Consider the following 72089-nt stretch of genomic DNA (forward strand, 5'->3'; position numbering starts at 1 on the left):
TCCATCAGAACGCAATTGGGTATCCCAATATGCGGATAATTCTTCACCAATCTTTTGAATCGCACCCAGGCGATGCTTAGGGTCTCGTTATCAATCTGCTTGAAGTTCAGCATGTCCTTTCGTCTTCTTGCGTTGACTGCTGGAAGGAAGAACTTCTTCATAAACCGTTCCACCAACTGGTCTCAGGACGTTATTTCATTTGGCTCGAACGAATGAGCCCACCTATTAGCCTCATCCTTCGAGGTGTATGGGAAGAGGTAAAGTCTGATACCTTTTGGGGTACCGCCAGGAATGGAGAAGGTACTACACATCTCGACAAAACTGGTCAGATGGGCATGCAGGTCCACACCTTGTAGACCTCCAAACTGCCCCGTGTTTTGTATCATTTGCAGAATGACCGGCTTTATCTCGAAACGTGCGTTCTCCTCAACTATTGGACGTGAAATTCCAAACGAAAAGTCATAGAGATTGGGCGCCGCATAGTTCCTCATTGGGATATTGTGGTTAGCAGCAAGAAAAACGGGGTCTTGCGCTGGCCGGTTTACCCTTTAATTTACTTTGGGTGCCTCATTATTATTGTTGTTTTCTGTCATATTGACTCTCCTTCACCTTGCTCTGTTCTGGCGTGCCCTTGCACGAAAAGTACGCTCGATCTCTGGGTTAGCTTCGAATTCTAGATCAGTTCTAGTATTCATAAACCGTCAACCTATTCTTCGCATTAAACAGACAGTACAAAGAGATCTGTCCTGCAAAATACCACAAAAGTACTCAACACTAACCGTTACCAATCCCCGACAACGGCGCCATAAAATTGGTACGATGTATTTATATCTTACAGCATGTAGACAAATATGAATATGAATGAATGAATCATACAAGCTCATGTTGCCATAAACTTGTTGACATAAAAATGGAATGTCATGCTGTGTTATCGTTTATGGACACTACTTCTAAACATGCGTTGTTAATGATATGCTTATAGTATGCGACAGAGCAATGCGTGTCACAAGTTTCCTTGCGCTGAAATCAAGTATAATTCCAATGCAAATTTCTCAGAATAATCCGAGGTCAAACATAAGGATTGTTTTCGTTAATGCGTTACTATTATGATACGTGCGACTGGTTTAACAATGAATAAAGAATTTGGTTTATACAGGAATATAAATTGCGATGAAATAAAGTTGCGTTGATAAAATAAAGTTGCATTAAAAATAAAATCCTAAACTAATATGATATAAGATACAAGATACATTATACATGATATTGAGGTTGAAACTGACTGTGAAGTTATACAAAAGATCGTGGTATGCGATGGCCAGTCTTTATAAGTGAAGTAGAAGGGGGAAGGAGTAAATAGTAAAAACAACACAAGTTTGTCAATTGCGTTAAAGATACAACTAAGGTTCCACTTTCCTTTGGCATACACCTCTCGGTGATCGGCCGCGTTCCCATATCTCTATGGTGAAATATGGATGAACGTGATGAACGCAAGGTTGTTTCCATCTCTGGAAATACTTCTTGCTTTAGTTAACGCATTATTCCAACCCTCTCTTGATAGGCGGAATAACTTCTTTACTTCTGCTCTCACAGCTGAAGATGCCGTCGAGCATGTTTTAGCTAAACTTAATTATTTCCTTAACACAAATTAACATACTCACTTAATTCTTGCTAATTACCTAGGGAATTAGGAAAACATCATGGAGAAAATGGATTATGGATGAATAGAAAGAGATAGAGAAATGATAATGGTAATGATCATAACATTTAATATTAAGATTAAGCATTCGATACATGGTGTGAATGAAAGATTAAAGAAGATGAATACAGATGATGAAATAGAGATTAGAAATGAATACAGAAAGAGTGTCAACGTCTTGACACAGATCCTGAACGAAGGTTGTGCCTTCCGGCGTGTGGAAGTAATGGAGAGGAGAGCTTCCCTCTCAGGCTCGCTCTTCTGGTAGAAATGACCTTCGCACAGAGCTTTAACTGCGGGGATTGGAAGGATTCTTTGCCCGGAGACTCACCTTTCGTCCTTGTCTCTTGATTATCCCGGATTTACTCTGGAAATCGCTTCAGACCAGTCTCTCTCTTAGATCAGTATATACACGTCTCTATGTATTCAAGTATATTTTTCAGTGAATTTTCAGAAGCTATTTATAGGTGAAGCTTGGCTCTTTGACTTTGTGGTCCCCACTTTATGGTTATGGTAGTTCCTAAAATGGTGGACTGAATATTCCTTCTGCTACGCAATCAACCCATCAAAAATGCACAACTGAAAGCTGTACATTTGTCAGAATCCTCTGCAAATGTGTTGCTTTTTACATCTTCGATCGATCGCAGCATGCGGTGTTATTTTTTATTACCGCATGTGGTTGAATTTGCATTGATCGCTAAGCTCTTGATCAATTATCGCATGCATCGTCATTGCGTTGATCATCTCTTCATTCCTGAATGATGGGCGCAATGCGACGTAGATGCGTTGTTTATTTCATCTTTGAGCCATGAACGCATACGGTGACTGATTTCTAGTAAAAGAGAAATTGAAACACTCTATTCTACCATCGCAATGGTGTTAGTCGGTGTATTGATGATATTTTATAATTTTCGCATTTTTTAGCCAATTTCTATACTATCGACGCAACTTTTCTTTCTTTTAGCCACAATATCTTAATAAAAAAAGTATAAATAACTTGTATTTCTACAAGTTATCAACAAGCACCAACAAGAAAGCAGTAGGGACGACACCATCAGTTGGAGCCCTTGGTATTCTCGAAGTGAGAATCCAAAGTGTGGTCTTTGGTGAATTTGGTAGAGATAGGAGGAAAGACAGATCGTGTAGACGATAAGCAAGTGGGAGAGAAAGGGCTATCGTATAGCAGGGATGTTTATCGTTTAGACAAAGCTACACGATCGTGTAGGTTTTACTAAGCGATCGTCTAGTAAAATGTATACAATCGTTTAGAAAACTCGACACGCTATGTGATCGTTTAGGAAAGCTAAGCGATCGTTTAGGGAAAAGCGTGCGATCGTTTAGACGCTAGTGTGCGATCGTTTAGAAGATGAGACTCTATCGTATAGGCTCTTCAGCTAGGCGATCGTTTATGATTCCACACCAATTGCCAATTTTTCGAACCTTTTTCAAACTGAAAATAATTTTCATTTTATTCATCGATTACCATAACCGAATGCGTCTGCTCCCACTAACGCACGATTGAGGAGAACAATTCGGTCAATTATCTCATAATTAACCAATTTAATAATAAATAAATATAATCATATTATATTCTTACCCTATAGTTCAATATCATATATCTACTATAGTAATTTCTCCTCCACTTGATATAAATCATATTTATATCTAATTTCCTCCAAAATAATGTATCTCATACATTTAGCCAATTATATCATATATAATTAACCAGTCCAATTATATCATATATAATCAAATTCCTTCTTGTCAATTTGAACATTTCAAACTGATCCAAATACTAATTCTCGACTTTATCCAAGCTACCTAGGGGACCTAATAGACCTGTGGCTCGAAACTCCAACGATCTGTGCATTGCTGACTAAACTCTTTAGCCATGGGATCCACCATCCATTAACTGTCAGACATTCCCAGCTGAACTCTTCTTACCACAGATATATTTCTGTGTCCATTTGATATAACCAATCACGAGTACGATGACCCTTCACAGATGCTCGTAAGTACAATTGGGCCAAATTACCTTTTTGTCCTGTAGTTACATCTCACTCCTTAAGTACCATTGATTCCTTTAACAAACAAAACAACATAGTCCAACTATATGTGAACACCTCTCGAGCAAAGAGAAGGTGTGTGGCGCCACATCGTTCAAGTCTTAGAATCAGCCCTTAAGGGAGCTGTCTATCTACTTACTCCTACTTTGAGAAATGAGTGAATTCCATTTTGTGTAGCTGAGTTCTCAGCTCCCAAATTAGACGAATTCTCAAAATGGTAGGTTTGAATTGGCGACCTGGCCACTCGCACCCATACAAATCAAAGGACCGCCCTCAATGGCAGAAGTTCCCACCTCACTCAGGATTGAGGTCATGTTACCTATGGTCATCCTACTAAAGTGAAGTCTCTGCCATGAACGGTGTTATATAACGAGACGTTAACACTACATGGTTAGGTCTTATACAAACTCTTTGTATAGGACGCCCCCGCTCGCATGTCCCCAACACGAATGATCAGGATCAAACCATCTGTGACAAGTCACAACACTTGTGACCATTCCACGAAGCGGGCCGCATCCGTAGCGTTACCAGGATAAGGTTTCCCTCCTATATCCATATACTACAGACCATTTTGGTTACACTCAGGCCATGATCCACTTGTATGTCACCACATACATGCTTGAGTTACATACAAATAACCAGAGATTTTGTGTTTATTGGTTTGTGGTAAAGCACATAAAACATGCAATTGAGCAAAAAACAATATGTGAAGTAAATATCATATATTATACAATACAAGCGTTCATACAAACTGTTTACAAACTACAAGACACGAGACTTTAGGGCATCAGCCCCAACATTAAGTAATTTAATCATGCAAACTACTATATTATAACATTTATAATATAAAGATGATACATGAATAAAATGTATAACCTATGGTGGATTTTAAAACTATATGATATACATTATGGCATATAAAATAAATATACATCACATGCACATTTAATAAAAGTTGATGGACTGGGATAACTTGTCTCAAAATCGGAAATAAAAGCTAAACTATTACAAAATAATCGAGTCAATCAATTTGAACAGGTGAACCGGGTCTTGAACTACCAGCCTTGAAGCCTCATCACTTGATCGTGTAGCAAATCCATTGATCGTTGAGTAACGCACGTCAAGTGTAAATGATTGTTTAGCAATGATCGCATGGCTAAGAACTATGTGATGAGCATGAAAGTCCACACAATCATGCAACGCACTTCAAGTAACGCATGTCATGCGATCATGCCGCTAATGACTATACGATGAGCATGATAGTCTACACGATTGAATAGCAAGCGTCGAGTATCGTATACCTTTCGATCGTGTAGCTACAAACTATGCGATGACCATGATAACCTACACAATCTAGTGTGCATGGCTAACATCAAGTATCAAATACTATTCGATCGTTTACCCCCGAGGGTCTACGCAATCATGTAGCCAATGCAACACGATCGAGTAAACTCTTTACATGATTACGTAGCATTAGCTATGTGATCCTTTAGCAAATACTACACGATCGAGTAGAACATTTCTACACGATCGCATAGCCAAATCTAAACGATCGTCTAGCTTGAGCTACACGATGCAACCATCGTTTCGTCTTTTCCCTCGAAGCAAACAACAACTCTTTGTCTCTGAAGCTTCTTCACGAACGACTCAAAAACACAAATGAATACGGACTCGAATGCAAGTTATCATGCCCAAAAACGCAGGGGCCCTTACAAATTTACTTTTGTAAAAGTAAATGAAAGCTTTAAATAGAGACAATTATCCCGAAACTTCCATCTGAAGGATTTCTTAACGAAGAGCATCCGTGAGTGCATTCGGATCTTTCCAATTTCACTGTGACCAAAATACACTATATACATTTGAACATACAGTTATGCAAACAAACAGTAATTAACAGCATGCTTCGAACAATAAAATACAAGGGAAGAGTTCTCATACCAGTTGAAGACGCTCTTCAAGCTTTGGAACTCAAACGCAGTGGAAGACCTTTACACGATCTACTATTGCCTAGCAAATGTGTCGACTGCAGCAGCATGATCAATCACGAAGAAATGAACGCAGTGGGGACGACACCACCAAAAAGGAGCCCTTGGTATTCTCGGAGTGAGAACCCAAAGTGTGGTCTTTGGTGAGTTTGGTAAAGGTAGAAAGAAGAACTAATCGTGTAGACGATAAGCAAGTGGAAAAGAAAAGGAAGCTATCGTACAGCTAAGTGCTTATTGTTTAAAAGAAGCTACACGATCGTGTAGGTTTTACTAAACGATCGTTTAGGAAAAGGTAAATGATCGTTTAGAAAACACGGCACACTATACGATCGTTCAAGAAACCTATCCGATCGTTTAGGAACTAGCGTGCGGTCATTTAGGCACAAGGTGTGCGATCGTTTAGGTGCTGAGCGACTTTCATATAGGCTATCGACTTATACGATCGTTTACGTTTCCACACCTATGCTAAGGTTTCCGAACTTTTCAAACTTTGCAAAATGAAAAAAAATCATTTTATTCTTCGATTACAATAACCGACGTGGTTTTTCCCACTCACGCACGTCCGAGAAAAATTTTAGGCCAATTATCATATAATTAACCAATTTAAATATTCAATAAATATAATCATATTATATTCTTACCCTATAGTTTGATATCACATATCTACTATAGTAATTTCTCCTCTACTTGATATAAATCATATTTATATCTAATTTCCTCCAAAATAATGTATCTCATACATTTAGCCAGTGCAATTATATCATATATAATTAACCAGTCCAATTATATCATATATAATCGAACTTCCTCTAGTCAATTTCAACAATTCAAGTTAACCCAAACACTGATTCTTGACTTTATCCAAGCTACCTAGGGGACCTAATGGACCTATGGCTCGAAGCTCCAATGGTCTGTGCATAACTGACTAAACTCTTTAGCCATGAGTTCCACCATCCATTAACTGTGAGACATTCCACTAAAGACCAATAGCTGAACTCTTCTTACCACAGATATATTTCTGTGTCCATTGGATATAACCAATCATGAGTACGATGACCCTTCACAGATGCTCGTAAGTACAATTGAGCCAAATTACCGTTTTGCCCTGTAGTTACATCTCACTCCTTAAGTACCACTGATTCCTTTAACGAACAAAACAACATAGTCCAACTATGTGTGAACACCTCTTGGGCAGAGAGAATGTGTGTGGCGCCACATCATTCAAGTTCTGGAATCAGCCCTTAAGGGAGCTATCTATCTACTTACCCCTGTTTCGGGGAAAGAGTGAATTCCATTTTGTGTAGCTGAGTTCTCAGCTCCCAAATCAGACGAATCCTCAAAATGGTAGGTTTGAATCGACGACCTGGCCACTCGCACCCATACAAATCAAAGGACCGCCCTCAATGGTAGGAGTTCCCAACTCACTCAGGATTGAGGTCATGTTACCCATGGTCATCCTAGTGAAGTTAAGTCTCTGTCATGAACGGTGTTATATAACGAGACGTTAACAATTCGTGGTCAGGTTTTATACAAACTCTTTGTATAGGACGCCCCCGCTCGCATGTCCCCAACACGAATGATCAGGATCAAACCATCTATGACAAGTCACAACACTTGTGACTATTCCACGAAGCGGGCCGCATCCGTAGCGTTACCAGGATAAAGTTTCCCTCCTATATCCATATACTACAAACCATTTTGGTTATCACTTAAGACATGATCCACTTATATGTCACCATATACATGCTTGAGTTACATACAAATAACCAGGGATTTTGTGTTTTTTGGTTTGTGGTAAAGTAAATAAAACATGCAACTGAGTAAAAAACAAGATGTGAAGTAAATATCATATATTATACAACATCAACTGTTTACAAACTATAGGAAACGAGACTCTAGGGCATCAACCCCAACACCATCAACAACATCCACAAAATACTTAACACTTAAACGCATTGTAGAATGTTAAAACCCACCAAAAATTGTAAACGAAATTCAAAACAGCAATGGAATTTTGAAATTAGAATACAACCTGACTCTGATACCAATTGAAGGAACTCTAATTACAAAGGACCTTTGAGCGATAGCCCATCGTCCAAACTCCATTTTGAATGAACACAGGCATTTACAATGATACAGAACATATTATGCATTATATCGTAAATTACAACATGCTTCGAAGTAAAAATACAAAGGATTAAGAGACTGTACCTTTGAAGAACCCTTCTTCAAGTATAATCCCTTGATCGTTCACCAATGCGTCGAACAACACGAACACAGCAAACTCGATCTCCCTCGAATAAGTAGCAACTCGATCCTCGAACAAACTGGACACTACCACAAGATTACCTTGGTATTCTCAGTGTGAGAATCAGGAGTGGTGGGCTCTAGCTTATTTTGGTTTGAGGGAATGTTTGGAGTGAAAGGAAGACGATCGAGTAAACGACAGAACTATCGTATAGAAGATGAAGTCTATCAAATAGACTAGCTACTCGATCATTTAGTCTCTGAAGCTGTCGTGTAGTAACTCGATTGCTAAACACGTCTATTTGTCACTTATTATTTGGAATAATTAAAATTATTTTATTTTATCACAATTTGCAATAAAACTATATAACTACCCACTAAGGGTGGTTAATTATAAATAAATATGATAACTAACTTATCATATTATATTTATAACCTATAGTTTTAATATTGCATCATATACAATATATAAATCATAGTTCTTTTTCTATTTTATGGCATTTAATATAAATCATATTTGTATTAATTTAAAAACTATGAATCTTATTCATAGAAATTATATTTGAATCATATTCAAATATTAGTTCCTCCAATCAAACAATAATGCATCAAATACATCATATCAATTATATCATATACAATTGTATTAATTTAAATATATCATGTATAATCAAATTCCCTCTTGTTAATTTGAACATTTCAAATTAACCCAAAAACTGATTCTCAACTTGAATCCATTGAGCTACCAAGGAGAACTATATATTTCCGTGTCCAATGGGTATAACCAATCAGTAGTACGATGACCCTTCATAAATCGCTCGTAAGTACAAGTGGATCAATTTACCATCTTGCCACTGTAGTTACATCTAACTTCTTAAGTATCATTGATCCCTCATATGATAATAGATCATAGTCCCACATGACTAAACCCCTCTCGGGCCAAGAGTGGGTATGGTGCCACATTGTTCAAGCCCCAGAATTAGCCCTTGAGGGAGCAATTTATCTACTTACCCCTACTTTGGGGAAAGAGTGAATTCCATCTTGTGTAGCTGAGTTCCCAGCTTCCCAATTAGACGAATCCCCAAAATGGTAGGCTTATTGAATCGGTGATCTGGCCACTCTCACCCATGTAAATCAAAGGATCGCCCTCATAGGCAGAAGTTACAACTCACTCAGAATTAAGGTCATGTTACCTATGGTCATCCTAGTGAAATGAAAATCTCAATTATGAACGGTGTTATATAACGAGACTAAGCATTTCATTGTCTGGTCTTATACAAACTCCTTTGTATAATATATCCTCGCTCGCATGTCTAATACATGAATGATCAGGAAAAAACCATTTGTAGCACTTTACAACATTTGTAACACCTACAAAGCGGGTCATACTCGTAGTGTCACCAGGATAAGGTATCCAGCCTTATCCATATACTACATACCATTTAAGTTGTCACTTAAAACAAGATCCACTTATATGTCTCCACATATATGTTTAAGTTACAACGATAACCATGGATCTTAGTTTATTAGTTTGTGGTTAATGCAACAAAAATATCAAATATTTTATAGACAATGTGAATAAAATATCATATATTATAAATTACCGAATGTTTGTTCATACAAGTGTTTACAAACTATAGAACCCTACGAGATTTAGGGCATCAACCCCAAAAAATACACCTCAACAAAATGGTGTATCGAAAAGGGGAAACAGAACCCTATTAGACCTAGTTTGATCCATGATGAGTTATGCTTCTCTACCTATCTCATTTTGGGGTTATACAGTGGAGACTGCAACATACATTTTGAACCAAGTTCTATGAAGAAGTATTTCTAAACACCTTTTGAATTATGGAGAGATGGTAAAAGTAGTTTATGGCATCTCAGGATTTGGGGGTGTCCAGCACATGTATTTGTAGCAAACTCAAAAAAATCGGAAGCATGTTCAAAATTATACATCTTTGTAAGCTACTCCAAAGAAACTAGAGGTGCTCACTTTTATGATCGAAAAGAGAATAAAGTGTTTATATCGAAAAATGAAACTTTCTTAGAGGAAATGCACATTAGAGAACATAGACCAAGAAGTAAAATCGTATTAAATGAACTTACCAAAGAAACTACTGAAACTTCAACAAGAGTTGTTGAAGAGGGAAGCACTTCAATAAAGGTTGTTGATATTACTTCATCCAATCAAGCACATCCTACTCAAAATCATGCTCATACTTATCACATACTTCAAATAGGATAGTTATATGTTCATATTTATTTTCTAATTAGGCATCAGATCCATACAGTCTTAGAACCATCAAAATTATCCTTAATTTTATCGCCCAACATGAAGGCAGTTCCAGTAGTAAGGTTACTACCTTGAACTTGAGCTAGATAAAACGCTACAAACAATCTACCTCCCTTATTTAACTTATAGGAATGCTTGTTGGAAAAAAAGTTGTCTTTCTCAAATAACTAAATATCTTTAGAAGCTTCTAAGATGAGTTTCTTCACCACGAAAGGGAGAGCGAGACGACTAAAAATATGTGAAAATAATAGGGATTTTTTGCTCTAATTGACCTCCCTTTGGAATAAAGTGAATGATTTGGAATGAAGTGGATGGTTGTATTTATAGAGGACAAATAATTAGTCCTAAATTATTTGGGATTTCATAATTTGAAGTAGTAGATAAATTAAAGTAGTACATAGATTAGATTTCCTTTTTGAATATGACAGTTTATCTAATTAGGAAATCTATCTTTTAAAAAATCAATATTTATAGTCATAGATAGATTAGATTTCCTTTCTTATTCTCTAATTAGGAAATCCATATTTTAATTAATTAAAAAATCCATAATCTAATTAATTTGGGAATCCATATTCTAATTGAATTAGAAATTTCACAATCTAACTAAATTAGAAATTTCATAACCTAATTAATTTAAATTAGATCCAAATTTATCTTATCAACTCAATTTAAATTAATTGTCTTCTCTAATTTGGATCTAAACTCCAAAATTAAAGAGGATAAAATTTAAAACCACAATTTCCCCTTTTCCTTCTTAAATTTCAAACTCCTTTTAATTTCCAAAATCCTATTTTTTTTCCTTTTTATTTTTTTCAAATCTTTATCCAAAATAATCCAAAAAATACAAATTCTTTATCAAATTAATCTCAAACCAATTAATTTCTCTAATTAACTTAATTTTGGCTCCAAAACCAAAATTAAAGGGAACATACAATCCAATAGTTGAGATAAATTATATCTTTTCAAATATTTAATAAATTAAAAATCACACTTTCCCCTAGTAAATTAATCTAATTTTCCATTAAATTGAATTAAAATTTCAACTATTCACAAATATTTTTAAATTAATTATCTTGCCTCTCAAATTAAATTTTTAGCCCCAATTTATCAAAAAAAATGTCCAAATATTTAAAGATAATTTAATGAAAATTACCTGAAATTTTGGGACGTCACATTCTTCTCTCCTCAAGAAACTTTCATCCTCGAAAGTTTAATCCTAAAAAAGCTCTGGATATTGTGCTCTCATCTCATTCTCTTGTTCCCATGTTGCCTCTTCAAACTGGTGATTCTGCCATAAAACTTTCACCACTACTATCATCCTGTTGCATATTGTAGTTTAAACATGTATGTAGAGACATATAAATGGACCATGTTAAGTGATAACCTAAATGGTTTGTAGTAGATGGACAAGATTGGATACCTTATCCTGGTGACACTACGAGTATGGTCCGCTTTGTAGATGTTACAATTATTGTAGAGAGTTTCATTTCACCAGGATGACCATAGGTAACATGATCTGAATCCTGAGTGAGTTGTGAACTCCTGACTATAAAGGCAGACCTTTGATTTGTATGGGTGAAAGTGACCAAATCGCCGACTCAACCAGCCTACCATTTTGGGGATTCGTCTGATTAGGGAGCTAGGAACACAGCTACATAAGAAGAAATTCATTCCATCCTCAATGTCGGGGTAAGTAGATAAATTGCTCCCTTAAGGACTAATTCTAAGGCTTGAAAAAAGTGGCGCCACACCCTCTTGTGGCTCAGAGGGGTTTGGTCATAGTTGGACTATGATTTATTGTTCATTAGAGGGATAAGTGGTATTTAAGAAGTTAGATATAACTACAAGGGTAAAACGGTAAATTTGGCCCAATTGTACTTACGAGCAATTTGTGAAAGGTCATTATACTATTGACTAGTTATATCTAGTGGACACAAAAATATATCTGTAGTGCGAAGAGTGAAGTTGTTGGTCTTAAGTGGAGTGTCCGACAGTTAACGGATGGTGAATAATTAATTAAACTCTTTTAATTAGGATGGTGAATAATTTAATTAAAAGAATTTAATTAATTATTCACGTACCGTAAGAGCTTCAAACTACAGGTCCATGAGGTCTCCTCTATAGCTCAACGAGAATTAATGAGAATCAATTTTTAGATTAATTTGAATTGTTCAAATTAATTGAGGGAATTAATTATATGTGATATAATTAATTTAATCTAATTATATATGATATAATTTCTATAATGTATTTTAATACATTATAATATAAAGTTTATTTGAGAGAAAAAAATATTTGACTATGATTCAGATATTAATTATATGAATTTGATTCACATAATTAAATTTAATATAAATTCCATTTATATTAAATGACATTGGTGAGAGAATAGAAACTATATGTTATATTGTATTTGATACAATATAGAAACTATAGGTTGTGTTATATTTGATATAACATATAGTTTAATATATATTATATGATAAGGTAGGTATTATATAGATATATAAATTAAATTGATTTATGAAAATTAATTTATTTTAATTTATTTTAAAAATCGTTTTTGGAAGGGAGTTGTAACTCCCTTCGCCTCCCCTCTCTCTTCTCTCTAAAACTTGCTAGTGGGGAAGAGGAATGGTGTTCTTCTTCTTCCTGGTGTATTTTCACAAAGAGGATAAAGATACAAATAAATGATCTGAGATTTTTTGGGAATCCATTCTCTTCCTCTCATCACTCTCACAATCCCTTTTTTCCAAAATAGTAGGAGCCCACTAAACTCCTGGATTCTCACCTAGAGAATACATAGGTAACATTCATGGTGGTGTTCTCATTGATGGTTAAAGGGTTTGAGATTGTCCGTGACAAGATTAGGAGAAAGAATCTCGTGAAGAGGAGTTCTTCAAGGATAAGCTTTCTTAAATGTTTTTTCTATTCTGTAATATTTGTTTTTAAAGCATGTTGTAATTATTTTTTAAATGCAAAATCTATTTGTTTTTGCTATAAAATTTATGTTCTGTAAATTTTGGGTATTTGCTCTGATCCCATGCTTCCGCTCAAGGACCTTCAATGGTTTCTTCATTGGTATCAGAGACAGGTTTCTGGCCCAAATTTTTCCAAAATTTCAGATTAATTTTACGTGTTTTTTGTGGGATTTTGCATTTTGTAATGTGATGAATGTTCTGTGGAATGTATGGTTTTGCGATTATTGGAAGTTTTTGGGATTGGACTGTATAGATTTATTGCTTTCTTTTTACAAATTGGTTTGTAAGGGCCCATGTTTTTGGGATGTTTAATTGTGATCGAGTCTTTATTTAAAGTTTTAAGTCGTTCGTGCTGTTCCTGGTGTATTTTCTGGAGAAACGAACTTCTTTTTGGAAGAAGAGGAAAGATCGTATGTTCATTGCTAGGCGATGCCTGTCATGCGATGGCACTTGGCGTGAGTTGCTATGCGATAGCACTATGCGATCATGGGTATGCGATAGCACTATATGATCAAGGCTATCTGATAGTACTATGCGATCAAGGCTATGTGATACCTTTGTGCTATCGTGGCTATGTGATAGCTTTGTGCTATTGTTCCTATGTGATAGCTTTGTGCTATCGTTGCTATGCGATAGCACTATGCGATCGTTGCTGTGCGATAACATTATATGATCATGGCCAGGCGTGGCATTGGGCAATCGATGCTATGCGATAGCACTACACGATCTTTACAAGATGTGGCATCGAATGATCATTGCTATGAGTTAGATGTGGGCGATCATTGTCAGGCGGTTCGGGTCGAGTGGTTCAAGACCCGGTTCACTGGTTTTGAACCAGCTCTTAATTTGTATTAGTTTGTTTTTATTTGTTTTAGGTGTCCAATCCCAATCCATTAATTGCCTTTAAATTATGCATGTGATGTATGATTATTTTATTATTATATGTCATATTGTATGCCATATAGTATAAAATCTCACCATAGGTTATGCATTTACTTTCATGCATCATTTATATTATAATCATTATAATATATGTTTAGATGCATGTCTTATTTTTATAGCATGCTCATGCATCATATAGTATAATTGTTATAATATATGCATCCATGCATTAATAACATATACATGCATCATTTATATTATAAGAGTTATAATATATAGTATGAATGTATGTTTAAAGTATGTTATTAATAATTTCATTACTTTAGTATATAATTGTTATGTATGTTAGTAATGAAATGAAATTGCATGAAGCAGGTCACCACTTTAGGGTAATTTATAATTGTTATAAAATTACCGAAGTATGCTTTACTTGTAATGTATGGTTTTAATTTATTTCATTTTCTAATTGTTATAACAAAAATGAAATTAGAAATTAAAATCAATAATTCAGAGTTGCATGCAAACCTTAGGTTAAAATCATCTTTTAAAATTATTTTAAAACATGATTTAGATAGACCTAAGAACAAAATTTCTAATGAGATGAGAAATATAAGTTTAATCTTTTAATCGGTTTCATATGATTAAATTGATTCTTAATAAAAGATTAACTATGTAACAAATGTATCTATAAGAGAACTTTTGTCTGAGGCAAGTTCTGTCTAGGCTGGGGTATTTAAGTTGACGGAAACGTAACACTCCTACCTGAGATCTTACCTAGAAAGGTGAATTAGATAGATTTGTTATATGCATGCAAGATTGATTAAATTTTGTTAAAGAGTTTAAAAAATATTAATCAAAATTGTTTAACTATCCAAAGATAAGTGTTGTTTTTAGGCAAATTAAACAATCACTTAGTTAAAATCAGCAGCCGGATTTTCCTAAGTTAATTAACACTAGGTAAAATGCCTAGTTGGAGAAAAATGGAGTATATGATACTTCATTTTATCCTCTTCATGTTTCTCCCTTAAAGTTCACACTGGGAGATCTATACACGGCCTCGAGGCACCTTGAGTGTCCCCCTATGGATGGCATTTGTATAGGTCAATATCAAGGTGAATGGAGAGAGTGTTTATAGTAAGTGGAGAGTGGGATGTGTGACAATATATCCCTCTGTTTCTCTCATTGGTTTGAAGTAATGTTTCATGTATGGCCTTGTGGCACCTTAAGTGTCCCCCTATAGGATAGCATTTTTGCATGACTCTTTATTCAAACTCCAGCAATAGATAGGGTTACTTTAGTTTCATGTCCCAATCGGTTTTTCCCTACAGTTGGCTCATTGGGATGGAACTTTAGGACATAAAATGAGAGGTTACACTTACAAGAATTGTTAAATGAGTTTAACAAATTTTGGATCGAACAATGGTGACTAATAGTGAAAATAACAAGGAGTTGTTATGTCTATTAGTTGAGATTGTTTCATTTCAGTGAAGGGGCACCTGATCACCCTACGGTGACTTTTGTCCTGCCTAACCGAAACATCATTGCAAAATAGATGTCACTTAGGATATATTAGACTATTTTGCTAAAAAAAAATGGTTGTTTTTATGGTTTAATGAAATTTATACTAATACAAATAATTTGTAAGGTTTTAGCAAATGTATTTGAATATGACTTCAACAACCTTAAAATTACTTGCCGCTGATAAACTAACGGGCAAAAATTACACTTCATGGAAAAACACAATCAACACAATCATTGTTTTTTTTCTTGTCGAGGATTGTCCTCCTATTCCAGCTCTCAATGCTACTCGAAATGTTCGAGAAGCATACGAGCAATGGACACGGGGAAACGAAAAGGCTCGAGTGTATATCTTAGCAAGCCTTTCCAAAGTCTTGGCCAAGAAACATGAGCCCATACTCACGGCACGTAAGATTTTGGAGTCCCTGAAAGGAATGTTCAGACAACCATCTGCACAACTCAGGCACGACGCTCTCAAACACATCTTCAATGCTCGTATGCAAGAAAGGGCATATGTTCGAGAACATGTTCTCAACGATGGTCCACTTAAACGTGGCGGAGATGAATGGGTCCATCATTGATGAAGCCAGTCAGGTTAGCTTCATTCAGGAATCTTTACCTGAAAGTTTTCTACAGTTCTGTAGCAATATTGTTATGAACAGGATAGACTACAACCTGACCACCTTGTTCAATAAGCTACATACCTTCCAGTCCTTGATGAAAACCAAGGGACTGAAAGGTGAACCAAATGTTGCTTCATCTTCTAAAAATTCCACAGAGGTTCGACCTTTAGAACAAAGTTTGTGTCTTCTTCTTTCAGCACCAAAAGTGGAAGAAGAAGAAGAAAGGTGGAAAGGGGAAAGTTAACCAGGAAGGACATTGGAAGAGGAACTGCCCAAAAGAAAGCCAAGATTGCAAAGGGAATCTATTTCTATTGCAACCAGGAAGGACAATGGAAGAGGAACTGTCCCAAATACTTGGTGGAAAAGAAGAACGCTAAGCAAGGTAAATATGATGTTCTTGTTTTGCAAACCTGTTTAGTGGAGAATGATAATTTAGCCTGGATAATTAATTTAGGCACTACTAACCACGTTTGTTCTTCATTTCAGGGAATTAATTCCTGGCGACAATTGTAAGCTGGGGAGATGACAATGCGGGTTAGAACTGGGCACGTCGTCTCAGTTGTGGTAGTGGAAGGTCTCCAGTTAACTTTACATAATAGATATATTTTGCTAGAAAATGTATATGTAGTTCCTGGTTTAAAAAGGAACTTAATTTCTATAAATTGTTTATTATAACAAAATATTTAATAAATTTCTCTATAAATAAAGTATTTATTTCAAAGAATGGTGTCAATATTTATTCTGCTGAAATAGAAAATAATCTTTATGTGCTAAGACCATTAGCAACTAAAACCCTCCATAACATTGAAATGTTTAAAACTGTGGTAACTCAAAATAAAAGACTTAGAATTTCTCCTAAAGAAAATGCCCAACTTTGTCACCTATGATTAGGACACATCAATCTCATGGTGAAGAATTGACTTCTAAGCGAGTTAGAAGAAAATTCTTTACCTATATGAGTCATACCTTAAAGGCAAAATGACTAAAAAACCTTTTACTGGAAAAGGTCACAGGCCAAAGAACCCTTAGAGCTAGTATACTTAAACCTCTGTGGTCCAATGAATGTAAAAGCAAGATGAGAGTTTGAATATTTCATCACCTTTATTGATGATTATTCAAGATATGGGTATGTTTATTTGATACAACATAAGTCTGAATCCTTTGAAAAGTTCAAAGAGTTCAAGGAAGAAGTTGAAAAAGCATTAAATAAAACAATTAAAACATTTCAATTTGATCCTGGTGGAGTGTTTTGGAATCTAACATTCCATAACTATTTGATAGAACATGAAATTGCATCCCAACTCTCAGCACCTAATACACCTCAACAGAATGGTGTATCAGAAAGAAAAAATTGAATCTTGTTGGACATGGTTCGGACTATGATGAGTTGCGCTTCCTTACCTGATTCGTTTTGGAGTTTTGCAGTACAAACTGCAGCGTACATTTTGAACTGTGTTCCATCCAAAAATATTACGAGAACACCTTTGGAGTTATGGAATGGTCGTAAAGTTAGTTTACGTCATTTCAGAATCTAGGGTTGCCCAACATATGTGCTTCAGGAAAATTCTAAGAAACTGGAACCACATTCAAAATTATGCCTATTTGTAAGCTACCCTAAAGGAACGAGAGGTGGTTACTTCTTTGACCCTAAGGAAAATAAAAGTATTTGCATCGAAAAATGCTAATTTTCAGGAAGAAGACCACATTAAGGAGCATAAACTTCGCAGTAAGGTTGTGTTGAATGAACTTTCCAAGGAATCTACTAAATCTTCAACAAGAGTTATTGAAGAGCCCAACACTTCAACAAGAGTTGTTGAAGTTGGATCATCCAGTAGGTTAAATCCACCTCAAATGTTGAGGGAACCTCAATGCAATGGAAGGGTTGCGAATCCACCTATCCGTTATATGGGTTTAACAGAAATCCTAGCTATGGTAGCTGACGGAGATGTTGAGGATCTATTGTCTTACAAGAAAGCAATAGAGGATGTTTACAAAGATTAATAGATCAAAGTTATGGATCTCAAAATGAAGTCAATGTACTTTAATTCAGTTTGGGATCTTGTAGATCTACCTAATGGGGTTAAACCTATAGGTTGCAAATGGATCTACAAGAAAAAATGGGTGCTGATGAGAAGGTGCAAACCTTGAAGGCTAGACTAGTGGCAAAAGGTTATACCCAAGTTAGGGGAGTCGACTATGAGGAGACTTTCTCACCTGTTGCCATACTGAAGTCTATCTAGATACTCCTATCCATTGCCTCATATTATGACTGTGAGGTTTGGCAAATGGACGTCAAGACTTTTTAAATGGCAATCTCAAGGAGACCATTTATACGGAGCAACCCGAGGGATTCATAATCCAAGGTCAAGAGCAAAAGGTTTGCAGGCCTAATCGGTCCATTTATGGACTGAAGCAAGCTTCTCGATCTTGGAATATAAGGTTTGATACTGCGATCAAATCTTATGGCTTTGATTAGAATGTTGATGAGCCTTATGTATACAAGAGGATCTTCAACAGTTCAGTAGCTTTCTTAGTGTTATATGTAGATGATATCCTACTCATTGAGAATAATGTAGGTCTACTGACTGAAGTTAAGAACTGGCTAATGACCTAATTCCAAATGAAATATTTGGGAGAGGCTCAGGTTGTTTTAGGAATTCAGATCTTTAGAGATTGAAAGAACAAAATGCTAGCTCTGTCTAAGCATCGTACATTGACAAAATGCTTGTTAAGTATTCGATGCAAAACTCTAATAGAGGTTTGCTACCTTTCAGGAATGGAGTAATATTTTCTAAGGAAAAATTTCCTAAGACACCTCAAAGGGTTAAGGAAATGAGACGGATCCCCTATGCATTGGCTGTTGGCAGCCTAATGTATGCGATGTTATGTACTCGATCTGACATCTGCTATGCAGTGGGGATAGTCAGTAGATATCAATCTAATTCAAAATATGATCACTAGACCGCCATTAAGAATATTCTCAAGTATCTACAGAGAACGAGGGACTACATGCTCATGTATGGTTCTAGGAAATCCATGGGCTCTTATTTTCAGACTGATAAGGATTTTAGGAAATCCACCTCAGGATCAGTGTTCACTTCTAATGAAAGAGCAGTAGTCTGGAGGAGCACCAAGCAAGAGTGCATTGCTTACTCCACCATAGAGATTGAGTATGTAGCGACTTGTGAAACTGCTAAGAAGTTGTTTGGCTCGGGAAGTTTCGAATTAATCTGGAAGTAGTTCAAGATATGTCAAAGCCCATCACACTTTATTGTGATAATAGTGGTGATGTGGCTAATTCCCGAGAGTCTCGGAGTTACAAATGCGAGAAGCACATAGAGCGGAAGTATCATCTCATCCGAGAGTATACATCGAGGAGACGTGATTGTCACATAGATAGCTTCAAAGCACAATGTTCCTTATCCATTTACAAAGGCCCTCACGGTTAAGGTGTTTGAAGGGCACCTGTAGAGTATGAGTCTATGGGATAGGCCACGTTTAGACTTGGGTAAATGGGAGATTTGTATTGGTCGTGTTATGCCCTAGTTTATTGATTTGTGTACTTTGTATTTTAGTTTGACTTTTACATTGTACACCCCACTAATTTTAGGTCAAGTGGGAGATTGTTGGGGTTGATGCCCTAAATCTCGTAGGGTTCTTATAGTTTGTAATTGTATTGTACAAACATTTTATTTCTGTAATAAAACATGTGATATTTTATTTTAAAATTAGTTGCATTAACCACAAACCAATAAACTAACATCCAAGATTATATTGCAGAAATGCATGTCATCTTAGGCCTTTTACTTAGAATTATGAAGGTTGTTAAGCAGAATATGGGCAATTATGCTAGGAATTCACGAGAAAGTGAGCTTGCGTCGATCAGCATGATGAATCTTGGCTAACTCGTTATTATGCGTTCAATGTTCTATTTTTGTAGCTAATGCAGGAAGTGGACGCAAACGCAGAAATCGGACCATCGCATAGACGACCACATGCGAAGAAACTCTCCATCGCAAAGGCAAACGCATTCGATCAACGCATGGATGTTGTGGTGATCAACCGCATGCGTCCATCGCATGGGAATTGCACTCGTCAAGCGATTGCGGTCATCGTGTAGAGTTGCGGTATTAAGCGAATGTAGTCATTGAATGATTGCGGCTACGCGATAACGCATACTAATGGGATCAACACAAGGTTCGTGGAATGAACGCATCAACGCATCTACCTCGAGAAAATCATAAACTGATGTTGACATTTCACCTACCACGTCGTTAGCGGCAGAGGTTCAGAAAAGGACTAACGCGCCAAATGTCAAAATTAGAACAGTCCATTAATGCTGTCGGCGATCCAAGCTCTATAAATAGAAGTCGCTGAGCAGAATTCCAACTAATTTGGGGATTATCCTTGTGGTCCGAGGATTACCCCTGCAACCCAGGGTTTTCCTTGCGATCCAGACAAAATGTGTGAGAGGGCGCTTGAGAGTTCTTCACCTCCTTTATCCATTCTGAGTGATGACCAAAGCCTTCGATGGAGCTAAATCTCGGGAGAGTCAGCTCTATCGCCCATCCATGGCACCACCGGCAGCCTTGACGCACATCCGCTAGAAGCAAGTCTTTGCTTCCAGCCGGTCATTTCATTTTCCTTTCTTTTTTTATATTGTATTGTATGAAATTTTGTGATTAAGGAATTAATACAATTTGTTTTCAATGCATTTCTCTGTCTCCTCCGACTCCATCTCCATCTTCTTTGCTTAGCATCTTTACTTTCATTGCAACACTTAGTGAGATTGCTTAGGTATCGCATACTTAGTCATGTAGATTAGGGATATGAAGCATGTAGCAACCCACTGAGAGGTGTGTGTTGCATGAGTGTGTGAGTAACCTTATTTGTTTAGTGTGAAGCTGCGGCAACGCCTGTCTATAGGCTAATGCATTGCTTGTCCATGAGTAAAGTCAGCAACAACCAACTGCCTGGGAGGATAAGTAGTTAGCCGCATTAAGTAATGTAAGTCATTGTTCACTAGAGATAGGAACAATCTTAGGTCAGCAAAGTTCATGCGGTTACCTTGTCCTATGAGCGCTTCATTCATCATTTAGGTATAATTGGGAGAGTAGTCTAAAACCCAAATCTAAGACTTGGAAGAGTGGATTGGAACGCATAGGCAAGAATGGGGAACTTAGGGATAAGCTCCGTTTGCTATCACACAGCGTATGCACCCTACAAATAGGATATTGCATGCGTCCAGGAAGTAGGATAAGGTGNAGCGTATGCACCCTACAAATAGGATATTGCATGCGTCCAGGAAGTAGGATAAGGTGTTATGCGGCAACCATGTTCATGCAGCGAGAGCTAGTGAGCGGGTTATGGAGGTCTAGGCAGGCATAAGCTTCTCGAAAATATCGCAAATACGTCGCATACGTCCTAGAGTTAGGTTCACGTGTGTGTAGCATGATTGCATGGCTTGCTTGACTAAAGTTGCCCTTGCGGTCACTCTTAAGGGTTACAATGAAAACATCTCCGCATTTTATCTATCTTTCCCATTCATTTGTTTCATGTCAATAGTTGTCGTGTCTCTACCTCTCATGCATATTCTCATTGTGTTGTCTGTTAGATAAGAGTAGGAGTAGGGTTAACTTAGCAACCTCCCTTCCATTCTTTTATTTAAACCGCCGCATGCACATTACCGCATTCATTTTGCTACAAGTCCCTGAGTTCGACCTCGAATCACCCGAGAAACTTGCGTTCACGTTATACTTGGTGTGAACACAAGAAAACTTGTAACAGAACGCATGGTCATCGCATACATTTGTTAACGCATAATCATTCCAACGCATGACCATCGACACATGACTATCAACGCATATCTTAAGAACATGCATCACATATTGCATCTAAGGGATTTTGGTTGTTGAATAATTTGACTTCTAATTTCCCGTCACCACTTATCTCCCAATGTGTGCAAGAAGAAGATAGAATAAAAGAGAAAGGACAGAAAATGCTCACTTCGAAACTGGCTCACATGATAAGAAGACAAGGAAATCTACGGGTGCTACAGAGGGAACATCTCAGTAGAATATGAACAAGAAGCAGACTATTGAAAACCCCCCATTTTTCCTACAACATGGAGGGTCACGTTAAGAAAGACTCCCAAATACACCACCGGGCATGTGAAGAATAGTAAACTTCTCATTTTAATTTGTTCTGAAGTTAATTTAGCTTCTGTACCAAGAGATACTTGGTGGATAGATTATGGTGCTACTACTCCCATAAGTATGTCAATGCAAGGTTGCCTATGGAGCCAATCGACAAGTCACTACAAGAATTTTTATCTCTGTCGATGCAGAAAAATGTTAGAAAATCTTTAAAAAAAAAAAAAAAAAAAAAAAAAGTGTGGGCAAAGTCTCTGTCAACGTTTTTTTTGTGTGGGCAAAAAACTTTGGCAGAAGTCCGTCGAAAAAGCTTCTATCCATGCATTTTGTCATTTCGTCGGCAAAAATGCCCACGCAAGTTATGTGTGGGTAGAAAAGTCTTTCTGCTCATGCAACTAGCATCGGCAAAAAAGACTTTTTGCCCCCGCAAAAATTTTCGTGAGCTAAATCATATTTCTGCCCATGCATTATGCATCAACAAAAACTCTTTCTGACCACGCATTATGTGTCGATAAAACTAAATTTCTACCACGCATGATCCGTCGGCTAAAATGATGATCTACCCACGTAAGAGCCTTCATTAACATAAATGTATTTTTGCCCATGCATAATATATCTGTTGGGATGTATGCCCTAAAGCCTCGTAGTTAATGAGTTACTTAAAATAATGATTGATTATTTTATATATGAAATTATCCATTAAGAAAAGATCCAAGGTTATTTTATGTAACTTAAATAGTATACATTAGACATTTAGGTGGATCATGTTCAAATAATAACCTGAATGATTTTTAGTATAAGGATAAGATTGAGTGTCTTATTCTGGTGACAGTACGAATAGGACTCACTTTATAAATGTTAAAAGAGTTGTAAGTATTCTAAACGATTTGATCCAAATCGTTTATGTGAGAACATGTGAGTGGGGGTATCCTATACAAAGAGTTTGTATAAGATCAAATCCCAATCCTGAGTGAGCTATGAACTCTTGTCTATGAGGAAAATCCTTTGATTTGTATGAGTGAGAGTAGCCCGACTCACTGACTCAATAAGCTTACCATTTTGGATATTTGTCCGATTAGGGAGCTAGGAACATAGCTATACAAGATGAAATTCACTTCTTCTCGTCTTTAGGTTCCCTTAAGTGCTAACTTCGAGTCTTAAACAATGGGGCTCCTCCCTCTCATTAGCCTGAGAGGGTTTTTTTTTATGGTAGAACCATAAACAGGTTGTTCATTAGAGGATCAGTGGAACTTAAGGAGTAACAGGTAATTACAGAGGTAAAACGATAGTTTGACCCAACTGTAGTTACAAGCAATTCGTGAAGGGTTGACTTACTGATAATTGGTTATATCCATGGACACAAAAATACTCTACAGTACGAAGAGTGCACCTATGGGTCTTTAGTGGAGTGATCCACAATTAATGAATATTGATTAATTTAATTAAAGAGTTTAATTAATTAATATTGATTCATTGAAGCTTCTAATTTGATTAGGTCCCCCTCTAGCTTACTAAGGATAAAACAAGGAATATTTCGTTTTGGAAGAATTTGAATTGCTCAAATTATAAAGGAATTTATGTTAATTGTATATGATACAATTCATATAATGTATATAAATACATTAAAGTTGATTTTGAATGAGATTCAAAATTGAATTATATAGTATAAGAGAATTATATATTTGAATAAGATTCAAATATTAAATAATATGAAAGATATTCATATTATAACTATAAATTAAATTTAATATGAATGAAATTCATATTAAAACTATATGTTAAATTAATATAAATGAGATTCATATTAAAATTATACGTTAAATTAATATATATGAGATTCATATTAAAATTATACATTAAATTTAATGGGAATGAGATTCATATTAAAACTCTAGTTTATGAGAAGAAAATGCATTTGAATATGATTCAAATGTAATATTAGTTAAATATATGATATTTAATTAACTAACATTAATTAAATGGATTAGTTAATATTTATTTAATTTAATTAGATATGATTTAATTCAATTAAATGTTAACTCCCTTGCAATTAGAAGGGAGTTAACATGAGAGTGTGTGGAGTTATCTCCCTTCTCACTTGATTTGTAGAGGGGTTCCCTAATATTTATGGATACAAAGAAGAATTGTTCTTCTTGAATCTCAACTTTCACACTCAATGCTCTCTCGACTTTCTCTCAATATTTCATCACTCAAAATCACAAAGAAAATGTTTCTCTGTAAACTTCTTCCCAAACTTCCAAAAAGGTACCCATAAACCTCTTTCTTGTTGGAGAATAGCGGAAAAAATCTTGGTGGTGGTGTCTTGTTCGAGATTGAAGAAAAGTTATTGAAATCATGATCACAACGACGATTTGGAGAAGATATTAAAGAAAGTCTTCAAAGGTAAACCCTTCTCTGAAAATCTTCTCTATATAAAGCATGCTTAGTTAAATATGTTTAAAGTTCTCTGTATATTCCAAACATAAATTAGAAGCACATGCGTTCACGTGCTTCTGCTGCGGGATTCGATCCCTTCAATTGGTAATTTACCTAAGTAATGAACTCCTATTTTTAAAATACTTATTGGGGGAAAATATATATATATATAATATATATCATTTTTTCTCTCACGCTATCCATGATAGTTCACATCGTGAGATTCCTACTCAGATTCATGACACCTAGAATTGTCTTTCCTTCAGAAGGTATTTGCAGTTGTGGGTCTTTAATGAAGTGACCCACAGTTAATTAATGTTGATTAATTTAATTAAAGGGTTTAATTAATTTAATATTATATCATTGGAGCTTCTAATATGTAGGTTGATTAGGCCCCTTACTAGCTCACTAAGAGTTAGTTTTGGAAAAATTTGAATTGTTCAAATTATAAGGGAATTTATGTTAATTGTATGTGATACAATTAATTTAAAGTAAATAGATATATTATATTATAAAGTTAATTTCAAATGAGATTCAAAATTAAACAATGAGAGAATAGTATATCTGAATAAGATTCAAATATTAAATAATATGAATGAGATTCATATTATAACTATAGGTTAAAATTAATATGAATGAAATTCATATTAAAACTATATGTTAAATTTAATATGAATGAGATTCATATTAAAACTATATGTTAAATTTAATGTGAATGAAATTCATATTAAAACTATAGTTTATGAGAGGGGAATGCATTTGAATATGATTCAAATGTAATATTGATTAAATATATGATATTTAGTTAATTAATATTAATTAATTGGATTAGTTAGTTAAATTAATTAAGTATGATTTAATTTAATAAATTAAATAATAACTCTCTTACAGTTAGAGAGTTAACGTGAGTTAATGTGAGTGGTAGGGGAGTTATCTTCCCTCTCATTTGTAATGCAAAATATGATAAATCAAAAGTGCATCGTAATAACTTCCAATTCAAATCAAATAAAAACTTATAATCTCACGAACTAATTACTTATACTAACCAGTAGCACAAGTGACAAGTCCAGGTCGAACCATAGAGAAGTACAGAGATTAGTTTCTCAAAGCTTATTTTCAGTTAAAATGGTAAATGAGGGATTTAGTGTGGATTGGATAATCGAAAAATGCATAAAAGTAAATTGCAAGAAAGTAAAGGATAAAAATGCAATGGATAAAGACATTTTAGCTTAGATGATGGAAATGGCTCAATGTAATCTTGTTCATCAAATTATCTAAATGTAAGGTTAGCTTCTTGACTATGTCTAGTCCAATTGATATTTTAAGATATTGTGGAATAAGATATTTTCGACGGTCTATCTTTTCAAATTGTGACTATTTAAATTGGATTTATTTGTGATACATGGAAGGAACAAGGACGTTTATTAGGCCCGTAACCGCCATGATTCGACTAGTTTAGTTCTTATGAAGTTGTGACTTGTATATTACATTATTTAAGTGAGCTTCAAATTTTGTTAATCTGTTGTATACCTGTCATATATGAATCAGATGGGAGAATGTTAGAAATTTTGATTTCTAATGTTGATTCATATAATTTAAATAATTGATCATTGTTATCATTGTATACACGTGATGATTAATGTAGTATTTAAGACGTAATTATTGGATGTAAACCCCTCTGTCCCATAGGTATGAAAATATGTATATATATATATAAGTTTGAGTAGTGTTCTGTGTTGTTGAAAAAGTTGAGGGGTCTTTTGGTTATTTTGTAAATTCCTAATGAGCTTAGTTTTAAATGTATGTAACAGACAATTTTAGATAAGGCTCTTTTCTCTCAAAACAAGAAAGGAGAAAAACACTTATGCTTTTAGAGTTTTATTCAATTATTAAAAATTAAATAAGTTTTTATATCATTAAAGGGCGAATCGAAGATTATAGGGTATTGGGATTGGAGAACGTATTTCATTATTTGGGATATTTAATTATCACAATGGAATCATCAAGTACAGTTTTCATTTCCATTATCCTATTAGGATATATTTGTGTTAATCGCTTCTACATTTGAGTTTAGTTAGAGTTAACAAAAAGTTTTTCCAATCTGGGTTCTAATTAATTTTTGAAAGTCTACTTGAGCACGAAGAAGATGAAAGGGAAAAGACCATGGAAGCAGAGGAGAGAGAAATTATTATTTATTTTTTAATTTGAATATTTTTTAAAAAAAAAATTCATTAATATAATAAATAGAATAGAGACCTTCTAAACTTATTTTTAAAAAATGAGGGACTAAATTGACTAAATTGAAATTTTAGAAACTAAATGCATCTATTCCTAAAAAGAGAGGAACTAAAACGGTAGTTTTCCCTATATATAATTATCAAATTATGTCCTTATTTTAATTTTAAAAAATTATATTGATAAAAAGAACATCCATATTATTTTAAATATACTGGTCAATCACAAAGAGAAGAAAAAAAAAAAAAAAAAAAAAAAAAAAACATATAAAAAATACAAGAAAATAATTTCGTTTTTTATAAGAGCAAATTATAGGAGAATAAGGATACAATAAAGACAATCAATTTGAACCCAACGATTCACATTGTTTCCTTGAAACAATTTTGTTACCTCTTTGGTGCTCAAAGTGTCATGAATAATCGTCTTTCCAAGATAAGACAGATTACTAACCTATGAATGCAACACTTCAACTATAAGATTCAATTCGAACCCAATCAATTCTCGTTGTTTTTTTTTTAGACAATTATGTTCTCTTTTGTGCTAATGTGTCATAAACTATCGTCCTTCCAAGATAAGACGGATTACTAACCTGTGAATGCAACACTTCAACCACAAAACTCAACGATGCTACAATGTGTGAGTAATTGTATCTAAGAAGATAAAATTTGGGGAGATGAAAATTAGGATAACAATTCTTTAGGTTTTTGTGTATTTTTAAACTGATAAGAAAATCACATATTTATATATTACTTGTAGTAATTCAAATGGTCAGATCTTTTGAGGAAAGACATGTTCTTCAATTGAGATCGTGTCCTTTGCCAAAAAAAAATATACGCTGTTATGAAGAGTTGTGGTTTCCTAAGTTTTTTTAAAATAATAATTTTATTTATATTTTCCAAGCAAAAAATTTGAATTTTAAAATTGTTTAAAAAAATCTTTAAGATATCTTTTAAAACAAAAAATGAGAATTGATGTTAAAATGAAGTGTAAGATAAGAAAATATTTTCAACATTATTTATTTCTCGCGATTCAATGGTAAAGTTCATCGTCATGCCAAAAATAAAAGCACCCATATGTTTTACTTTGTTGTTCTTCAATCAAACTTGTAAAAGCACCTAGTTTTTTACTTTTCACTTTTAACTCTTTTCCCTTCTTATATGAGCTAGGGTAAAAAAAATAATTAAAATAATTAAAAAATAAATAAGGATAATTATTTCAAATGGTAAAACTGCTAAAAATATTTACAAAAAATAGCAAAATTTCGAAACTAATGATAGATGTTGATAGACACTGAAATGTCACTTATAGACACAGATAGAAATCTACCAGTGTCTATCAGCCTCTATCATTGATAGTTTTAAAATTTTAAAAACAGCCCAAAAAAACCATTTTTATGAATGCTAGGGTTTTTTTTTCATTTTAAAAGTGGAATTACACAGTATTTGTATTTTTATAAAATTGCATAGTATGTTTATGTTAGCAAGTGTTTTTAGTTGTTTTCTAATACACGGTGTGTTTAGAATACGTTTAAAGTGTTTATTTTAAAAAATAAGTCATTTTAAAAAAATTGGAGTGCTTGACAACCACTCAAAACAGCTTTTAAAGTGTATTTTCAACCATTTTTATCAAAAGTGTATAAATAAAAATGAATTTTTTAAAAAACATTTTATTCTCAAATCAATCCAAATGGGCCCAAAGTATTTGTAATTATACTATTTGAGTGTTGTTGTCCATAGGAAAACTTATTTTAAAAAAAAAAAAGCTCATTTTCAAATACATTATTATCATTTGAAATAATTTTCATAATTTCCAATTTTTTTGGTAAGATTTGTTTTCTTCCTCCAAATACAAAGGTAACTGTGCATTTCTATTATTATTTAATTTTTGGTTCTGGAAAACGGAAAATTGTTCCGAGTTTCGAGTGTATTTTTCTTAATTACTATTGTTTATGTTTCAGGTATATTTTTCTTAATTATCAGGTATATTTTTCTTAATTATTTTGGTTCAGTTTTTCAATTACATGTTAATTGTTAATTGTTGTTTTATTGTTATTCAATTTTTATTTAGCTTTATATGTATGACTTTTATTTCCAAAAGGAAAAAGTAAATTTGGTATAAGATGTTAGATGATTTGTTAAAACCTATTTATTGTTATAGATTTTGTTGATTGATAATGTAAGCTTTGTTTGATAACTATTTCGTTTTTTGTTTTTATTTTTTAAAATTAAGTTTATTTCCTCCTCATTTCTTATAATGATTTGCATTTTTACTAAGTATAATAGTTGGGATTTTAACTAAATTCCAAAAACAAAAACAAGTTTTTAAAAACTATTTTTTTTTTTAGTTTTTAAATTTCAGATTGATTTTTTAAACAATTACTAAAAAGTAGATAACTAAAGAAGAAATTTAGAAGTGGAAATAATATTTAGACTTAATTTTTAAAAACAAAAACAAAAAACCAAATGATTACCCAAACGGAGCTCTATTTTTTATTTTTTATTTTTTATTTTTTGAAAATCTAATTTCTACATATTTGACTTGAACGTTTTTTTCAAATAAAAAAAAGTGATTCGCTGTTATTTAAAAATTGACTTTCGATTAGCTTAGTCTAGTCGGCCCATCTTTAAAATAATATATTGTAAATTGGTTACTCTGGTCTTCCCAACTTTTTTTCCATTTTCTTTTAATGCATAGAGCCAATGAGAGGATATATACAAATGGCAAGCAAAGCCAGTCTGTTCTCCCTCGTCTTTGAATGGACGATGGAATAAGACCTCTGCTATCCAACAGAATCATTACAACATAACAAGGAAATAACATGAGAATTCAAAACGTATCCCAAATGAAGGAATCAAAATTGAAGATCCAAGTTCCTGAAGTACCTTTACACAAAACACTAAAATACCATTTGGGGCAAAGAGTGGAGTTGCAGACTCCAAAAGTTATGAAATTCAAGGAGTTGTGTATTCCAAATGCCCTCAATGTAAATAGTTAATAAGGTATAAGATTAATGTTTTTTAGTAGTGGAATTCAATTTATTCCTTGGGCACAAAACAAGGAGTGGAGTCCACCCCTGAAATCCTATTCTCCAACTCTTTGGCCTAATGCCTCCTAAAGAAACCTTTCACATCGAATTTCAGGACCTCGTCTAATACGTTATAGGGGAAACAATTTTAAAGTACAAAATTCTTATACTAGAATCCTTGAAGCTCCTACCATAAAATATAGTCCAAATGCATATTACAAATATAGTTGAACTACATGCAAACCCCTTATGATATGAACAAGCAGGGTTTAAAAACCATCGTCCTCAGGATCCATATCTAAAAATATTGAAGAAATATAGAGCATTGGGTGAAGCCCAGTGAAGTAGTAATAACTATTGTACACTGCTTTGAGGCGTGTTGCTTGAGCTGTTGGATATAGGTTGTTGTCGAGCTAAAAATGGAACTTCCACCACCTTACCAATGGTGTTTTCTCCAACAATTACAGTGTCTCCATTGGAAGCAGCTCGCTTCTTGATGTAGCCAAGACCAAAATGCTCCGACTCCTTTCTTCCTGGTGTATAGCTTGTAAGTTTTCCCACCTACACAAATTTTCTTGGCATGGATCAAAATGTATGCGTATTCAACCTAAAACATGCTCATTAAAGGGGAGACAACATTAGTGACAGTTTGGAAGTTTGGTGTTCGAGGCAAGGAGAAATTTTTTAGTGACAGTTCTTTAGAGTTTAATATTCCAAGGAGAGAAGTTCTTGAGAACATTCAAATCCTATATAATGTCTCTTGGCAAAGGAAAGGGAGGTTCATGATTAGGAGCGTATTTAACAAAATATTTCAATTTCCACAAAAAATTAAAACTAAATAAAAGTAGCTACCCTTTTTCCATCAATGGTTATTGGGCTGCCAGGTTCCACCGAATCTGATAGCTGAAGTCCCCACAATCTCTGTTTTACTCCATCATATGTTATTAATCTAGATATTGTCTCTTGTCCCTTGTAACAACCTATAGGGATTAAAAGTTGAGTGTTTGATCTACCTTGGGTCTTAAAAAATAAAAAAAAAAAGGCAAGAAATGAGTACCCTTGTTTAGAGAAATTGAATTCCAAAGACCAGCTTCGAGTACATTGAATTCGTCACTAAGCTCTTTCTGCGGTGCTGGCATGCCTGCAAGACTTAAGGAGATCATCGGACCATCCAAGATTCCCGGAATAACAGCATTAAATAAAATGGTTTTTCTTTGTTTTTCTTTTTTTCTTTTTAAAATTGTTATCATGAAATAAATATAGAAGGTGTTTCCGTATGTGGATAATTATAAACAACACCTCCAATGATACAAGATAGTCAATAAATAGTTACAAAAAGGAGACGGCTTGCTCCAAGAAATAATCTCAAGGGATGTGGATTCAATAAATCAATGGAAGTCTTGTCGCTACCAAAGAAGATCTGACCATTCCGTTCTAACCATAAGTTCCAAAATGGTTTTTCTTTGATATGAGAGAAAAATGAAGAAAGACAAGGAAAAAGGAAAAATGAAGGGAAAAAAACTCCACACAAAAGGAGCGGCCTAAAAATAAGGGAGTTCAATCAAGCAAAATAAGTTAGAAAGGATAACTACAAAAATCCTTGAACATCAAAACTTAGAGGGGTTACATGTAATCTAAGAGAGAATCAAACATCTTCCTAGTGTCCTAGACCCTTAATATGGAAACAATATTAATATGGTTATTAGAAGGGGCAAATTAGTAAATAGCTAATAAGTTGGGTTAAGGCTTTGGTTAAACAGAAGGAGTGGGTTGAGAAGAGGGGGGTTGAAGAATATTGCGGTGATTGTAGTATAATTTTTTCACTGATATTGCAACATAAATCTATCTTTTAGTGTTCTTTATTTGTTTTTTGTGTTCTTGTTAGGAGGTATCCTAACGTTAACACCTCTAAAGATTTTTTTTCCCTCTGAACCTGAAGATGCCTCAAAGTCATAAATCGCAAGAAAATGCCGTTTATCACAAAAGGGAGGGTGAAAGAAGGAGCTCCACAACTATAAACTACACCCTCTAGGTTAAACTAAAAGGAAACCAAACACATCAAAAATAAAAATAAAATAAAGAAAAACTCCACGTCGAAAAAGCATAATCACATCTCCATAGGAAGAGGACAAGATCCTAAGCCCCATCCAAGGATACAACACTACAGCCCTATCAAATAGTTGACTTCTTCAAAACCAAATCCAAGTTCTTGACTCTTTCGTGAAGGATTTACCACACAGACAATTTACCTTTCTTGAGAATTTTAACCTTTTCCACAACGAGGAAAAGAGAGGGTGATAAGGAGAAAAAGGATTCACCAAACATTGAAAAAAATGGCAAGAAAACCCTACATAAGGGATAGTGTTGATGCCCTAGGACAAATATCTTCCCCCCGGGCAAACAAACACCTCCCCAAGCCGAGGTTAAAAGGCAACATTGTTTGTTGCTACCCTATTGAACAAAAGAGGAAAAAAGAGAGCAAGGAAGATCTCTCGGAAGAAGGAAGGACAGAAGCCACCAAGTGATTCCTCATAGAAGAAAGATGGTACAATTAGAAATGTCCACGGATCATAGGGGGACGGGGAACTTGCTCCACATTTCATTCCCTATTCTCGCAAAATTCTTCACGAGAATCAGGGCAAAGATTCCCATGGAGAATTTGTAGGGATCGAGAACCCCACAGAGAATTTTTTATCGTTTTGGTTTTTTAAAAAAAAAAAAAAAAAACTCGAATCACTACTTTGAAAAAGTTTAGATTAAATAGTTAAATTTTTTTAAAATGATTAGTTCCACGTGGACAATTCAAATTTAAAGAGAAATTACTCTGATTTTCTAGTAAAAAGGAAATAATTACCAATCAAATTATTCATATTTATAATCTAAAATTAAATGTTCAATTTAAACATATTCATTATCTTGACCATTAAACAATAAAACTTAAAATTTAATATATATTTATAAATAATAACAACATAGCATTAAATTATTATAATAAAAAGGCTCACGGTGGGGGGGGGGGGGGGGGGGGGTAAATGGACATATCTAGGTACAATTGAGAAAATAAGGGGCAGAGAGGTTTATCTCCAAACCACTTATACTCCTATAAGTATCCAACCCATCACCCACATAACACTCTGCAAACTTAGGGGTATTTTTGGTAAGGAATAAGTTATTTAGTCGTGAAGCCTCCAGTATAGACATTAATAAGCCATGGGACTAAGGTTGATAAACTGTGGGACCATGATGAATGTAAAAACTCTTTGGACCAAACGAAGAGTGGAGTATAGTTAACTTCTCTCTTCCCACCAACTCCTCACTCCAAACACCCCTTTAAAGAAAAAGGAAAACCCATCAAAGATCCATGAACTTCTTGAAGTACCTTTCAAACCCTCGACCGAAATGCAGTTAAAAGGATGGAGCCCATATTTGCTCACGGTGATCTTATGCCATAAGGCGTCAAGCCCTCAACAGAAAGAACCACAACCATTTAGCCAACAGGCCTCATTTTGTGTCCAAATTTCCAATAACTAACCCTCCAAGACCTAATAGCCTATCATCCATATCCCATGAGACCCTTCCTCTTATCAACCCCTTCCCATAAGAAAATCCTCATAAAACTTCTTCATAGTTCTATTGACCGACTCTAGGACCCTAACAAAGAGAAAATATGTATGAGATACCACTCAAAGTTGACGAGTAAGCCTACCTCCTCCAGAGAGAGCTTTTTCTCCCATATAACAAGGCACAAACCATCCCATGGACGGGAAATAAAACTTGCATATGCCCAACAACGTAACCAGAATGGAAAACCCACCCATGGAGATGACTTGTTAACTCATAGAGATGTATGCAAAACACGGACAACTCAGCCGAACTACCACCATTGAGAGAACCGAATGTTTAAAGCTTAACGTCTATAGCATGAACCAGATTATTCTTTAAGCTATTACTTAAGTTTCATGCTCATTCCAGATACTAATACCTTGGGCCGTACGTATCTGTTTAACATACTCTCTCTCAGAAATGGAACAAAAAGAAAAAGAAAAAAACTGGTAAAGCGTCAAAATAGTTTAGAAGTTTGACAAGATTATCATGTTAGGATGCTTGTCCAGTTGCAACTATTGTTTACTTATGGAAAATGTGGATGCATTGTTTCAATAAAACGTTGAAAAAAAAATTGCAAAACACAAGTTCAACCCAATATTTAACATGATATCATGAAACAAAGTTTACCATGTTTGGTTCTAGCCTTGTATTGGCAAGTTTTAAGCTTTTTATTTTTATTTCCTTTTAATGTACTTTGAAGATTAGACTAATTAATTTTTTCAGTGAAAACTCTTGTTTTCGTTTCGGAAAAAAAAAAAAAAAACAAAACAAAGTTTGCAGAGTCATGTGACGTAAATCCACTATCAACTGCATCCATTGTAAAGAATCAATATGATCACATAAGGCATTAAAATTTCAAGTGCATGAAACAGGAAAGAACCAGCACACCAAAGAGCAGAAAAAGGTTGAAAGATGCACACCTTGAAATATCCTCAGCTTTTCCCAAGCCTTTGAGCCCATTGGAACAGCACCTAGAGAAACTAGAGCTTTCCAAACTTGTCCAGCCACAGCAGGTGATATCAACAGCGAAAAGCCTTCTTCAGAAATGACGTTTCCCACCCCCACGGTAATTGGCATACCATTGACCTGCAAAATAGAAGTCCAAATTCAGTGGTATTCCAAATAATATCCATATATTTCCAAACTGAAAATTTGAATCTAAATTGGTAATGCTAGAACAAAAAAACTTTTGTAATTAACTTTTCATTTTTTCGGCCCTTACAGGATAGGGGGTGCTTCTGACTTTCTGTTATTCTTTCAATATTTCAACGCTTTTCATAAATATTCAATAAAAATGTTTTTTTTATAAGAAACTTTTCATTTATTAATGAAAAAGGGGAACCCCAAAAGCCAATAGGCGATTACAAGAAGTATTTCCAATTGGAGTCTAAATAAGATAAACTGAAAAGATTAAAAGAGTGCTTATCCTTGCACCAATATAAAACGGTAGAGAGAACCAGATCCATAAATCTATCAAAAGAGGAGAATAAATATTCAATAAAAATGTTGATTCTCATTATAAAAGGCAAGTAATGCTAGAAAATTCAAGTAGATAACAAAAGCGTACACTAAAGTGCTGGTGTGTTCCATATGGTTCTCCAGCTATACTACCAAGGTTCAAATCCTCCATAATCTGCACTTGCATTTGAGGGTTAAAACAATTAGTACATGAAAACCAGGAATAAGAATAGAAACAATTTTGCTTGTACATGAGAACTGCATATTGCTCTTTTACTTGGTTGCTTTTAGGTCCCACCAACACTAACAAGGATGTTTGCTTGGTAATATCTTGAATTTCTACCTTGTCCGCCAAAAAAATGTACCTGGTTAAAATATCATTATAAACTCATGAATAATATATGGGATATCTAGAAAACAAGCATACATACATGAATCATATACATACGCATATATACCATAATACGTTTTAGCATCTATAGCACATTTTTGTTCACGAATATATCCATGAGCAAAACCAAGCTTAACCTGATAATGTCCTCCCAGTCTGCACTCTCCAGGAATTAATAAAAATGGAAAAGCCATCCACATCCCTTAGGATAATCAAATCATTCATGTTGTTTTCCTATCTTGAGTTTAACAAATGGATCAAATCAATTTCAGAAACCCAAAAAAATATAAATAATAATAAATAAAGAAATCCTTTTCTCAATGGTGTTCCAAGGAGTAATCTACAAATCAAGATGAACAGTAGTCCTTTCTCGTCCAATCAGTAATTAGTTAAGTGTACGTATTCTGCAGAAGTAGTAGATGGAAAAAGTTATGCAATGCGATGTTAGCCAGTCTTCCAGATTACTATAATCCACCTTTTGCTTTCTGTGAAGTGCAGATGGAAATAGAGAAGCATATGAGTAACTTCTTTCAGAAAATTCAAGGTGATAGAACGATATCACATTTAATTGGCTGGAATTCTGTGATTGACCCTTTGAAGAATGATAGGAAGTGAAAATTAAAGGACGACGAATGGAGGACTTCTAATCAAAATAATAAGAAGAAAAACAAAAACTCCTGGATTGGAATCAGTCTTTTCCTATTCGTTTTCCGAGCATTTTTTAATTATCAAATCAAAGGTTGGTACTAGACACTTGGGATACGTTTCCATGCTCTTGGAGAGCTAATGTGGAATGCTTTCATTCAAGTTTCAATCTTGGATGTTTCTTGAGCAATCTTAGGATAAAATTAACATTTCTAATCTTCTTAGCACTCACGATCTTAGATAAAAGCAAAAATTTTAGGGGTTTCCATTGCTAAATCAGTAGTTTATGGGAATTTGGTTCAAAAGAAATTTGAAGCTTTTTAAAAATACAAGGATCGCTCAAGTGAACGTTTCGCTTAATAAAGACTCATGCCGTTTCTTGGAGACTCTCTCTGAAGGATTTTCCAACTACTCATCTTTTGAGATTTATTCTGATTGGGAGGCCTTCCTTTTAACTTGTTCAATCCGTATGTAATTTTTAAGTTCGGTCTTGATGTTCCATTATTACTACTCTCAAGTTATGATTCTTGTGGAAGGATACTATCAAAATAACATAATGGGATCAAGAAGAAGAAAACACCAAACCCATGAGGGGACAATTAAAAACTTACAAGAACACCTACTTGTTGAGCATCCGAATTATGCTTTCACGCGTCACTGGTGACACAATTAATGTGATGCCATTTTTCTGTCAGCAAGATGTATAACAAATGAAATTTAAAATGAAATTGAAACAAGTTAGGAGACCGAAACCATGGACCATAGAGGAATACAAGATTGTAGCATTACCATGATCCATGCTTGTGCAATATCAATGGTCCGAGCAGTAGGTGTAACAAATACAGTACTGCACCCCTATAGTTAACAAAATATTGCATAAAATATCAATCTTTTAATAATACAATTCCATACGAATTTAAATTTAACAAAACATGATTAGAATAGGATATCATGGTGCGCCTAGTCAAAACTTACTTGCCCTTGACGTAAACTTTCAAAATTAGCTGTGCTTTGGTTATGAAGAAACTGACAACGATCATCTCCACTAACTTCATGTACATAAATGCATCATTTCCATTAATTTCCACAAAAAAAAAGGTTGTACAAACACTAAATACTGTAGCAGCCTAGAAGCATAATAAGATCAGTGCAGAAGATGATTGCATAAAAATAACAAGAATGAGAAAGTTGTGCATTATATTATTTTAGAAAGTTAAAAAGAACATTTATGTCTGGTGGACAAATGCTCGACAAGTCTTGATTGCAACAAAGTCCATAGAGGACTATAAAGCTAGGAAAGAGGAGGATGTGATCGTGAAGGCTAGTGATGTGGACTGTGGTTTCTTGGACCAGTTCCACTGGAAGACAAGTTTCAAGTACAAGTGGAGAACTTGGGTGGGAAAATGACTTCCGTCTGCAAATGTTTCTCTTGATTAACAAAAGCCGTAGAAGTAAGTTGTATTATGTCAATAAATAATCTATAATCTATAACATATGCAAAAATTCAATGTTAAAGAAACTTTTTAGGACAATATTATCCTTTCATCGTTTACTTACTATCTGCATTGACATTTTGGAGTGATAGGTGGGTTCCTAATAAATGATGTTTATGAACAACTATAGATGTTATAAGCCCTTTCTCTCTCTCCATGAATTGTATAATAGAACTAACTTTTCTATGTTCTTTAGAATTATCGATATCCATGAGGAAATCTCTCTCAATGAGGCGGTCTATTAATAACAAAACAATTGTAAAAAATAGATAGAAATGTGGCAACTCCGACTGCTTCTTCATACAGATAATAAATGCTAAAGGAGAAATTTAAAAGAGAACAAATATTAATATGGGAATATTTAGACTTCCTATATATTGCCTCACTCGAGTAGGAAATAGATGCAAAGGAAAATGGAAAAAACCGAAAAACCGATTAAACCAACTGAAACCAACGTTGGTGTAGTTCTGAACCAATTCAATTGGGCAGTTTCGGTTGACATATAAGAAAACCCAATTAAATTTGTGTAAAACCCTTGGGTTTGAGAGAATCGGAATACTTTACTCCATTCACTGAAGATATGAATATATATAAGTGTACAAGAATGACCAAAGAAAGAAAGCATAGAAAAGGCCATAAAAGGAAAATATAACAAAGATATTTACAATAATAAAAATCCATAATATTAGAACTATAACACTCCCCCTCAAGTTGGAGTATATATGTTAATCATGCCCAACTTGTTACACAGATCATCTATACGTGTTCCATTCAATGCTTTCATAAAGATATCTCCTAATTCTTCTCTAGTCTTCACATATCTTGTAGATACCAAACCTTGTAGAATTTTCTCACGTACAAAATGGCAATCAACTTCAATATGTTTAGACCTTTCATGGAATACTGGATTAGACACGATATGAACTGTTGCTTGATTATCACACCATAATTTTGTCAGTGTGGTGATTTCAAATCCCAACTCAACAAAAAGTTGATATATCCAAATCAATTCACACACAGACTATGTCAATGCTCTATGTTCTGATTCCGCACTTGAACATGACACCACATTTTGCTTCTTACTCTTCCAAGAAATCAAATTACCACCAACAAAAACACTGTAAAACCCAAACCCTAATTACTTTAAGTAAGCGTAAGTAATGTGATGTTTTCTAATGAGCTAAATGAAGCCATGTCTTAGGAAGGATAGAAGATGGAAACAAGAAGAAATAAGCTCTTGGGTAGCTAAGTGTAAAAGTAGGACAAAACTTGGCTAGGCTAAGGAAGGTCATGCTTGATGATAGAATGCATAATAAGCATATGGATGAGACCATGCCATCTAATGAGGTGTAGTGCTGAAGTAATATTGTGAGTGCAGTTAGCAAAAGAAAATTTGCTAAATCCTAGCCCTTCATCACCAATAGTGGGCAAAGTGGCACAGGGAGGGTTCATGCAGGATTTTGGGCGGTGATATAAGCAAGAAGATCGAATTCATTGGGTCGGTTTGGACAAACTACTTAGGCTATTTGTGTAATTCTAGTGGCATTCGAAAGCTCTTTGTGTCTATTTTTTGTGGCTGTGCTGCTGGAGGGAAAACTCGTTGGAATAAGGCCAGAGGGGCAAAATAAAGACGAAAGGTTCGTTTCTCGGGTGAATCTAGACCATCAGTGAAGAATTGAAGCTCCAGGACGAATTACGAAGCGTTTTGAGCTAAAAATTTGAGGTAATATTGTTAACTCAGTTATAAACAACTTTGTAGAATGAAACTTTTTAAGATGAGGCCTGAAAATCGAGTTATATATTTTTGAAGTTTGAACTGGAAATTGTTGAACAAGCAGGCAGCTGCTTGAATTGGGGCCAATGATGAAGGTTTGAATCTCCAAATCAAACAACAGGGAATTTTGAGCTGAAATTTTAAGGTAATGTTGCTAACTTGATTCTAAGAAAGTTTGTAGAAGGAATTTCCTTGAGATCGGTTCTGGAAATTTAGTTATGAATTGTTGAAATTGAATCTGCAGCTTGATGCTCCAAAATTTTTCTGAGTGTGGGGAGTATGGGCGATCAAAGGGTACATTCTTTTGACACCCAATCCCTCCAAATTGGCTAGGTGTCCGACCCTCAAAGTGAATGGTAGGAGGCACAATGTGATGGTTTGGCATGTGAGCTTGATTTATTGAGTAGGCCTAAAAGGAAGGCTAACGTAAACACTAAGTAGTATGCTTATATGTGTAGGTTCAACTCCCATGGAAAAGCCTATCGAGCCTTAAGGAAGCAAACTTGAAGGACCTGTGAGTGACTATGTGATGATTTAATGTTTTAATGATTTAGAAATCATGATTTCTTTGAAGTTATTTCTCATGCTAAGTGTTTATATGAACTATCAAGCAACATATGTTTGAAGCTATTTCTCATGCTAAGTAAAGCATGTTTTCCATGGAAATTGAAATGATTTAAGTATGTTATTTTGTCCAAATACTTTCAGCATGTTTTAGTAACTCCATTTTCATGATGAACTAGTATGATGATTTGAGCACTAAGCCTTAGTTTTTAACTAAATGTTTATGACAAGTTATACGACGGATACTGAAGGACAATGAGAAGGTATCCTAGTTAAGTACCTAAGGTATGACGGTACTCAGTTATAAGCACGTGCACGTAAGTAATACGACGTCGAAGGATTGAGTAAAGTTATTGTCATGCTAAATTTTATGTGATTCCAAGCAACTTATTTCTATGATTAAAAGCATGATTAACGCATGATGTTTACTAATGTATGAGTTTTCCAAGTATGTTTTCCATGTCTAACGCATGCTAATGGTTTTTACAAGCTAGTTCAACATGATTTAAGCCAACTTATTTTACAAAGTATGAAGCATGCGTTAGGGTTAAAGCTAAGGTTGAATGAAACTTGATGTACTATGTTTTAAATACCTAAGGTTGTCAAAGTACATGCGTTGGTATTCCTAAACATAATGAAAAGGGATACTGAAGGTAGGGAAGGTATCCTAAAGAGTTTTCTATGCTATATTTGAGAATTATTCTTTTAATGCTCTTCGAGAACTTGATAGCTTAAGTGAGCCGGATACTGAAGGTAAGGAAGGTATCTGAATAAATGTACCTAAGGTGTTGACGGTACATAGAAAACTCCACGTGCACGTAGGTAGTTCTGAATGAGAGGCTGAAGTATGGGTCTCCTAGGCCATATACCAACAAAGGGAGGCCGAAGTATGGGTTTCTTGGTCGATAACAGACGTTGGGAGCTAGAGCAATGTATGCTCGTTCTCAACTAGGAAATAATGATGTTTAATGGTGTTTAAGAGTAGTTATCAATGTTTATGTTTAGAGGAAGTTGCTTGAGATGCCCATCGGTATATTTAAAGGGATCGACGTAGGGATCTCTTCTAGCCATAGTTCAGTATGAAGAGATAGAAGTAGGGGTCTCATCTGGCCATGGCTTGGCGTTGGGAATTAGAGTGATGAATGTTCATTCTCAACTAAGATTCAAGTTTCAGATACAATGGTTTTAAAGGTTTTATATACACGTTTGCTTGGCATAATTTAATTCCAGTATTATGTTTTCGAGCTTTTAGTTTAAGCATGAGATTTATGTTTTTATTAAGTCACTCACTGGGCTTCTAGTTCATGTTTTCAAATGTTTTCCTTTCTGGTAGTGATCAGTTCCCAAAAGACTATTTTGTTGCTGCTCTGCCACTCAAAGAAACAGGTTGAAGGAAGCGTAATTGAAGACCTGTATTAGTTAGTACACATGTGTCTGTCTAGTGACTAGTATTCTAGATGGGGCTCACTAAGTTGTCTTCTCTAGATCCTGCCCAACCGGCGGCTGAGAAACATTCAATATTAGTATGACCATAATCCTTATATAATAAACCACGTCCGGGAGCAACCTTCAGATAACACAGAATCTGTTCCAATGCAGCCCAATGATCAACTGTAGGGCATGACATATACTAACTCACAATACTCACCGAATAGGCTATGTCGGATCGCTGTAAAGTAATTAAGTTTTTCCATTAATCTCCTATATCTTTCTGGACCTTTTAGCAATTCTCCATCTTTTGTTTTTATGGTAAAAGAAACATTTCATTGATATAAGGGGAAAACCCCAAGCAAGGATTTACAAGAAAGATCTCCAATTACTAAGAAGCAATTCTCCATCTTTTGTGAGTTGTAAGTTGGGCATCATTGGGGTACTACATGGCCTAGCTTCCCTGTTTAAGTCAATAAGTCAAGTAAATATTTCCTATGTGATAATAGTATTCCTTTCATGCTTCTTATTACCTCAATTCCTAAGAAGTATTTCAACATGCACAAATCTTTTGTATGGAATTAGGTCTTTAGAGACTGGATACCTAAAGCATCATCACCAATAATTACAATATCATCAACATATATAACTGATGAAATATAAAAGAGGCAAGAAAAGAGAGACCAACACACAGTTTACGTGGAAACCCTAAAACAGGGAGAAAAACCACGATACAGATCTTTTTCTTATTATTTTAATTGATACACAGAATACAAGGGAACAGAGCGAATAAATAGATAGTAGAGAGCCCTAGGGTTTAACGATTCTCAAATGACACCACTCTCAGATCTCTTAAAAAAGATTGAATGACTTGATGTGCTCTTCCGCATTCCAAAACTTTCAATCACAATGATTGATTGAAGCTAATGAAATAAACAACCTCACAGATGCCATTTTTACTACCGGAGAAAAAGTATCAGCAGAGTTAACGCCATAAGTTTGTGTGTTGCCTTTTGCTACAAGGCGTGCTTTTAACCAAGTGACAAAACCAACAAGATTGACTTAATCATAAATACCCATTTGCAACCGATAGCCTTCTTTCTTATAGGGAGAGAGACTAAATCCCAAGTACAATTGTCATCTAAAGCAATCATCTCCTCCACCATTGCGACACACCAACCAAGATGAGACAAAGCTTCATGAAAAGTTTTAGGGATGGATACAAACTCTAAGAATGCAATGAATGAACATGTAGAAGACGACAAATAGTTATATGAAACAAAAGAGGAAATAGGATGAGTGTACTAACGTCTACTTTTACGAAGAGCAATAGGAAGATCATCACTCATTTCCAGATCCAATGACGAAGAAGACTCTGGTTCAGGACATGGAACTAAAGGAGACGAAGAAGCCTCTGGTACAGGACATGGAACTGAAAGAGGTTGTCATCGATTATAGACCTTAACGATGGGTGGAAGAATAGAGGTAGTCATAGATAGAGATGAATCAGGAAGAGGATCAAAAGGGAAAACAATTGTGTAGACAAGGAAATCATCCTCTAATTCCTTATGCTCCCCTGGCTCTTATTCGAAGAGAAAGAAGATGAGGAAAAGAATGAGGAATGTTCAAAAAACGTGACGTCAGAAGAGACAAGATATTTATTTAGACTAGGACAATAACACTGATACCCCTTTTGAACATGGGAATAACAAGGAAAACACATTTTAAGGACTTTGGATTCAACTTGGTATGTTGAGGCTGAACATCCCAAACAAAACAGGTACAACCAAATATTTTGGGTGGAATGGGAAACAAATGTTGTTTGGGGCATAAAGTACAAAAAAGTATCTTACCCTTAAGAATGGAAGAGGGCATGCGATTTATTAAGAAACAAGCTGTGGAAACAGCATCAGCCCAAAAGGATTTTGGAAAATGCATTTGAAACATCAAGGCTTTGGTTATCTCAAGAAGATGATGATTCTTTCGTTCCCATTTTGAGATGGAGTATCAACACAAGAAGATTGATGAAGAATGTCATGGACATTTAAATAAGACTTGAGAGCATGAGAGAAATATTCTATAGAATTATCGCTCCGTAAGATTTTAAGAGCACCACTAAGCTAAGTTTGAATTTCAACATGAAAGTTACGAAAATGAGAAAGTAACTCAGAACGATTTTTCATTAAATATAACCACGTTATACGAGAATAGTCATTGACAAATATAATAAAATACCAAAAACCTCCTTTGAACTCAATAGGACTCGGACCCCAAACATCAGAATGGACTAATTCAAACGAAGCACTAGCTCATTTACTGACTCGAGGATACAAACTCAAACGATGAAATTTAGTAAACTGACATGACTCACACTCTAAAGAAGACAAATGTTGAAGTTGGGGACAAAGACTCTTCAACATAGAGATAGACAGATGACCTAAACGGTAATGTTCTTCCAAGGAAGACGACACACTGGACCATGTGATGGCTATAGATATTTGTGGTTTACAGATGTAAAGACCTCCAAATTCACGCCATTTACCAATAATTTACTTCATCCTAAGATTTTGAAACAAGCAATAACCAGGAAGAAATGAGACACAACAATGAAGATCATGAGTGAGTTTACTGATCGAAATCAAATTAAAAAGAAAATGGGGTAAATTTAAAACCGACGACAAAGAAATCGATTCAATAAGATGGACGGTTCCCGATCCTAAAACAGGAGCGGAGGTTCCATCGGCTATAATGACATTAGGTAAAGAGGAAGACGTACAAAGGTTAGAGAATAAACTGAGGTTACCTGTCATATGGTCTGTAGCATCAGAGTCAATGACCCATTTCAAAGTAGAAGAAAGAAGGCATTCAGAGATGTTACCTGTCTCTGCGATGACAGTAATGGGAGTAGAAAATGATGTCGTCAATGACTCTTGATACTGTTGAAATTTAGCAAACTCGTCTATAGAAATCGTAATTGACTTGTCAAGATCATTAAGAGTAAAAGCAACATGTGCAGATGCCATCCTTTGACCCTTATTCAACAATCTTTTGCATCCACATTTCATATGGACAGATTTACGATAGTAATAGCAAACAACATCTCCTGAATTCGATCGTTGGTTATTGGAATAACCTTTGGAGCTATTTGATCCAACACCCTTATTACCTCCATAATCATCTGTGTGCCCAATCAAAACACTGCTAGAATCAAATGACGTAACTGCTTGTGGCTTCTCTGTACGAAGTATTTGAGTATAAGCTTCTTCCAACGATGAGATGTTTGAATTTGACAACACTTGATCTTTGGCCATCTCATATTTAGGTGCAAGACAAACTAAGAAACTCATGATAAAAAAAAACTTTTCACGTTGAGTCATTAGAACTTTTGGATCAGTGCTAATTGACATCAAGGCATTGAATTCCGCACATGTATTTTTTACCTCCATAAAGTAACTTGTAAGTGATTTCTCTCCTTGATCAAGTTGATATAGAGTCTTACAAATATCAAACACTCTACTAATATTCTCTTTCCCAAAATAAAGAAAATCCAAATATTCCAATTGTTCCTTGACTAATTCACAGTGATTTACTAACTCAACAATTTCACGATCAATAGTTTCTTGATTTATAAAAGCATTCTTGAATCGTCCCGCCACCAAATCTTTTTAGTAACATTAATTGGTGGCTCTTCTGTGATATGATCATTCATCTCAATACTCCTAATAAAGTGGCGAACATTTGATCTCCATAAATAGTAATTTGAACCATTCAACTTGTGTTTAGTTACTTTTGACACCATAAGAATCATCTCAGACATGACTACTAGTTTCTTGTCAACCATTCCATTACCTCAAGAAAAAAAAACATCAGATAGAAGAGAAGCAAACCCTAATTTTCCGAAGAGATTTTTTTTTCCTCCTTCAATGAACCACAAACATTGAGTATATAGCCCAAACAAACACACCAGGAAGCAACTCCGATGAAACCCACAGAAGACAAGCAAAAACAAGCAACGCACGCGCCTACATGTGCTAGCATGTGGATCGACGACAAAGGGAGGTGGCCGCACGTGAGCCTCACGTGCTTGTCAAATGGATGTCGAATTTTGGGGATTTATAGATCGGCGGCTGGGCTCTTCGATGGACTGGGCTGTGTTGAAAAATAGCAAAGAAAAACAACACACCTTTTTTCGACAACGGCTAACCGGCGAACAGAGTCGCTGATGACGGAGAACAAACCGAAGACGGCGACAGTGAGCAAAAATATAAACTCATCCCTCCACAAAACCCTAGATGTAACACAAACGGGTTCTAAATTCTCAAACCCTAAAGTTCACAAAAAACCCTAATTTTCTAGAGCTCTGATACCATGTAAAACTCGTAGGTTTGAGAGAATCAGAATACTTTATTCCATTCACTAAAGATATGAATATATACAAGTGTACAAGAATGACCAAAAAAGGAAAGCATAGAGAAAGCTATAGAAGGAAAATATAATAAAGTAATAAAAATCCCTAATATTAGAACTACTATCCCATCTCATTGAAATGACTAGTAAATATATATATATATATATAAATATATATATTATATTAATATATATATAACAACCCGGCACTAATTTTTTTAGTAATAATGTAATTTCAATAACTTTATTATTTGAAATTTCAGTAATTGTTATTAGTTGGAGGGCATTTTTGGAATTTTGGACTTCAAGTGTAAGTGCGAGAATTTAATTATTGGCGTGAAATTATTCAATTTGAAATTCAAATTGAAAATTAATGGCAGGAATTAATTTTCTTTTGAAACGGAAAGGAATGTAATAGTATAAAACGGAAAGGAATTAAATGTAATTATATTTACTTCCTTTTTTGTTTTATTATTATTGTTGTTTTTTTTATAAAAAGTCAAACCCCACCCCCCTTTTCTTCCTCACGTTCGTGAGCCTGTCCGACGCTGCCCAAAGCCGCCACGTCAGTTTCTTCTTTATGACCTCCGTCCACTACTGCTCAAGCATCGTTCGCTTTTGCCGTTACTGGATCTATCGATTTGGTTTGTGAAGGTATTGAGGTGTTGTTCAGTGAAGTTGGAGTTTGTTTTAGCGAGTTTTAGGGGTTGATTCAAGAATTTCATTCAAGATGAAGAAGACTTTGGTTTGCTAATTATTTGGACTTAAAATTGGAGGTTTGGAAGGTGAATTCGAATTGGACCACACCTTAGGTAAGGTTATCTGAAAATATTTTGTAATATTTGGGTGTTTGGAATTTGGCCTTAACTATTAATTTTAAAGCTTGGTTTACGTTTAGGCTTGACTAAGGATTCAAGAATTTCACAAAGATTCAATTGCTTTTTGGTTCGACTTAATATCAAGGTAAGTAATCTTACTACTGGAACTGCCCACGGGTCAGCCATTAGATGTATGCTAGCATGTTAAATGAAGGTTATGGCAGAATGACGGCATGAAAGATTGATAGTATAACATGATTAAAGTATGTTCTGTTACGAGATCCGAATTTTTTATTTATGCACATAGGCACTTGAATGCTAGCATGAGATGGTATGTGATTCCATATGGTTGTATTTAATCTGTCGATGTTGAGGATTGTAAGACCGGTTACAAGGATAATTTTGACTGTTCTGAGATTTAATAGACCGTTTAGATAAGATATATGAACATGTGATAATATGACTGAAGCATGTTAATGTATGAGCACGATTTAGAACTTTATGAAATATATTAAAAGGACGATTGGGCATGACCCTAAATTATGAGTTAAGCGGCACTACTACGGAAAATGTCTTAAGTTAGGTGAAAGTTGGAGCATTTTGTGATGATGCTTATTTGGATGTGATTTATTATGAAATGTGTAAAGTTATATGATGTATTATGAAATTTCAAATGTTTGATGTTACATGAGTTAGTGCCATGAAAGTGATGTACTAGAGTGGTCCATTAATACTAGATAATTACGTATGTTGAGGTTAACTAGCCTAACCTTGACCAGGAGATTTTTTTTGAAGATTCATGATATGGTGACTGTATATGAATTATGAAGTTAGATGCAATCTCTTTTCCTTCCCAGATTATGTGACTGCATGAAAATGATGCACGTCCAAAGGCGCAAGTACATGAAAGAGAGATGTACTAGGGCTGGTGTGTAGTGAAATGATACATACCTAGAGTACTGGAGTGTACGAAAGAGGTACACACTCAGTGGGTTTATGTGTATACGAAAGAGGTGTATGCCTAACCATGTGTACGAAAGAGGTACATCCCTAATTTATAGAGAGGATCTGGGGTGTAAAAAGAGGTACATACTCAGTGGGTATGTGTATACGAAAGAGGTGTATACATAACTAGATGTACGAAAGAGGTACATACTCAGGTAGGTTAAGGTGTATACGAAAGAGATGTATACTTAACCAGGTGTACGAAAGAGGTTACATCATTCAGTGGTTATGTGTATACGAAGAGGTGTATACATAACTAGATGTACGAAAGAGGTACATACTCAGTAGGTTAGGTGTATACGAAAGAGGTGTATACTTAACCATGTGTACGAAAGAGGTACACATTAAGTGGGTTGTTACGAAAGAGGTGTATGCATACCATGCGTATGTAGAGATTGTGTTTCCTTCGGGATTCACCAGAGTTGTGGGTCCTACGGGACTTACTAGAGATAGTGGGCATACTTAACTACAGTAGAATAGAACTCAGTTTTTCATGTATGTATGTGTCCCATGAGGACTAGAGAAATTTATATATTTCACCGAGGTGGTATCTAGAGGACATAGAATACCAGTCTGACTCTAGTAGTGGGGTTACTTACTGGTATTTTATACTCATTCTTTCTCATGTTGTTGTTTCAGGTAAGGGTAGAGATGCACCGGTGATGGACAAGCAGAATTCGTGATCAAGCCACTGGGGACTAGGTTTTTACGCTTCCGCTCATAAGATTTAAAGTTCTTTCATTTCCTCTTAACTTTTAGTTTTGATGCTTAAAACTTACTTTTAAGAATTGTTTTTCAGACTTATTTATTGTCCTTTATGATTTATGGGTACCCTACTATTGTTTTAGTATTTTGAATTTAATGAAAGACTTTTGAACTACCTTATTTAATTAGCATTTATTTCGCATAAACCGAGTGTCGTTTTTGAGTTCCATGCATTGCATGTATTAGTAACGCGCCTAACTTAAGTCCTAGGGTCGGGTCATTACAGATGGTATCAGAGCAGAACCTCTCCCAATAAGATGTGGTTCTGGGACGAACCAAGCGGAAGCTGGTGGGCATGTAACGACCCGAGTTCAAGAGGGGTACATGAATGAACCGGTATCACATCCGAATGAGAGGGATCCTAAGGACATGAAAGTATGGTTAAAAGAAAGGCTTAAAAGAATTGAAAGTTACTACCTATACCAACAAGGTGCACTTTCCTTTTCGGTGGCTCAATCATAAGAACTCCAAAGTTAAGCATGCTTAGATTGGAGCAACTTTCACTTCTAAAGCATTCAAGGACAGGGAGGAAGGGAGGTAGAAGGGAGGATGTAGGGGAATGTCGGGGCCATTAGGGGCCGAATCCAAATTCCGAATCCTAATCCGAATCCTGGGCCTGGGGTATTACAATATATTAAATATTGAATGTAAGTTAAAAAGCAATTGTTGCCTTCAAGGGTAGGGGTATGACACAAAAAAAATATTGCTTCTCTCTTTGCTGTTTTGACAACATATGAGGGAGAATCGAACCTCTAACTTCGAAGTACAAGCACTATACCAGTTGAGTTATGCTCATTTTGACGCTTCTCTCTTTGCTATTAAAAGACATTTACACCCCTAGTGGGAACTATTGATACAAAATGGAAAATAAGAAAAGTCGGAAAAATATGGTGTTGAACAATTTATCTATTCATTCTACCTTGCCTCTTTCTTTCCTGTTCTTTCATTTTATCTGATGTTAGCAATCATGACTCATGGATTTCACTCCAAGTTTTCATTTCCCTTCATGAGTGCTATTGAAGATAGATGTTATCAACAATCATTTTTAATGGCGTGTAAAATGAAAATTTACTCAATAGATATGATGATTTCAGAATTTTGTTTTTAGTTAACCGAAGTATCAAGGGATCTATTCTGCTCAACTTCCTTCAATTCTGCTCATTCCAAGGCTAGCTTTGAGAGACAACAAGGACTTTAAATTATCAAGTTTTTCAACCTCGGTATTTTGGGGCTCAGTTCTGCTTTTCTCCTCTGTGGTTTTTTTATTTCGGAGTTGTCTTTGGCTCAGTATTGTGGACGGCTCTTTGTGTTGTGTTTGGTTATTTTGGCTCAGTCTTTGCTATTTTCTCTTTGTTTCGTTTGCTCAGTGTTTTTTTATATGAATTTCTATTATATTTTTAGTCCTCTATTGGGTCTCAGTTATAATTCTTTTTGATAGTCTGTTTGGTTTATTTTTTCTCTCTTTTGAGGAGTTTTTCTATTTAAGCATTAGAAAGTTTCATTTCTTGTTAAAAAATAAAAAATTATTAAGTTCTCCACCAAAATGCTTGAACCTTCAACCTTGAAGGAAATTTCCAAACACCCCAACCCTTTACCACCCAGAATATCACTTGAGGTGAACCGGTGAAAAGATACCCACTGATTTTGACAACTTTTCTATTCTCTGTTTAGAACACATTTTCATTTCTCTCACAATCCAATGGTAAATTCTACATATTTTTAACGGTATGAGGTCATTTAAAAAAGAATGGACCATCAACGTCATGATATTTCAAAAAAATAGTAGTAAAGATATATACATATGCATCATTTGTATTCAATTATCCTTTTAAAACTAAAGCTTAAAATATAAAAAATAACAAACAAATGTTCAAGATTTTATTGTTAAGCTAATTTTTTTTTTAGAAAAACAATGGAAAGGAGTTGTGAGCAATCACAAAATAATTAGAAAGTACACCAAGAAGCAACCATAGATCTCTATTATCATATATGGAATGCTTTAACGGATGGTGGCAGAACTTTTATAAGCATTTTATAAGATCCAACTCATAAATAATAGAACGATAAAAAAGACAATTAGACAGAAAGAAGACAATGTACCCCTTATTCGGCCAAAATGAGAGAGATCCACAACCTAACAATTGACAGCAAAATATGAAAGCATCAACTCATTTGCAATATATATATTTTCTTTTTCTTTTTCTTTTCGGTTAAGAAACAATTTTAATGATGTATGAAATTACAAAATGGGGAAGAAAGCCCCAAGCTAAGTGAGTACCAACGAACTTCTCCAATTGGACACAATTATAGAGTAGCTATTAGCTATATAATAATAAAAAAGTTGGACAATTTACACCATGAGCCTAGCTGCTTTGGCAAAGAAATTTCCAAAAGAAAATCAAATTCTTTCTATGGGAAGCTAGCCACCCTTGCATCAGCACTCATGAACAGAAATTTACACCACGAGCCTAGCTGCTTTGGAAAAGAGCAGCTAGCTGGGATTCCTCACTCTCCTTTCCTTCATCCTCACCAATGCAGAAGAAGTCCCCATTAATCAACTTCTCTAGGACTTCTTTCTGATCTATATGGTCCAAAAGGAATTCCAGAAATTTCAAATATAGGGAGAACATTATGCTGAATTTTTTGAATTCCTAGCTTACTTGGCTTTAACTTGGTGTAAATTGTCACTTTTATTTTGTAACTGCAGCTTATCTTCCTTTATAGCCCATTGGAGAAGTTCTTTGTGATTACATTTGGATGGGGTTTAGCTTCCCCCCTTTTTTTGTAACATTCAAATGTTTCATCTCATAAAAAAAGTTTCATGAGATAACAAGATAAACAATATAATCAAAAGCTTATTGAAAGCTTGCTCTTTATCACAAAGCCAAAGCCAACAGCCCAGCCTAACAATCAAAAAGCCAACTCTCATGCCCCATGCAATCTTTTCCAGGAGGGTGCCGCACAGGTAAGCTTCCAGATGATCATCTTATCAAAATTCCTACCATCTAGACTTCTGCAGCACAGTGTACTGTCTCTCATCATCCATCTATCTTCAAACTTCATTTGGGTACTTGAGATTAGAAGGCATATTAGGTGTAATGTAGACAATTAACATTTTAGGAATGTTTTCTATTACCAAATTAGCACGCTCAGAGATGCATATAAATAGTGTTTTATTTCCAAAGGGAGATACATAAACAGTTTCTAAACTAAACAAAGCAAAAAGAAAAAAAGACACCAGGAAGAAAAATGTTGAAAGACTACATACAGCAACCCCATTATTAGCTGCATCCAGCGCTTCTTCATCATTATGAAAAGTTTCAATAATCCCATCATCAGAAATCCTTGCACCTTCAACCGCGGCAGCCTCCTGTCCATTGTAGATACTCCAAATTTAGAATATTGCAAATATTAACTTCTAAATTGGAATTTAGCATATAAAAGAACTGTTAGTATGTAGTAATGACAGTCTTAGACCGCCGTTAGAAAAAGGGAAATGAGGGACGGTTCTCAATCTCGGAAATTAATACAATGCACGTCCTCACTAAACAAGAATTACCAGCACATTTATTTCCTTTATTCCCTCTTTCGTAATTGAATGCACATGTCCTCAATTCATCAATTAACAATACATCTCAATCCACTTTGTTACCACAGAATCAAATCAATACAAAGAATCTCAGCGATAATTGCCCTAAAATTAAACAAACTTCGCAAGCATAGACTATAAACATCAGTTTCAAGGCAATCGATTCGGATAGTTTATCAGTCTACTCCAGTTTTTAGCCAAGTAAAGAGACAAATAAAGTGGAATAAATGGAGGAAAAAGACTTACAAGGAGGTCCTCATCGATTGGAGGAGGGGAAAGATCAAAAGGCAAGGCAGAGAAGGAAGTTCTGGTTCCGCTCGCTTTGCTATAGGGATTCCTGATGTTCCGAGGTCGAAATGCAGGGAAATGAAGGCGATGAGGGTGGGAAAAAGAAGAGGTGGAAAGGTCCCAATGCCATGGATTAGAGATGAAGGCTCTGCTGGTAGAAGGAATTGTAGCATCTGAGACGGAGAATCCATAGCCGCAATAAGAAGACATAGTTGTCTGAATGTTTGGGAGCTGACCTCCGATCCCAATATCTGCTCAAATATCACAATACCATTTTGTAAAGTAAGGATAATAATGAGCTGACAAGAAAGTAACAAAATTTTTTTAAAAAAATGGCGAAAATATTGTTAGTACAACAATGAGGAGATTAACTTCCCAAAGTGAATTTAATGATAATTAATTAATCTAATATAATTTTTGAAAATTTATAAAAACCACGTCTAAACTATGAAGTTGATTACAATCACACTCGTGAACTTTTCATTTCATCCATTGTAATTTCATAATAGTTGTAATTAGGCCCTCTTATTAAATTAAATTTTATTTGTGGATATTTGTGTTTCTCTCTTCTCTCTATTCTACTTTCTCCTCCTTCATCCTGATCAATTATATTTATAATCCCTAAACTCTGGATGGAACGACTCCGGTGAGTGAGTTCTGACCAACTCTAAATTGGATAAAGTGGAACAATTAGTGTAGGTCACCGAAATTTCATCGGTGAAATTGTTCTGAAGAATAAGAAGCTTCTGCGTCATACCCTTCTTGTACATATCAGGAGAAACCAAATGCCGTCCATGTAATTAATTGGTTTTTTTCTTTATTGAACATTGATTTGGATCCCTTCTTTATAAAACGATTAATTTGGTCTGATTTTTGGTTTGTCCCAAAACTAATAAAATCGAACCAACTATCACCCCCAATGATAGTAACAAATACACAAGACACAAACTTTAAAAATAAAATATTACTCTATATCTTTTGGCTCTATGATATTAACAAATACACAAAATATGGAATAAAAAAAAGAGACCCAAAAACTCCAAGAAGGAAATATGGTAACTCAATATTTTTGGAGGTTAAATAACTTTAGTTAGGATCATCAATGCACGAAAGTGAAGCAATAATATTAACAATATAGATTTTTTGCCACCCATGAAAAAGATAAACATGAAAAACTTTCTACGATTATAAAAACACGGAAAATTTTTGAATTACACTTGATTACGTTGTCTTCACACACAAAAGCCTCAAATCCATGGATCAAACTAACATCTCAAACTCCTTCACATTCTCCTCTATCCCCTCTCCAACAAAGAAAACAAAACAAAACAAAACATAAATATGCTTCCTCTCTTACAAATACACATGTTGTATGTACCTTAGGTATGTTACTTGTTTTTAGTCCGCGTAAATAATGTATTTACATGCGTCAAACCCTTTGAAATAATTGACTTAAGTCTAGGGTTTTGAGAGTTGTCTTTCTTTCTAAGATCGTTGACCTCACTCAGATCCAACCACTATTACGACTGTTCAACTCACTTTAGTTCATTCTATTTCGTTACAGTTCAGTCTCGTTGACTAACCCACCACTACTGAGATTTTCTGTTTTGACTAGAAGACTGATTTTGGCTCACCAATCTTCCATTTGGATGCCACTACTTAGGTTCCACCCCCATCTAGAACCGACCCTGCTTCGATCTCACACCACTCAAATCTTTCGCTCGTTGTTTCGTTGTATTGTATTTGATTTTGTGAAGTTAAGAAGGTAAATGTTTAATTTAAAAATCTCTAAATAGTAAATAATTAATTTAAAAAGAGATTTTTGAGGGACATTGTTTATTTACACCTTCAAAACCACTAAAGATATACAACCACCAGAAAATCTTTTTTAAAAAATCCAAAAAATCATCAAAACCCACTTTTTGAAATTAAATACTCATAAAAAAATGGTGTGAAGTGGGTTGTGTTGGAGGATAAAAATGAAAACCAAAATAAATGAAGTACACGTATTAGACATTTTTCCACTAAAAACTCTAGTTAGGTATTTTTCAAAATCACCCTTATGATTTTGACATATACAACAATTTCTCTTGAAACTACACTGCATTTAAACAAAACAATCGAACAGGCCCAAGGCCTACAAGATCAGAAATGTCATGAGAAAACAAAGAAGAGATTTCTACGTAAAAGGCCTTTATTATAGACATATATTTCATAAGTATCCTAACATTTGAACTATTTCATTGAAGGTTTTTAGACATAATTTTGGACAACTTTAACCTTTTCAATTATTTTAATATATTCGCTTTTTTAGCCTTTTTTTTAATTTTTTGTTTTGCAAATATATATTTCCATTTTAATGCATTTAATATGAGATTAATGAAATTTTCTTGGGATATTTTCATCGATAGAAAAAATATCAAACTATTTACAAAAATAGCAAAAAAAAAATACCGATAGACACTGATAGACTTCTATCATCGTCTATCAATTTCTATCACCGATAGATACTGATAGACTTCCATTGGCATCTATCAAAGAAAATTAAAGTTTTGCTATTTTGTGTAAATAGTTCTTTTCTTTTCTTTTCTTTTTTGAAAATCCCTCAATTTTTTTTTTCCAAAATGACATTTATTAAATTTGGTGGACTACATTTATTGTAGCATCCTCAATTTTGGTTGACCGCGTTTTATTGCATAATTATGGTTACAAATCTTTATTTTTTTTTTCCATTTTTATGTATATATACACGACTTATTTCAAATATATATGAGGTTATTCCACATACGTTTAGAAGAATACAGATTTAAAGTCGGTATATAATATATATGAAGGATAGTATCAACAGCCGCGGAAGCACAAGGATCATCTAAGCATTCAAATTCACTAATTTTGGCAAAATACAAAACATGTTTTTGCAGAAAAAAATGAGTTTCAAGACATACCTCTTGTAGAACTTCTTCAAAGCTCCTTCACCAGCTGCAATCTTCTTCAAATCTTGTTGTAGACCACCTCAAGATCTTTCACACTATTCTCTTGGTGCTCTAGATTGAGTTGTGAGACTCAAAACAAGCTTGAATCAAGGGTAGAAGGAGAAAAGCTCACTGCAGCAACCTTGTTGAAGAACCATTTCTTCAAACCGAATTTTCTCTAAAATTCTCTAGATTGCATGCCCGATTTTCACTCCAATCTCTTCAATATATTACAGATCAACATGCAAAGAGAAGAGTTGCATGAGTTGCAGCTCATGCTTGGAGAAGACAAGGCAAAGATAATGCCATTTGAGTGAGCTACTTGGTGATGGATAATGGAAAAACTTTTTTTTTTTCCATTTTGTGTGTTTTTGGTTTTTACTTTTCCAATTTTATCTAAAAATCTAAATTTGATTTTATAAAATCTATTTTGATTTTAAAAAATGAAAAAAAAATTCATAAATTGATTATTAAATAAAATTTAATTAATTTAATATCAAATATTAAATTAATTTTAACACATATCCATCTTTATATATTTAAATATATTTAAATATATAAATTCTCCTATTCCATTTAATTCTAAAATTAAACATATAATTACTAATCCCTTAATTCTAATTTGAATATTTCAAATTAACTTATGACGCTATTCTAGAGCTAGCCATTACAAGCTAGTAGGCAGACCTCGCGAACCTATAGATCATGGCTCTAACAATCCAAGATTAATTGCCTAAACTCATTAGGCCAAATTAATCACCATTCGTTAACTAATGGGTCACTCCACTAAAGCCCATAGTTGCACTCCCCTCACTGTAGAATATATTGAAAAAAATCGGAAGCGAGATTTCCATGAGTAGTGGAAGAACGATTATTCCAAATCACAATCTTTAATGAACATTACATTTACAGTCGACTTCAAACAAGCGGTTATACAATTCGTATAGAAATTACAACATGAAAAAACTCAAATGCACAAAGGGAAAAATTATACGAAACAATTGCAGATGAGTCTCCACGTTCCATTGCGCATGACCGCTCGAACAACAGCAACTTCGAACGCTCGATCTACATGACCGCAACACAACACGAACTCTTCACACTCGTCCTCAACGATCGCCTCGGTCACGAACTCCTCATCAACACGAACGGCCTCCACAGTACCATGAACGGTCTTCAAAGAACCTCGACGGTGTCGAGTTGAGTCTGACACCACCAACAAGGTGACCTTGGTATTCTCGGTATGGAATTCAAAGGGTGGGATCTTTTCGGACTTGGTATGAGGTAGAGACGAAGGAGGAAACAACCGATCGTGTACTCAACTGGGCAAGTGGAGGAAGGCGGAGACCTATGACCTATCGTATAGGTCGATGCCCAATCATTTAGATAAAGCTAAGCAATCGTCTAGCAAAATCTATGTAATCGTTTAGCTCGGTATGTCGCCTACAGACTCTACACGATCGTTTACTTTGGACAAGCGATCGTCTAGCAAAACTATGCGATCGTTTAGTAAATACTGCACCATCGTTTAGCTCGCCCAACCGTCATTTAGTAAATCCGTATTTACTTGACGACTACCGTGAGATCCCTTTTTCGACGATGGAGAAATCTCAAAACTTTTTACGAAAAATCTTTTGTAAATTTTACTAAAATAAGGAAAACCATTTGCCTTTTAAACTCACGGTTACCATGAATTCAATAACCATCCACTCAATTGGTTATTAAAGAAAAAGAAAGAATTAATTATCCAATAATTAATATTATTATAAATATAAATGATAACCAACTTATCATACTATATTTATAATCGATAGTTTTAATGTTTCATCTCATGAAACATATAAACCATAGTTCTTTTTCTATTCCATGGTACTTAATGTAAATCTCATTTACATCAATCCTCCACTAGATGTATCTCATACATCGAACCGGTTATATCATATATAATCAAAATACCTCTTGTCAATTTGAACATTTCAAATCAACATCAAGAACTGATTCTCAACTGAATCCATTGAGCTACCAAGGGGACCTTATGGACCTGTAGCTCGAAGCTCCAACGGTACGTGAATAATTGACGAAACTCTTTAGTCACGGGATCCACCATCCGTTAACTGTCAGACACTCTACTAAATACCGACGGCTGAACTCTTCTTACCACAAATATATTATGCGTCCATCTTAACCAATCAACAGTGCGACAACCCTTCATAGATCACTCATAAGTATAGCTGAGCCAATAACCGTTATGCCCCTGTAATTACATCTGTCTTCTTAAGTACCACTGATTCTTCTAATGAACATAAGTCATACTCCTACTATGACTGAGTCCTCTCTTCCAAAGAGAAGTTGTGGTCACTATGTTAAAGCCCCAGAATCAGCCCTTAAGGGAGCAATCTCTCTATTTATCCCTACTTCGGGAAAGGAGTGAATTTCATCTTGTGGATTGAGTTTCCAGTTCCCAGATCAGACAAGTCCCCAAAAAAGTAGGCATGTTGAGTTAGCAATCTGGCCACTCTCACTCATACTAATCAAAGAACCGCCCTCAAAGGCAGGAGTTCCCAAAACACTCAGGATTGAGGTCTGTCACATATGGTCGTTTAGGTGAGATGTAAGCCTCTAGTATCAATGGTGTTATATACAGAGTTTAGTCATTTCATGGTCCAGGTCTTATACAACTCTTTATATAGGACACCTCCGCTCGCACGTCTCCACATGAATGGTCAGGATCTACCATCTGTAGTAGTTTATAACACTTACAAACCTCTACAAAGCGGGTCGTATCCGTAGTGTCACCAGGATCAGGTATCCCACCTTAATCCTTATACTACAGACCTATTTAGGTTATCACTTAAGGCATGATCCACTTGTATATCACATATACATTCTTAAGTTCACATAAGATAACCAAGGAGCTTTGTTTATTGGATATGAGTAAATGCCAGAATTAAATAAAAATTATTTTATTCATTAAACAATGTGCATCTTTACAAAACAACAAGACTCTAAGAGAATTAGGACACCAATCCCAACAATCACCCACTTGTCCTAATGATTCGGGAGACTAATGTACAATACAATATAAAAATATACAATATACAATAAACTAGGGCATACCCCAGTATCATCTCCCACTTATCCTAGACAAGATGCCGCATGTCTCGCAGACCCAGACTCTCCAGGTGACCCTCGAACATTTTAGCCGTGAGGGCCTTTATAAAGGGATCAGCAACGTTGTACTCCGATGTGATCTTCGTGACTATCACATCACCGTGATGCACAATCTCCCTGATCAGGTGATATTTCTGTTCTATGTGATTACCCCAATGATGACTCCGAGGCTCCTTTGAATGTGTCACAGCCCCTCTATTATCACAATATAGTGTGATAAACAAATCCATATTTGGAACAATTTCCAAATCTAAAAGGAACTTCCTCAGCCAAACAACCTTCTTAGCTGCTTCACAAACTGCTACGTATTCGGCTTCCATAGTGGAGTCCGCGATGCATCATTGCTTGAAGCTTCACCAGACTACAGCCCCTTCATTCAGAGTAAACACTGATCCCGATGTCGATTTGCAAGAATCTCGATCGGTCTGAAAGTCAGAGTTCGTGTATCCTGTAAGGATCAAATTCTTATCTCCATACACAAACATGTAGTCCCTCATTCTCCGAAGAATACTTGAGGATCGTCTTGACCGCCGTCCAGTGATCAAATCCTGGATTGGACTGATACCGACTGACAATCCCTATTGCATAGCAAATGTCGGGTCTGGTACACAACATTGCATACATCAAGCTTCCTGCAGCAAAAACATAGGGAATCTGTCTCATCTCCTCAACTTCTTGAGGTGTCTTAGGACATTAATCCTTAGACAGAATGATTCCATGCCTGAAGGGTAACAAACCCCTCTTGAATCCTGCATCCTATACCTGATCAACATTTGATCCATGTACGATGCCTGAGACAGGGCTAATCGTTTATTCTTGCGATCCCGAATAATCTGGATCCCAAGAACACTATGCCTCACCCAAATCTTTCATTTGGAACTCGACAGCTAGCCAACTCTTAATGTCAGTCAGATACCCTACATCATTCCCAATGAGTAGGATATCATCCACATATAGTACTAAGAAAGCTACTGAGTTGTTGATGATCTTCTTGTAAACACAAGGCTCGTCAACGTTCTAGTTAAAGCCAAACGACTTGACAGCAGTGTCAAATCTGATGTTCCAAGATCTAGAAGCTTGTTTCAGCCCATAAATGGACCTATTAAGCTTGCAAACTCTTTGCTCTTGATCTGGAACTACGAACCCCTCTGGTTGAGTCATATAGATGGTCTCCTCAAGATTACCATTAAGAAAGGAAATCTTGAGGTCCATTTTCCATATTTCATAATCATAAAATATGGCTATGGACGAATCCGAATAGACTTTTGTATGACAACAGGTGAGAAAGTTTCCTCATAGTCAACTCCCTTAACCTGGGTATAACCCTTTGCCACGAGTCTAGCCTTAAAGGTTTGCACCTTTCCATCTACACCTCTCTTTCACTTAAAGATCCACTTACACCCAATAGGTCTTACCCCATCAGGTGGATCAACAAGCTCCCAGACGTTATTGAAGTACATAGACTCCATTTCCTGGTTCATGGCCTTAATTCATTCATCTTTGTCAATATTCTTCATTGCTTTCTTAAAAGACAACGGATTCTCGACCCCATCATTCGTAATGACGTTTTAGGCTTCAGCCAAACCCATGTAGCGATCCGGTGGGTTCATAACCCTCCCACTATGTCAAGCCAGTCTCAACTCTTGAGCTAGTTGACTAGACGTCCCGACCTCAACAACTCTTGTTGATTTGTCGGCATGTTCAACAATTCTTGTTGAACCCTCAGCAATCTCAGTCTCACTAGAGATCTCACATCAAACGAGCTAGAAGCTTGTTTTAATCCATAAATAGATCGATTAAGCTTGCAAACTTTTTGCTCTTGACCCTTTTGTATAAACCTTTTAGTTGTGACATATAGATACTCTCTTCAAGATAGTCATTCAGAAAAGTTGTCTTGACATCCATTTGCCATATTTCATAATCATAAAATGTGGTTATGGACAAGAGTATTCTAATAGACTTTATCATGGTAACTAGAGAAAAGGTTTCTTCAAAATCTAACCCCTATCTTTGGATAAACCATTTTGCCACAAGTCTAGCTTTGTAGGTCTGTATCATACCAGTTTGGTCTCGTTTTCTCTTGTAGATCCACTTGCAACCGATGGGTTTTACCCCTTCTGGTTAATCTACAATAATATATGTGAAGAAAATCGACACTCGAGATTTCCATCAACAGCGGAACAAGATTATTCCAAATTACAATCTTGAATCAACTATACATTGATAGTCGACTTGAACACAAACGGTTATGCAAATATACAGAGAAATTACAGCATAAACATCAAATGTACAGAGGGAAAATATGTACTAACAATGGCAGAGGCGCCTCCACACTCCGATGTGCACTCTGATCGAACCACAACAACCACGAGCACTCGATCTACACGACTGCAATACCACACGAACACTTCGCGCTCGTCCTCAACGATCTCCTCGGTCACGATCTCCTCCGCAACACGAACTCCTCTACGCTCATCCTCAGCGACACGAACGACCTCCGAAAAACCTCGACGGTGTCGAGTTGAGTCTGACACCACCAACAAAGCGACCTTGGTATTCTCGATGTGAGAATCCAGAGGGTGGGCTCTGTTCGGACTTGGAGTGAGGCAGACGAACGAAGGAAAGACAGATCGTGTACACGACTGGGCAAGTAAGAGAAGTCGGAGACCTATTGTATAGGTCGATGTCCAATCGTTTAGATAAAGTTATGTGATCGTTTAGCTCTATCGTTTAGCTCGTTCAATTCTACACGATCGTTTACCTTGGGCCAGGGATCATTTAGCAAAGCTATGCGATCGTTTAGTAAACACTGCACGATCGTTTAGCTAGCACCTGTACGATGTTTACCTAGCCCAACCGTTGTTTAGTAAATCTGTATTTACTTGACGACTTCCGTGAGTTTCTTTTCGCCGGAGAGAAGACTCAAATTTTTTCAAACTTTTGTAAAAACCTCTTTTTTAAAATAACAAACCGATTTTCTTTTAAACTCACGGTTACCATGATCAATAACCACCCTCTATATTTGGTTATTTAAAAGAAAAAATATTAATTATCTAATAATTAATATTATTATAAATATAAATGATAACCAACTTATCATACTATATTTATAACCTATAGTTTTAATATTTCATCTCATGAAACATATAAACTTTAGTTTTTTTTTTTTCAATTCCATGGTACTTAATGTAAATTTCATTTACATCAATCCTCCACTAGATATATCTCATACATCATACTGATTATATCATATATAATCACCTCTTGTCAATTTGAACATTTTAAATCAACACCAATAACTTGATCCTTCAACATAAATCCAAGCTACCAAGGGGACCTCATGGACCTATAGATCCGAAGCTCCAATGGTACGTGAATAACTGACTAAACTCTTTAGTCACGGGATCCACCATCTGTTAACTGCCAGACACTCCACTAATGACCGACAGCTGAACTCTCCTCACTGTAGATATATTATGTACTCATCTTAACCAATCAGCAGTGCGACAACCCTTCACAGATCGCTTGTAAGTACAGCTGGGCCAATAATCGTTATGCCCCTATAGTTACATCTGTCTCCTTAAGTACCATTGATCCTTCTAATGAACATAATTCATACTTCTACTATGACCGAGTCCTCTCTTCCAAAGAGAAATTGTGGTCACCATGTTAAAGCCCCAGAATCAGCCCTTAAGGGAGCAATCTCTCTACTTATCCCTGCTTCGGGAAATGAGTGAATTCCATATTGTGGATTGAGTTCCCAGCTCACAGATCAAACAAGTCTCCAAAAAGGTAGGCATGTTGAGTTGGCAATCTGGTCACTCTCACCCATACTAATCACAGGACTGCCCTCAAAGGCTCACCACTTGTCCTAATGATTCGGGAGACCTAATGTACAATACAATATAAAAATATACAATATACAATAACTAGGGCATACCCAGTATCATCTCCCACTTATCCTAAGCCAAGAATGCCGCATGTCTCGCAGACCCAGACTCTCCAGGTGACCCTCGAACATTTTAGCCGTGAGGGCCTTTATAAAGGGATCAGCAACGTTGTACTCCGATGTGATCTTCTGTGACTATCACATCACCGTGATGCACAATCTCCCTGATCAGGTGATATTTCTGTTCTTTTGTGATTACCCCAATGATGACTCCGAGGCTCCTTTGAATGTGTCACAGCCCCTCTATTATCACATATAGTGTGATAAACAAAATCCATATTTGGACAAATTTCCAAATCTAAAAGGAATTTCCTCAGCCAAACAACTTTCTTAGCTGCTTCACAAACTGCTACGTATTCGGCTTCCATAGTGGAGTCCGCGATGCATCATTGCTTGAAGCTTCACCAGACTACAGCCCCTTCATTCAGAGTAACACTGATCCCGATGTCGATTTGCAAGAATCTCGATCGGTTGAAAGTCAGAGTTCGTGTATCCTGTAAGGATCAAATTTCTTATCTCCTACACAAAACATGTAGTCCCCCATTCTCCGAAGAATACTTGAGGATCGTCTTGACCGCCGTCAGTGATCAAATCCTGGATTGGACTGATCCGACTGACAATCCCTATTGCAACAAATGTCGGGTCTGGTACACAACATTGCATAATCATCAAGCTTCCTGCAGCAAAAACATAGGGAATCTGTCTCATCTCCTCAATTCTTGAGGTGTCTTAGGACATTAATCCTTAGACAGAATGATTCCATGCCTGAAGGTAACAAACCCCTCTTGAATCCTGCATCCTATACTCTGATCAACATTTGATCTGGTACGATGCCTGAGACAGGGCTAATCGTTTATTCTTGCGATCCCGAATAATCTGGATCCCAAGAACACTATGCCTCACCCAAATCTTTCATTTGGACTCGACAGCTAGCCAACTCTTAATGTCAGTCAGATACCCTCATTTCCCAATGAGTAGGATATTCATCCACATATAGTACTAAGAAAGCTACTGAGTTTTGTTGATGATCTTCTTGTAAACACAAGGCTCGTCAACGTTCTAGTTAAAGCCAAACGACTTGACAGCAGTGTCAAATCTGATGTTCCAAGATCTAGAAGCTTGTTTCAGCCCATAAATGGACCTATTAAGCTTGCAAACTCTTTGCTCTTGATCTGGAACTACGAACCCCTCTGGTTGAGTCATATAGATGGTCTCCTCAAGATTACCATTAAGAAAGGAAATCTTGAGGTCCATTTTCCATATTTCATAATCATAAAATATGGCTATGGACGAATCGAATAGACTTTTGTATGACAACAGGTGAGAAAGTTTCCTCATAGTCAACTCCCTTAACCTGGGTATAACCTTTGCCACGAGTCTAGCCTTAAAGTTTTGCACCTTTCCATCTATCCCTCTCTTTATTGATTGAGGCCGTGTCACCAGCTCCCAGATCAGACAAGTCCCCAAAAAGGTAGGCATGTTGAGTTGGCAATCTGGTCACTCTCACCCATACTAATCACAGGACTGCCCTCAAAGGCAGGAGTTCACAAAACACTCAAGATTGAGGCCGTGTCACCTATGGTCGTTTAGGTGAGATGCAAGTCTCTAGTATCAACAGCGTTATATACAGATTCTAGTCATCTCGTGGTCCAGGTCTTATACAAACTCTTTGTATAGGACACCCCCGCTCCACGTCTCCACACGAGTGGTCAGGATTAATCATCTGTAGTAGTTTACAACATTTGCAAACCTCTACAAAATGGGCCGTATCCGTAGTGTCGCCAGGATCAGGTATCCCACCTTAATCCTTATACTACATACCGATTAAGGTTATCACTTAAGGCATGATCCACTTTTATATCATATATACATGCTTAAGTTCACATAAGATAACCAAGGGGCTTTGTTTATTAGATATGAGTAAATGCCAGAATTAAATAACACTTATTTTATTCATTGAACAATGTGTATCTTTACAAAAAAACGAGACTCTGGGAGAATTAGGACACCAATCCCAACAATATGATATTTTATTCACATTGTCTACGAAATATTTGATTTTTTAGTAGCATTAACCACAAACTAATAAACTAAAATCCATGGTTATCAGTGTAACTTGAACGTGTATGTGGAGACATACCAGTGGATCATATTTTAAGTGATAACCTAAATGGTCTGTAGTATATGAATAAGGCTGGATATCTTATCATAATGAAACTATGAGTATGATCCGCTTTGTAGGTGTTACAAATGTTGTAAAATACTACAAATGATCTGATCCTGATCATTTGTGTATTAGACATGTGAGCGGAGATATTCTATACAAAGGAGTTTGTATAAGACTAGACCACGAAATGTTTACTTTCATTACATAACGTCGTTCATAATTGAGACTTTCATTTCATTAGGATGACCATAGGTAACATAACCTTAATCCTGAGTGAGTTGTGAACTCCTGTCTATGAAGGCGGTCCTTTGATTTGTATGGGTAAGAGTGCCAGATCACCGACTCAACAAGCCTACCATTTTGGGGATTTGCCTGATTTAGGAGCTGGGAACTCCAGCTACACAAGATAGATTCACTCCTTCTCGGAAGCAGGGGTAAGTAGATAAATCGCTCCCTTAAGGGCTGATTCTGAGTCTTGAACAATGTGGCGCCACACCCTCTCTTGGCCCGAGAGGGGGTTAGTCATAGTGGAACTATGATCTATTGTTCATTAGAGGAATCAGTGGTACTTAAGGAGTTAGATGGAGCAAAACGGTAATTTGGCCTAGCTGTACTTACGAGCAATTTGTGAAGGGTCATCGTACTGTTGATTGGTTATATCCAATGGACACAGAAATATATCTGTAGTAAGAAGAGTGCAGCTGTCGGTCTTTAGTGGAGTGCCCGGCAGTTAACAGATGATGATGTGATTAAAGAGTTTAGTTAGTTATTCGCGTACCGTTGGAGCTTCAAGTTCATAAGGTCCCCTTGATAGCTCAATGGATTGAGGTTGAGAATCAGTTTTTGGGTTAATTTGAAATGTTCAAATTAATAAGAGGGAATTTTATTATATGTGATATAATTAAATTAATTTAATTATATATGATATAATTGATATAATGTATTTGATACATTATCGTTTGATTGGCGGAACTAATATTTGAATATGATTCAAATATAATTTCTATGAATTAGATTCATAGTTACTAAATTTAATATAAATATGATTTATATTAAATGCCATAAAATAAAGAAAAAGAACTATGGTTTGTATATTATATATGATGCAATATTAAAATTATAGGTTATAGATATAATATGATAAGTATATCATTTTTATTTATATTTCTTAATTATTTGATAATTAAAAATCTTTTTCACAATAACCACCCTTAGTGGGTAGTTGTACAATTTTATGGCAATTTTGGGATAAAATGAAATTTGATTAAAAAAAATCTCACACGACTTACATCTCACCTTACTAGCAATCAAGTTTACTAGATGATAGCTTGAGAGACTAAATGATCGAGTATCGAGTCTATGCAATAGACTTCATCTTCTACACGACAGTGTTATCACTTACTCGATCGTCTCCTCCTTCACTCTAAATCTTCCCTCAAATCAAAATAAGTCAGAGTCCACCACTCCTGGATTTTCACACTGAGAATACCAAGGTAGTCTTGTGGTAGTGTCCGGTTGTTCGAGGATCGAGTTTCTACTTGTTGTTGTTCGAGGGAGATCTAGTTGTTCGCTACGTTGGTGAACGATCGAGGACTATCTTGAAGAAGAGTTCTTCAAAGATATTGTCTCTTTATCATTTGTATTTAATTCAAAGCATGCTGTAATTTAGTTTATAATGCATAATTTGTTCTGTACGATTGTAAATGTATGAGTTCTTTCACAATGGAGTTTGAACGATCTGCTTCCGTTCAAAGATCCTCTATAATTAGAGTTCCTTTAGTAAGACCCGCTTTTTTTGGGCATTTTACTATGAATCAAGTTTATAAGTTTGTGTCGTTTGTGGCAAAAAGTTACTATAAAAAGAACCCGAGAAAACAAAGGTGGAATAAGAAAAAAGGGAAAGAAACGGTGCAGTTCGATTTTTCAAAGACAAATTCACTAATTTGTCGATTGTCAGAGTTCTAACCATTGGATCGAGCTGAAATTTGTTCAATACATTTAGGATACCTATGGTCTTTTTTTGAACAGTTGGATCATCGTTTGGAACTATAGTTTATCCACCTCATCGTCGAACAAAAGCAGTTTTTTTCTCTGTTTTCTCTTAATTTTTTCTAAAATCTATGGTTTTAGATTTTTTTTTTGTTTCTAATTAAATTAGTGTAATTCGATTATATTAATTTAATTATTTTATTAGTATGCCAAATATCGGTCTATTAATGTCTTTTATATAATTGAATGTGCATGAGATGTATGTTTGTTTGAATTATATTATTTATTTGTTGCATATTGTATGTTATATGGATTTAAAATCCCCCTTAAGATAAAGATGTTCATACATCATGTCTAAATATAAATGTTATATTTTTGGATGCATGATTGAATTAGCATGCTCATGCATTTTAATATAAATGTTATATAAATGGAGATAAACAGTGCACTTCGATTTTTCAGAGACGATGTTCACTAATTTGTCAATTGTCAAAGTTCTAACTGTTGGATCGAGTAGAAATATGGTCAGTATGTTCAGGATACCCAGGATCTTTTTTTAAACGGTTGGATCATCGTTTTGAGCTCTGATTTATTCGCCTCATTGCGAACAAAAGCAATTTTTTTCTCTGTTTTCTCTTAATTTTTTTTTTCTAAAATCTAAGATGTTAGATTTTATTTGTTTGTAATTAAATTAGTATAATTCGATTATATTAATTTAATTATTTTATTAGGGTGTCAAATATTGGTCTATTAATGTCTTTTATATAATTGAATGTGCATGAGATGTATGTTTAAGTTATATGATTTATATGTTGCATATTGTATGTCATATAGATTTAAAATCCTACCTTAGGATAAACATGTTCATGCATCATGTCTAAGTATAAATGTTGTATTTTTGGATACATGATTGAATTAGCATGCTCATGCATCTTAATATAAATGTTATATTATTTAGATATATGGTACATTAAGCATGTTCATGCATCAAACAATGTTATAGTTGTTATAATGTATGATGGCATGATGGTTAATGATGGTTAATGATTGTTTAATATAAGAATTATACTTTACAATGAAAAAGGAATTTGCATTGAGCATGATATTACTTAGATTAATATAAACGTTATGGTTGATCAATGTCACCAAATGTAAATTTATAGATTTTATATTTCATTTTTTTTATATAACGGTTATAAGGATAATGAAATTGGAATTAAAATTTGATGGAACACGAAACATACGCAGCGGAATTAGGATCTAATTACACTCTAATTGCTTCTAATTTAAAGGAAATAAACATGCAAATGGAGGGAAAAACAGTAAATAAAAGTGGATAGCAAACAATTTTTGTAGCTTCCGAACACCGTTTTTCCTCGCTGAATCTCGACTCGAACTCTTCCGGACCACCACTAGGTTGACCTACTATCCTTTGGACTTAGAATCGGGTTATGGGACCCGATGGATGAAGGAAACCGAGAGAGAGAAAAGAGATGGAAAATAAGAATGAATTTGGGTTTGGGTTTTTATTTCACTCAAAGAAAAGAGAATTTTCCAGCCCAAATTTAGAAAATTCTTTTGGCAAAATGGCAAAAGTTTTTCAATTAAATTGAAAAGCCCAATTTATAGAAAAAAAGTTGCAACAATGGCATGAACCAAATCCATAAAAACCCAACACCTATAATCCACTATCTTAGTGGGCCTAATGTCTCCACTATAAGCCAACACCTAGCCCACTATTTTGTTAGTGGAACTATCCAACAAAAGTTTGGATTTTCCCACTAACTATAGTCAAAGGGCAAAATAATCATCTGGTCAAAGTCAAACTTTGACAAAAAAGTCAACATTTTGACTTTTTATGATTTTTTCCGTGTTGACTAATTTGACATCCCGAGCATGAATCCGCATTCATTTTCTCGAAATTCAAATCACATTTGAATATAAGGTCGGTCAAAGTTTGACTTTTCAAAGTCAAAAGTCAGCTCTTTGACTTTTTACATCTTTGACCATTTCCATTTTTCCGAGCTTTCGAATATGAACATATTCATATTCTTGATATTTAAATCACATTTAAATATTAAAGTTGTATCTTTAAACTAAAAAACTTGACTACTATATCACATATACTTGTCGATTTCTCTCTCTTTACCTAATTTGAACAATTCGAATTATTCTATCATACTGTTCTAAGTTTATTCCATATGAGCTAGTAGGGGAACCTAATGGACCTATAGATCATGGGCTCCAACGATCCGAGATTAGCTAGCTAAACTCTTTAGACAAAGCTAATCAATATTCGTTAACTAACGGGTCATTCCACTATAGTCCCGTAGTTGCACTCCCCTCATTATTGATATATTTGTGTCCATTTGATATAACTATGATTAGTAAGTTAATCCTTCACAGGTTGTTCGTAATCTCGGCTGGGTCATGAAAACCGTTTTACCTCTAAGACTACATCTTGTTCCTTAAGTTCCACTGATCCTCCTTGAACAATTGGTTTAAGATCCAACCTATAAATCGAACCCCTCTCGAGCCAAGGAGAGGGTGGGGCCCCTTGTTCAAGACCTGTATTCAATACTAAAGGGAACAACCTATCTACTTTCCCTATAATGGGTAGGAATGAATTCCTTCTTGCACTCTATGTTTCCAGCTATCCACCTGATCTTACCCTTGAAATGGGAGGCTTATTGGGCCACGATAATGAGCTGCCCTCACTTATGCAGATCTAAGAATAATTCTGAGTGAACAGGAGTTCATAGTTAGCTCAGGATTAAGATTAAGTTACCTAGGTCATCAATTAACGAAATAGTCAATTTTATACATAAAACGACATTTAGAACGTAAAAAGTGACTACTTCATGGTTCAGTCTTATGCAAACTCATTGCATAGGATACCCCCACTCACATATCTTTATATGAACGATTCAGGATCACATCGTTTGTACTAACTACAAAGTGGGTCGCATCTATAGTGTCCTCAGAATAAGGTACCCAACCTTATTCATATACTATAGACCATTTTGGCTATATATTTGAACTTGATCCACCTTTATGTCACTACATACAGTTCAAACTACATTAAATAGCCTCAGGACCTTAGTTTATTGGATTCAAAATTACAATTTCAATAACAACTTTATCGAAAAACAAAACAGAATATGTTTATTAATTTACAAACTACGAGTTTTAGGACATAAAATCCAACAAAATTTATAATCAAGAGTTGCCTGCAAACATAGATCCAAATTAATTTTAAATGATTTAAAATTAATTCACATACACTTATTTTTAACGCGTTTCTGATTAGATCAGAAATAGATTAATCTTTTAATTCATTTTAATAGGATTAAAATGAACTCCATTAAAAGATTAAATTTATAAAATAATTGCCCATAAGTGATTTTTGTCTAAGAAGGGTTCTGGCTAGGCTGAGGTTTTTAAGCTGACGGAAACGGAACACCTCTACTTGGAAACCGACCTGGAAGGTGAATTGGGTAAATATCTTATAAACATGCAATAAGTGATCAATTTTGTTAAAGAGTTTAATGAATTTTGTCCATGCATCAATGGATGATTTTCAAATGTACGCTTAATAAATGGTCCAAGTTAATTCACTTATAATAATTTAGAATTTTAATTTGAAACAAGGTTAAAATATCATTTTGGTTCTTGTCCTTTAAAGTTTATTCAATTTTAGTCTCTCTACTTTCTAATTCCCACTTCCAATAGATCTTAAATTTAGCACTTAAGATTTCTTTAATTAAAATTGATTAAATAATAATGATAATTTTCACAAAGTAATATAATATGCAAATATGTTATCAAAATTTTTAGTAAAGTTACTAATTGATAATATAAAAAAAATATATGAAAAGATAAACAATAAACAAGCTATAAGGGCTAAAATGAAAAGTTTGGCAAAAGTACAAAAAATTAAAATTGGACATTTGAAACCACATCTACTAAAATGGAATGAACGTAAAAGTATAAGGACCAAAGTGATGTTTTAACCTTTGAAACAATTATATATTTCACACTATATTTCTTGACTAAGTTTGTGTTAGTTATTGATACAATTATGAAATTTTTGTTGGGTTTTATGTCCTAAAAACTAGCAGTTTGTCAAATAATAAACATCTTCTATAATCAATATACTTGTTATCGATTTCATAAATTGTATGAAAGTCTAAATCCAATAAACTAAGACCCATGACTATTGTATGAGTACTTGAACTTTATGTGGAGACATAAGAGTGTATCAGGTTCGAATAAATAGTCAAAATGATCTATGGTATATGAATGAGGTTGGGTACCTTATTCTAGTAACACCATTGGATGTGGCCTAATGCGGCCTACTCTGTAGTTGTTACAAAAAGTTGTGATTCTAATTCGTACATATGCAATGAGTTTGTATAAGATCAGGACCAAGAAATAAGTCACCCTTACTTTATAACGTTGTTTACTATTTAAGACTGACTATTTCATCTAGATGACCTAGGTAACTCGATCTTAATCCTGAGCTAACTATGAATTCATGTTTATTCGGGATTGTTGCATAGTTGAGGGTTGACTCAATAGCGTCGGGTCAATAAGACTTCAATTTCAGGGGTAGGATCGAATAAATAGCTGGAGACATAGGGTGCAAGATAGAGTTCACACCTATCCAATTTAGGGATAAGAGAAAGGTTGTTCTCTCAAGTACTGAATTCAGATTTTGAATAAGGGACCCCACCCTTTCACTGGGCTGAGAGAGTTTGGTTTGATGATTGAATCACAAACCAGTTGTTCATTAAAGGATCAGTAGGAACTTGAGGAATAAGACGTAATCTCGAGGGTAAAACATATATTTGACCCAGCCGTTATTACGAACCTGTGAAGGGTCGACTTACTGATTATGGTTAAATCATGTGGATATAATATATCTACAGTGAGGGGAGTGCAACTATGGGGAGTGCAACTATGGGCTTTAGTGGAGCGACCCATTAGTTTAATGAGTTTAGCTAATTAATATAGGATCGTTGGAGCCCATGATCTGTAGCGTGATTTAATTTGAAACGTTCAAATTAAAATTAAAGGAATTAGTAATTATATGAGATATAATTATATGTTTAATTTTAGAATTAAATGGAATAGGAGAATTTATATATTTAAATATATAAAGATGGATATGTGTGAAAATTAATTTAATATTTGATATTAAATTAATTAAGTTTTATTTAATAATTAATGTATGAAATTAATTAATTTTTTTCATTTTTAAAATCAAATAGATTTTTAAATCAAATTTTTGATTTTATGTTAAAATTGAAAAAAATAAAACAAACAAAACACATAAAATGGAAAAAAAAAGGTTTTTCCATTATCCATCACCGAGTAGCTCACTCAGATGACATTATCTTTGTCTTGTCTTCTCCAAGCACGAGCTACAACTCATGCAACTCTTTTCTTTGCATGTTGATCTACAA

The 72089-nt window shown here is 35.1% G+C and overlaps 2 protein-coding genes across 2 annotated transcripts in view; both read right to left on the minus strand.

Annotated features, from left to right (window-relative positions):
* Positions 1–30130: 30130 nt before the first annotated feature.
* On the minus strand, positions 30131–52655 carry LOC120077710 (putative transferase At1g60990, chloroplastic). Its single transcript, XM_039031671.1, has 12 exons — positions 52332–52655; positions 51765–51866; positions 50597–50630; positions 37218–37291; positions 37032–37097; positions 36866–36930; positions 35484–35571; positions 35316–35381; positions 34669–34834; positions 31200–31283; positions 30995–31122; positions 30131–30703 (listed from the first exon to the last, which is right to left on the minus strand). Exons 1-12 carry the CDS (start codon positions 52581–52583, stop codon positions 30497–30499), a joined length of 1332 nt encoding a protein of 443 aa, XP_038887599.1. The 5' UTR covers positions 52584–52655; the 3' UTR covers positions 30131–30496.
* A 19306-nt stretch (positions 52656–71961) lies between these two features.
* LOC120077073 (F-box protein CPR1-like) overlaps positions 71962–72089 on the minus strand; it is a 2769-nt gene continuing 2641 nt past the window's right edge. Inside the window, exon 2 of the mRNA XM_039030925.1 lies at positions 71962–72089. This exon is cut by the window's right edge and continues 316 nt beyond it. The gene's annotated coding sequence lies outside the window, so the exon portion shown is untranslated.

Source organism: Benincasa hispida, chromosome 5, assembly GCF_009727055.1.
Source record: "Benincasa hispida cultivar B227 chromosome 5, ASM972705v1, whole genome shotgun sequence".
In the NCBI taxonomy this organism is placed as follows: Eukaryota; Viridiplantae; Streptophyta; class Magnoliopsida; order Cucurbitales; family Cucurbitaceae; genus Benincasa; species Benincasa hispida.

Bases quoted from the DNA above. Each gene is read 5' to 3' on its own strand.
- LOC120077710 (XM_039031671.1), bottom strand. From the start codon at position 52,583: ATGTCTTCTTATTGCGGCTATGGATTCTCCGTCTCAGATGCTACAATT. The intron at 36,931-37,031 runs GTAATGCTACAA...TCTTGCTGACAG, and splicing joins TTGCACAAGCATGGATCATG to AAAAATGGCATCACATTAAT. The intron at 30,704-30,994 runs GTAGCTACTTTT...AAATTTGTGTAG, and splicing joins TAACCATTGATGGAAAAAGG to GTGGGAAAACTTACAAGCTA.